This window comes from Phyllobates terribilis, unplaced genomic scaffold (genome assembly GCF_046119375.1).
Source record: "Phyllobates terribilis strain yellow unplaced genomic scaffold, ASM4611937v1 Scaffold_8__6_contigs__length_399053987, whole genome shotgun sequence".
Taxonomy (NCBI): Eukaryota; Metazoa; Chordata; class Amphibia; order Anura; family Dendrobatidae; genus Phyllobates; species Phyllobates terribilis.
Window position 1 is genome coordinate 143,307,474 of NW_027362768.1, and position 72,089 is coordinate 143,379,562.

At 47.0% G+C, this 72,089-nt stretch overlaps 1 protein-coding gene across 2 annotated transcripts; it reads right to left on the reverse strand.

The window, feature by feature from the left end:
- Positions 1–12,464: 12,464 nt before the first annotated feature.
- On the reverse strand, positions 12,465–26,489 carry SERPINC1 (serpin family C member 1). 2 transcript variants are annotated; one of them, XM_073643389.1, is made up of 7 exons: positions 26,213–26,489; positions 19,368–19,744; positions 17,528–17,743; positions 17,235–17,372; positions 15,826–16,222; positions 13,950–14,014; positions 12,465–12,806 (listed from the first exon to the last, which is right to left on the reverse strand). In XM_073643389.1, the coding sequence occupies exons 1-7, from the start codon at positions 26,487–26,489 to the stop codon at positions 12,630–12,632; spliced, it is 1,647 nt and encodes a 548-aa protein (XP_073499490.1). In that variant the 3' UTR covers positions 12,465–12,629. The 2 variants fall into 2 exon arrangements, with proteins under 2 accessions (XP_073499490.1, XP_073499491.1); XM_073643390.1 differs by lacking the exon at positions 26,213–26,489 and adding an exon at positions 23,350–23,533.
- Positions 26,490–72,089: the final 45,600 nt, after the last annotated feature.

Here is a 72,089-nt window from a genome sequence, read left to right on the forward strand (position 1 = left end):
CCCACCACCACCTTCAAAGCTGGTGGACTTGTGCATTACAACGAGCTGTTAGACTGCAAAGGGCCCATATCTTATTCTTGCAAAGGGGCCCTCTTATATTTGTGCCCACCAGTGGAATTAGACCTGGAAGACCAATTTCGCACATCCATGCGAGGCTGTCCATTTTGGGTCAGAAGACCCCCAGCCAGTCTGTGAAACACGGATGGTCGAAACCGACCTAAGGGTGAGAGACCGAGCACTTCCAACAATCATGAACACTCTCCATGCAAAAAAGAATTGTAATTTACTTTTCCTATGGAAAGCGGAAGGTTTGTGTTCACCACTCAGGAGGTCCAAGAATGGACAGATGTCAGCAGACCATATTCCTGCCAATGACCACCTTATATTGTATTTTAATAAAGGGAAAGAATGAAACAGATGTACCCTCCATCCAATGTACTTTTTTTGTTATTTTTTTCCTCCCTACTTTACTGTAGTTTCTGGTATCATTGTTATATTTCTGATCAGTATATATGGTTCTTTTTTTTTTATAATACTTCAGATTTATTTCTTACATGTAAAGGATGAGGCTCAACAGGATCCCTGGTCAGTTATTAGTGGAAAGGACTTATATGTAATGTCGCAAGTGTTTTACAAGTGGTTACTTTTAAAGGGAATCTGTCAGTAGGCCCTCTTAAGCCGTCTATATGAACATGCCCGTCATTCAAAGTTGAATAAAATTATACCTTGATATCTGCAATCTGATATCTTATTCCAGAGAAATCCACATTTTTCTTAATATGTAAGTGAGCTGTTAAGATCTATGCGCCAGACTTAGATCTCCCTCACAATTTACCTCCAAGGCTTATTTTAAATGAACATTACCAGTGTGAGACATGTAATGAGTGACTGACAGTCAGCTCTCACTGCAGAGCTGTGTGTGAATATAACTAACAGTACAGCAGAGCTGAGATTTTTACCATTACAAACACATCTGCCGTTGTCCTCTCACAGTGCTGTCAAATCAGCTGTACTCCCATACCTTCACGCAAAATGCCGGGAGATGGAAGCTACGAAGTGTCAGTTGTAATCAGGCACAGCTCTGTGGCTGAGCTGACAGTACTGGGAGAGGAGAGCTGCAGATGTGTTTGTAATGAGATAAAGCTCAGCTCTACTGGACTGTGTTAGTTATCACACACAGCTCTGTGGTGAGATCAGGAGAGAAGTCTCATCAGTCATTACATGTCTCACACAGCTAACGCCTTCTTTCATTTATATGTAAATGGCTGTTAAGATCTACAAGCCTGGCATAGATCTCCCTGACAATCTGCCTCCAGAGATTATTTTAAATGAAAGGGCGTGTTACCAGTGTGAGACATATAATGACTGACAGTCTGCTGTCACTGCAGAGCTCTTTGTGAATATAACTAACATAGTACAGCAGAGCTAAACTTTTTCTCATTACAAACACATCTGTAGTTGTCCTCTCCCAGTGCTGTCAAATCAGCTCTACTCCCCTACCTTCACGCAAAATGCCAGGAGATGGAAGCTAAAGAAATGTCATTTGTAATCAGGCACAGCTCTGTGGCTGAGTTTGACAGTACTGGGAGAGGAGAGCTGCAGATGTGTTAGTAATGATATAAAGCTCAGCTCTGCTGTACTTTGTTAGTTGTTATTACACACAGCTCTGTAGTGAGATCAGGAGAGCAGACTGTCAGTCATTACATGTCTCACACTGCTAATGCCCACTTTCATTTATAATAAGCTCTGGAGGCAGATTCTCAAAGAGATTTATGTCCGGCCCATAGATCTTAACAGCTCATTTACATATTAATAAAAACGTGGATTTTTCTGGAAGAAGAGAGAGATCGGATCGCAGATATCAATGTATCATTTTATTCAGCTTCCTATGACTGACCCTACTGACAGATTTCCTTTAGTATCAGAAGTTTTGATTGCCGGAGGTCCTGATGCTGATTTACACACATGATCACTAAAACGAATGGGCGGAAAAGCTTAGCTGAACTGTGCCCCCTTCATTTCAGGGATCATTTAGGTCTAAGCGCTTTGCCCCTCTTCCACCTTACCTACAATTAAAACTTCTGACATGACTTTAAGGATGGGTGATAAACCTGAAATGCAGAATGCTTCATGTAAAACAGGTACTTTTATTGTTCTGTATGCATACTTGTCTTCCTGCGTCCGATATGACGGCTGTGCACATACTGGTGCTTCAAATGTGAATTTTGATACTGTAACAAGCTCCTGTGTATTAATGCTACTGTCATAACACTGAGGAAGCTATCGCACCCACCTAAATAGCTTTCCCGAAAATCTCTTCCTTATAGCACATCCGTCAGGAGTTAAATCTGGCCTTAGGTTCTTTTTTTTTAGCCCTCAGGAGAGGTTTTGAGGATGGGAATACCCCTATAAAGTAATATATTTTGATATATCTCTGGGATCTCCATTGATTCTTAGGCTTTGTTCCCACAGAGGTTTTTTTAAGTGTTTTTAGAGCAGATCTGCCCCCAAAATCCTCTTTTAAAACCGCTTCAAAATCATGTAGAAAACTCTTCCAATTCAATTCCATAAGAAATCCACTTTAATGTTCATATGAGGAGTTTTTTTTTTCCTGAAGATGTTTTCAAAAACACCTGGGGGAGAAAAAAAAGTGCATGTGATGGAATTTGCTCCAAACTAAGCACTGTCCAATCAAAAGGCTGCAAAAATGCTATAAGGAAAAAAAACTGTCTTGAAAACCGCTGCAAAAAAAGAAAAACTACTCCACAAACTCCCCATGAAAAAAAAAGTGGTTTCTGCTGGAAAAAAAGCCTAAAAAAAAAAGATCACAGCACTGTGGCTCCTTTACTATTTACGGTTTATCTGGCTCTGCGTCCTGTTCATTCTCATGACTTTATGAATGGTGAGGGTCCATCCTCTGAGACCCATTACCGATCATGAAGTGATAGTGATGGCGTGTCCTGTGCTATAAACTATACCAAAAAGTTGCATCTATTTACATATTTGTACAATCAGAAATCCCCTTTTTATAGTATAAATACTGCAGTCTTAAAGGGAATCTGTCAGCAATTTTTTCTATGTAATCTGCGAGCAGCATGATGTAGGGGCAAATACCCTGATTCCAGAAATATGTCACTTACTGGGCTGTGTGTTTTTTCTTTCAATAAAATCAGTGTTTTATCAGCAGGAGATTATTACTAGGGGACCAGTGGTCTTGTGCCTCTTAGTCCAACCACTCTTCCACCACTGATTAGCAGCGTACAGTGTACAATCAGCCAATCAGTGGTGTGAGCGAGGTTATACACAGCTCAGCATTCCGAGCTCTGCTAGTTCTGAAGCAGAGAAAACTGATTCCAAGTGATACATCCCTGTAATCAGGGTTTCTGTCCCTACATCATGCTGCTGTCAGCTAACATAGCAAAAACCTGATGACATAGTCCCTTTAAAGTTAATCTGTCAGTAAAATAAACCCCAACAAACTGCATATATGGGCTAAATACGATGGCACTTTTATATCTTCTATCTGTCGCTGCATTCCCGAGTAATTAGCCTTTTAATTCATATGCAAATGAGGAAATATGTGCTGATTTCATTGCCTGGCACTGGATGTCACACAGGCAGTGAGATATCAATCAAGCTAAAGAGGCTAGTGCGGGGCAGGGAAAAGACCTTGGAAAGCAGTGGCTCCTTAAGTCTCATTTACATATGAATTAAAACACTAATAGGGAATGCAGCAACAGATAAAAGATATAAAGGTGTCGACTGATTTACTATATGCGGTTTGGGGGGTTGATCTTACTGATCCCTTTAATATTGAATTTCTGTAACAAGATCCCTTTAATGAAGACGCTAAACCTCATTTTTGCCTAATATTTGTGCATAACAGGATAAACATGGTCATCGTTCCGATGTGTTTGTAGCTTAAGCTTGAACATACTGAAAGGGATAAAAAATCAAGCTATTAATATTCGGTATGGGGAAGATCACTTTACTAGTTCTTTATACAGCTCAGCTGTTTGTGCTGTAGAGCTTTACTTCACTAAACAGATAGTTATTGGCTGCCATGTTATGGATATTGCAGAATTGCAGCCGAGTCACCGATCACTTTTTTTTTTTTACAAAACTGCTTCGCTCACATTGCGTTTGCCACTTACACTCCTGTGGTCACATCACTCCCACGGAGCGAATAGAGAGACTGCTTGCCGAAATAGTATCAATACTGTCGGGATAACAGGACTTTGTAAGCTAGAAAATTCCTTGCACAGACACAGAACCAGCCTAAATAAGAGAAAAAAGTTCTACCAGTTATCAGCAGGGAGAAAGTAAAGGGCTGCAGTAATTCACGTCTCCTCCTGCTGTGCCCCCCATATGAAAATGAATGTAGTTTGCAGCTTGCAAATAAATTAAGATTTTTGACAGCCTTGAACACTCTCTTTTTCATATTCAGAAATTGATCACTGTTGTTAGTAGCATTAGAATTTAATTTCTGCTCTTTATAACCAAAAAATAAGAATGGACTCTAGGAAGGGAAACCCATTTTAAACATTTTCACTTTTTCTTCTGGGGTCTGTGCCCTTTATTGGGTTTCAGGAAAAAAAAAACTGTACTAATGAGAACTGAACGTAAATAGTAAGCGAGTTGATTCTTGCCTAGAGTTGGGGGGGAGACCTGGCGCACACTGCGACTGAGGCAGTAGTATGAGAAAAGATGTCCTTTTTGGGAAATCCTTCAAGATTTGAGTGGAGACTAATGTAAGCGACCTTAGCCTTTCGGCTGCTTTAAGTGTATGCTTAGGTGGGCAAAAATCTACTGTGTATTCCAATAGAAGAAAAGTGGATATTCTTTAAATCTGCAGTGTATCAGTCTCACCAATGTATAGGATCAAATACTTTTCAAATCTGCATGCAGATTTTTTTTTTCTGCTAAATTTAAATTATGTAAAGATATTCCCTGGAAGTCTGTGGTCACTTTTGACATAGAATGATTTTTACTACCATATATGAGTGGTTACCTTTTAGTAAAAGTGCACTAAGATTCAGTCTGCAATCTTAATTCCTTCACTCATTTTCAGACTATCTAATATGCAGTTTGTAGCCTGATTCAGGCTTCAGATTTTTGTCATTTGGGAGTTTCTCTCACAGTAATACATGTGGGAGTTTCTCTCACAGTAATACAGGCTGGATGTGAGGTCTGTGTGTATCCAGGGTGCTTCTGTCTTCACTTTTAGTATCGGCACAGCTCCTATCTTCTGCTTCTATCTTCTGCTGTTATTTCATCCGTCTGTTGTGTTCTTTTTCTTTAGCTTTCTCTAAAACTTTAGCTACTTTTGCTTCTCTTCACTGCAGATGTGTGTACAACACCCTCCCTACTTGTAGCCCTAACACCGAGAGAGAGTGGTCAGAACCAGGAGTGCTTTGTATCTTTTTGGCAGATCACTCCACTAGACAATGGACTTCCAGACACTGCAGCAGCAAATTGGTAGAAAATAGTTAATGAAGGCTATTTAGAAAGTTGCATAACTTTACATTTAGGAAGCAAATGTAAAGGAAGCAAATGAACAATAATTCTGTGCGAAGATGTGCATAGGCTTTAAGCTATCCACTGCTTTTGTGCACCATGTAAAGCAAGTTTACAGCCCTTACTTTTGAACAGTTTTATTGGAATGCATGTGACAGTCAATCGAAGGTGATGCATCTCCCCGTTAAAGTCAGATTGCATCATACCCGGTCCTCGGGGGCCGGCTCTCGCTCATAGGTTATTTCTGATTGAGGACTATAGGAGTGTGTATTTTAAGTTGAGGCAAGGGTGAATTTTTTTTTTATGTATCCTAGTTCATTTGCAAAACTTGTAGCACTTCTCATCTGTGAATTTAGCCACTGTGACATTTAGTAATCCAGATAGATTTCAACACTGGAGTGGAAAGGAACTCCGCTCCTTCTGCCAGAATACACTGGATCCTGTTTTACCTCCCACTTTCTGATCACTGAGTTTTACGGTCTTGGCTGGAGGAAAGAGGTACAAGGTCAGAAAGCGCTGTGCTCAGATTTTCTGTATTTAGTGACCTTTCCCGGTTGGGGTTTGTTCACACTTGACGTTTTTGTAGCAGGTTTTTTTTTTTTCTTGCAGCAAAAAGGATGCGTTTTACAATACCTGCAAAGTGATTGAGATTTCCAAAATCTTAATGCACATACTTGTTCTTTTTTTTCCTTTCGTTTTTTTTGGGTTTTTAAATATGCAGTATGTCACTTCTTTTAGCTTTTTTTGTAACACTTTTCAACCAGTCTAACGAATTGGGGGGAAAAAAAAACGCAAGCTTATTTTTTAAGCAGCATTTTTCCTGCCTTTGTGGGGCAGAAAAAAATGCTGCAAAAAAAGCAACATGTGAACACACCCTAAAGGCCCCGTCACACTAAGCGATATCGCTAGCGAGATCGCTGCTGTGTCACGGTTTTGGTGACTCACCAGCGACCTCACCAGCGATGTCGCTATGTGTGACACTTTGCAACGATCAGGCCCCTGCTGTGAGGTCGCTGATCGTTGCAAAGTGTCCTGGACCATTTTTTGGTCGTTGGCCTCCCGCTGGCCAGCACACATCGCTGTGTGTGACCAGCGGGACCAACGATCTGGCTGGTAACCATGGTAAATATCGGGTTACTAGGGGCACGCGCGCACTTAGTAACCCGATATTTACCATAGTTACCAGCCTGCTCCTGCTTAAGCAGCAGGCTGGTAACGGGAGCAGGACATCGTGGAACGATTCTTTCCACGATATCGCTGCTCCCCTGATCGCTGGTGAGCCTGCCTGTTTGACAGCTCACCAGCGATGTATTAGCGATGCAGCAACGATCGCTGACAGGTCGTATCGTTGTCGGGATCGCTGCTGCATCGCTTAGTGTGACGGGGCCTTAAGACCTAGTTCAGACACTCGTCTGAATGAGCGATAAGACTCAGCTGCAGAACCAAATATAGCCCATGGCCGTAGATGGCGACGTTTCTGGGAAAAAACAAAAAAGGAGCCTTTTTTCCCCCTAATCTCAAATAACCACCATCACCTAAATACTCGAGTGAGCTGCAATACCAGACAAAGCCTATGGTCATGTGCTGCACTGTAGTTGGAATATAAACTGCCCCTTTTTTCCCAGTCCAAGACCATCTCTCGTTAGCTGGGCATACACAGGGAATGAGAATTGTTGCCTATTTCTTTGGCTGCATAGACCACGGCAGAGAGTAAGCACGCTGTGCATATAGAATTATGTGTAATAACTCATAAGAGTCGATGGACGTTTTGCTGGACTGGCCTTTCCTTAGAGCTTCACGGATGCAGCAGAGTCAGTGTCACAAATTGGTAGAAAATATTTAATGAAGACTATTTAGAAAGTTGCATAACTTTACACTTAGGAAGCTGTGCTCTGCTTTCGTGCACCATGTACAGCAAGTTTACAGCTTTCACTGTTGAACAGTTTTATTGGATTGGAATGCATGTGACAGTCGATAGCAGGCGATGCGTCTGCCTGTTACATTATACCTGGTCCTCGGGGGCCGGCTCTCTCTCATAGGTTATTTTTGATTGAGAACTATTGAAGTGTGTATTTTAAGTTAGCATGAAGGCAAGGGATGTATCCTGGTTTCTTTTCAAAAACTTCTCAGCTGTGAATTTAGCCACTCAGCGCTCATCATCCTCAACATTAGGACCTAGATTTAAGCAAATTCCGCTAAAGTGACAGATGGGCTGATCCTGCATTATAGACTCTCACTGCCTATATACTGATACATCAGCTTTTTTTGTTCAGCAAATCTGGTTTTCATAGTGTACCATTTCTGGTGCATTTATTTTAAAAAAAAAAAAAAGGAATATAATATTCACATGACGAGCATCCTCGATTGAGTCGATATCACCGAGGATGAGAATATAATTTTTCTGGCCACATAGTACATATCCTTGTATTACTGTACTTCATGCCGTTTTAACCCTTTATGCCATATTTCTGTAGCTTTCCATACACCGCAGTCTGTTAACTGTCTAGATCATACATGTCAACCTCTGGCCCGCGACACCTGAACCACCACCCATATGTGGGACCATTATTTTGTATGGAGGACCTTGTAGGGCCCATTATTTTGTATGGAGGACCTTGTGGGGCCCATTATTTTGTATGGAGGACCTTGTGGGGCCCATTATTTTGTATGGAGGACCTTGTGGGGCCCATTATTCTGTATGGAGGACCTTGAGGGGCCCATTATACTGCATGGAGGACCTTGAGGGGCCCATTATACTGCATGGAGGACCTTGTGGGGCCCATTATACTGTATACTGGTTGGCCTGCGACTTTGTCCAAGTTTTTGATTTTGGCCCTCTGTGTGTTTGAGTTTGACATCCCTGGTCTAGATTGAGGTTTTTACTTAGCTTTGTCCAACTGTTGTTGGCTATTTTTTTTGCCATATGTGAAGAGGGATCTCTGGTCAATGATGAAAGTCAGTACTTTTCAGGGAGAGTGTATGTGGCCATCATTTGATATAAGTGGCCGATAATATTCTAGCATTTGTGACCATCTATGGGCAGTTTACCTCAATCCTCCATAATGTCGCTCATTGATCGATTTGGGATGTCAAAAGTGAAGCTTTTGTAAGGCCACGTTCACGCGTTCAGTATTTTACATCAGTATTTGTAAGTGGCTGAGAAATGCAGAAGAGGTGATGTGTTTCTATTATACTTTTCCTCTGATTTTTCCACTCCTGGTTTTGTCTTACAAATACTGATGTAAAATGCTGACCAAATACTGATAGTGTGAACGTGGCCTAAGACAGGGTTCTGCTCAAAATAAGGGATGATAATTGAATAGTTTGAAATTTGAGAAGTCAAGAAGTTTCACAACTTACAGCTAATATTATAATGGTGAAATAAATAAACCAGTAAGTAAAATAACACGCCAGCACCGTATGGCAGAGCACCCAAATAATGTGCCATCATTCAACTGGTGCACGGTCACCAATGATACAAAAAGGCAATGGTCGACATAGAATATAATGCAGATGCTAATCACACAGAAGGTTCTCTGGTCATTACAAAAAGCTGATGGTATGTCCATTGTAGTAAATATCTGCATTTCCCATAAATCAGCTTTATTAAGAATTCTTCCTCTGTTATTTCTCCTGGAAATGTGTGAATAAATTGACAACTGGGTGTCACCATTCCTCTTGCAGATATTGAGGTTCTCTATAAACTGACACTGTCACACCTTGTCAGACTTTGTAGCCCTTTTGGTGAGGAAAATGGTAACATCTATTTTATTCACACATTTTGAGGAGGAATGACAAAGAAATAGCTCAAGAAAAAGTGTTAAGGAATTTTTATCTTATGGAGAAAGCAATAATTTTCTAAAACAGAAGGGTCCAGAGAGGTGACTGCTAGCGTTAAAGAGGTATTCCAATCTCAAAGATCCTATCCCAATGTGTAGTAGGTGTGATAATAATATTAGCAAATAGGTCCAATTAGAAATGCAGTATAGTTCTTCTGGTAAGCTATGTCGCTTACCCCATGTGCAGGGCATTGCAGTAGTGTAGGAATCCATGTTTATGACCACTCATATAGTGACAGTTGGTAGTGGTTGTAACCATGGATATCTAAGCTTCATAAGGGGTAAGCGACATAGCTTATCAGAAGAACTACTACATTTCTAATTGGAGGTATTTGCTAATATTACTATTACACGTACTACATATTGGGATAGGAGTTTGGTGATAGGAATATCCCTTTAAACAAAAAACCCGGACCCTGGCCAAGCGGTCGTGTCCGCTGAACTAGAGACATATCTCCTACCTGTTGGTATCCTCAGGCCCTTTTCTGATTAGCAGGCCCAGCATGACATAGTCATAGCCAGGCCTACTAATTCAGAAGAGATGCCGGCAGGTAAGAGGAGGTTCTCAGAGCCTGGGTTCGCCGGAAATTTTGCCTAGAATCCTGCAACATTTTTCACTCAACTTTAGTGACAGATCTTCTTTAAGCCGACCATAGACATGAAGACAGGTTTTTTTAGTTATTTATTACCTGTTCCTTGTAGCCAACTTATTACAGAGATTCAGTTGTCACCATTCACTTCAGTCCCTGTTCCCAATGGGGCTTACAATCTACTGTATTTTGGACATACCTTATTTTTTAGGAAGCAGGCTAAACTTTCAGTATAGTGTGTGGGTTGTGGATACCCAACCAAACTTCATACAGATATTGTCCTTGGTCGGATTCGATCCCAGTACCCTAGCGCTAATCATTAAGACACAGTGATTCCCCCCCTGTCCATATTTAGGTATCCATAATGTTGGACCACCCCAGTTCTACTGAACCAAGTTTGGATCTTGATACGATGATCCAGACTTGGATCATTAGAACATTGGTGGATCCATGATTTTTACCCGTTAAAGTGGACTCCAGTACCAGCACTTGGCAGTCAGGATTGTTCATGCTTTATATGAAATAAAGCAGGAGAACCTCATGGGCGGGATTTTTATTTATTTGCATATTTACTACAGTAATCCTGAATTCTCTCCTGCATCGAGTACATTCTTTTATCTCATTTGCAGGTCAACTGCGTTACAAATCTTCTTCCTTTCTCCACAGCAAAACCATTATAAAAAAGCTGAGGATTTTTATTTTTTTTATCTTATTTTATTTTTTTTACTTTTAGCTGTAGTACATTTTTTTTCCTGGTTTTTATATACCTGGTACTGTCTCATCATAGTGAATAACCTTTATTCTTTATATTGACATTTGCATGCTAAGTCTGAGAAATGAGAATAATTTATTCAGGACTTCCTATTATTGCCGCATACGACTACTCGAGTTAAATTCTGATTTTTATTTTATTTTATTTTTTATTATTTGCCTGACCAATGCTTTTGTGTTTGAGTACAGAGTACATTTTGTAAGAACCAGACATCCATTTATCACTTATTTATAATGAACACGGTTTTTATTGGACTCTAACTCTTCTACGACTGTGAAAATGTATGCTTTTCTTGTAAAAAAAATAAAATAACTCCACACATTAGGATTCCGGGCTTGTCAGAGGGGAAGATGTCATTTGAATTTCCATTTAGAATGGGTCGGGACTGTATTTTAATTGCCCCCAACATTTAATTTGGAGCTTTGTATCCAGACGTCTCACAAGGGGTTTAAATTGGCACAAAAAATGAATAAAAGATATATGTGAGTGCAAACTCTGCTGTCTTGTTCGATTTTTTTTAATAAACTGCAAAGGCTTCCCTCTCCCAGTACTGATGCATGGGCCTCAAACAAAGGAACACTCCAGACAAAAAGGATAATGTTATCCCTAATACAGGGCCATCACGGTTTTCTCTGCTGCAAATCTAGCAGAGCTCAGAACGCTGAGCCCTGTATAACCCCGCCCACACCACTGATTGGCTGCTTTCTGTGTACACTGTATATTGACAGCTACCAATCAGTACTGGGGGCGTGGTTGGACTAGGAGGCACGAGACACCTAGTCCTGTAGTAATAATCTCCTGCTAATAAAACACTGATTGTATTGAAACAGCAAAACACAGCCCATTAAGTGACACATCTCTGGAATTAGGATCTCTGCCCCATACATCATGTTTCTCTCAGATTACATAGCAAAAATTGCGTGGTCCGGACTGGTGGGTGAATCCAGATTGCGATCAGCGCTACTCCGGTCCCTTCAAATGCCACCTCTTCTATTTGGATAGAAGTGGGTGACGTCTCTATGGCATCCACACAGTGCTCAAAGTCTTGGGCCTGGCGCAGAGGAATCAGAGACTGGCAGCGTGAAGTCATGTAATGCACTAACGTCACCTCTTCTGGGACAATAAACGATCAGGCATATTGAGTCCAACACATCTGATCCTTTAAAAAGGATCGGACACTAGGTCAAAAGTGTCCCGTCTTTGCTCTTATTTTGTTCCTGCTGCTCCCCTGTGCATTTTTTTATGTGCTGTACGGTTTCAGAGCTATGGGCCTTTTTATTTTGTGCTAATTTTTATGGTCTTTACAAGGGGGTGTGGCTCACAGGATCCTCGGGGGCGTGTCTTTAGGCTGCACTGCATTATTATAGGTAAGCCACGCCCACTTGTTAAGTCCATAGACGTAAGCACTAAATAAAAAAGGCCTGTATCTTTGGAACACTATGGTGGATTTAAAAAAAAAAAAAAGGAATATTCAGGGGAGCACTGAGAATTAAATAAGAGCAAAAACTGGACACTTTTGAACTGGTGAGAGGTCCTCCTTAATTCTGACTGTTGCATGGGAAAATATAACATAACATGCTGGCCATTAAAAATACCTGCTTAGAGATCAAATCTCCATTATGGCTCGCAAAAGGGGTCCTGACCGTCCATATTCCAGAGAAAAAAGGGGTCCTGAGCGTCCATATTCCAGAGAAAAGAGGGGTCTATATGCCTTATTCTCCAAACACATAGAGAAAAGCAAAGACAGACTTATAATGTGATTTTTATTCAGCATCAAGTTTTATTATAGCATCAAATATTAATATATCCATTAGGTAAACAAGTGGAAAAAAAAAACGATAATGTGCCTTTAAGAAGGCGAGAAGGCAGCAGATATGTGGAAGTGGCTTGAACTATGGTCATAATATAATGTTAATTACATCCAGGATTAGAAACTCGGCCCATGAAAATAATAGCATTGATTCCAACTTCTCGAATGAAGACCAGGAAGGGTTTGTTGGCTCTAAATGTGACCCTCTTTGGGCCGAATGAGCGTCCGGCCATCGAAACAGCAGTTGCCGCTGTCGCCTCACTGCCCTCTTCATTGACCTAAAGAAAAAAGATTTTATTAGTTCCCACAATCACATAGAAAAAAAAAACATTTTTGTGATCTTTTAAACCACTTTATGCATTTGCAATATGTATTTGCTATTGGAGCTGAGCTGCAATACCGCAGACAACCTGTGAAGAGGCGTGGCACGGTTTATTTTTTTCTTCCTACATGTGTCTCTGCACATTACTATCAAAGTATGTTCAAGTATTTTTAATTTTACACTTGTCACATGAGCAAAAAAATAGGTTCACTTGCCAGCTTTACTGTATTGATTGGAACAAGATAAGCAGAGTCATTTTATGAATATTAGATGGTTACATTAGAGCCATATCTATGGTCTAGATAAACTAAGAAAGCATCAAATAAATAGAGACAAGTCTCTGAATGCATATCCTTCATCACCCCTTGATCTGGGACTGAGGGGACTCTACTTCATCACTTCCTGAAAAATAAAGGACCCCTATACACATTAAATGAAAGTCCACCGGTTTTGTGGACCATCTGATATAATGGGGGCCTCCTGAATCTACCCCAGTAGATGTCAAGGGCCCAAATATTACTTTCCGACCATACATGGACCATCACTGTGTTCGTGAGCAAATGCCTAATAAATTATAGGGTCGATTTTGGGGTCCTATTACCCCTTGTGAAAATGAAAATTTTGGAGCTAAAACATTTTAGTGGAAACATTTTTTTTCGATTTCACTGCCCAGTGCTACAAAGTTCTGTGAGGCATCTGTGGATTCAAAATGCTCACCACTAGTGATGAGCGAGTATGTTCAGTTAACCCTTTCGGCGAGTATGCTTGGGTGAGTACTAAGTATCTTCAGCGTACTCGGTGATATGTTTGAATCGCTCCCGTGTGCATGATTTGCGACTGTTTGACAGTTTTAATACATGTGAGGAATGCGAAAGAAACAAGCATTCCTCACATGTATTAAAGCAGTCAAACAGTCGCAAATCATGCACGCGGGAGTGATTCAAACATATCACCGAGTACGCTGAAGATACTTAGTACTCACCCAAGCATACTCGCCGAAAGGGTTAACTGAACATACTCGCTCATCACTACTCACCACACCTCTAGATAAATTCTAAGTTCCTCAAGCATTGTCCACCCTTCACCAGTATTATCTTACCTCTAAGAATGCTTTGTGAAATGCATCTGACACATACAAGTCTGATCTTCCACTGGAAACAATCCCTATAAAAAGATTAATTTAAATTTGACAAAGAAAAAAAGGTTAAAACACAGCAGCTAATATAATATATAGAAGGAACATTGGATGCAAAGTTTACAAGGAAATGCTTCACTTCACGACGTACCAGGCTTGGACTGGCCCACCGGTGAGAGGGTGAATCCCCCGCTAGGCCACTGAGCTGCAGTAACTCCCTACCTCACCTACATCAGCAGTGTTGTTTGCACAGAACACTGCAACATGTACAGACATGGGCAGCGTCTAATCATTTATTTAACAAACTACCTAGTTTAATATTATACAGAAGCGTAGGCAAATTTGTGAATGAGTAATATAATATTTGCATGTAGATAATGTTCTAGAATATCAGTCATGTTTTTCTATGGTCACATTCACATGTCCGTTTTTCATGAACGTGTTCAATCTGTGTCTTTCACATTTAGGACATGTAACCATTATAGTCTACAGCAGACCTGGCCAAAGTGTGGCCCACATCCGACCCGCTGGCTGTTCCAGTCCGGCCCTTGAACTGAGACAGCTGAGGGGCTTAAAACAGTTGCCCACGGGCCGCACCATGCCCTACCCTGCCCGCTGTCTGCATTGGTGGAGGAGGGGCCGCCAGCCCCTTCTTCCACCAATCATCATGTGAAACATCTGACACAATGACGTCATTTCATCGTGTCAGTTGTGCACTGCGGAGAGTCTGCATTGGAGACAGGAGCAGAGGCAGAGTGCCGAGGGAACGGGAGCGAGGGGAGTATGTGTTTTGTTTTGTTTTTATTTCATGTGTATGGGATATTTGGCTATACATAGGGAGGCTATGTGGGAGCTCATGCTGAATATAGGAGGCTATGTGGGGGCTCATGCTGAATATAGGAGGCTATGTGAGGGCTCATGCTGAATATAGGAGGCTATGTGAGGGCTCATGCTGAATATTGGAGGCTATGTGGGGGCTCATGCTGTATATAGGAGGCTGTGTGAGGGCTCATACTGAATATAGGAGGCTGTGTGAGGGCTCATACTGAATATAGGAGGCTATGTGAGGGCTCATGCTGAATATAGGAGGCTATGTGAGGGCTCATGCTGAATATTGGAGGCTATGTGAGGGCTCATGCTGAATATTGGAGGCTATGTGGGGGCTCATGCTGTATATAGGAGGCTGTGTGAGGGCTCATACTGAATATAGGAGGCTGTGTGAGGGCTCATACTGAATATAGGAGGCTATGTGGGGGCTCATGCTGTATATAGGAGGCTCTGTGGGGGGTTTTACGGTATATAGGGGGCTCATACGTATATAGGGGGCTGTGTGGGGGCTCATACGATATATAAAATGGACTGTGTGCAGGCTCAAACAATATACAGGGGGATGTCAGCATACTTAATTCTGCTCAGTATTAAGTGATACAATTAATATTTATATAAAATAATTATAATTAATAGGTTAATATTAATATTCAGCTGAATTAATTTCAGCCTGTTAGTTCGGCTTCACAACAGTCATGGTCTCTCATATGGCCCCTTGGGAAAATTAATTGCCCACCTCTGGTATACAGTGATAGTAATATGTCTGATTATCAGCAAAAAAAAAATTTCATTTTCTTAGCCAATTTGTAGATCAAATTCGGATCAAGCACACTGAGGAAAAAAAAGTTGTTGTTTTTTTTTTACTAATGCAAAAATTTACATTTATCCATTCAGTCGGAGAAACATGAACTGCTTCATGTAAACTGATTCACATTCAAGTCCAATTTCACTTTGTGTATTGATATCTTAAAGTTTACATCAAGGATCACATTAGCACCAGCACAATCATTACCTGGCAGCCGCGCAGTTTGTGGGTCAAACAGATCCACAAGACCCAACTTCTCTAATTTCTCTTTAACGCTGAAATGGTCTTCAATCTTGAAGCGGGGGAGATGCACAGATAACTGAATTTCTTGAAGATTGTTTAACCAATCTGAGAACTTCTCCAGGGTCACTTTCTGCTCCACTGTTTCAAGCGGGGTATCTTCAAATGGCAGAACCAACACCATTGACATATCATCACCCTTGTAATGTAATTCAAGAACCTGGACAGCATCATCCTTATAGGAGCCGTAGCGGAACTTGCTCTCCTGATACATGGTTGGGACTACACAGGACTCTGTTCTCCCTGGAACGTGGAATTCTGCTTTTTCCGTATTCAAAGCGTCAAACTTTGACTTCCACAAGCCCTAAAGATAATAAGGATTAAAGGACATGGGACATCTTTGAGGGACATTTTCTTTAATTAAATGCATGTATTTTGGGCTAAACATAATTTTTTCAATTATGTTTCTTTAAAACTTTCGCAGTGTTTGCCATCTGTACCCTCTGTGTTGCAACGTCTATTGTTGGCTGCAGAATAAGTTATCTAAGAATCTGTAAGTGAGCTCTTTCTGCCCGGGAATTTATAAATATTTTATGACGATAGTTAAGGCGTCCATCAACTCCCCTGCAATACAATCGCAGGGAGCCGATGAGCTGCTATGATAGCTGGGGACCAGCTGAACGCCCCCCCTGTTGTGTGGCCCAGCCTGTGGCTAGGCATCATAGAAGACTCTAACTTTGGCTATATACAGCAATACTATGGCATTGCTGTATATAGTAGTAGACAATCGCAGGTTCAAGTCCCCTGAAGGGTCTAAGAAATAAATAAAAAAAGTAGAAAAATAAATTTTCTAAAAATATATATATAACAAAATTCAAATCAGCCACCTTTTCCCCAGTTAACAATAAAGAAATAAAAAAATAAAATAAAACAAACATATGTGATATTGTAGTGTCCAGAAATGTTAGATCTATCAAAAAATAAAATTAATTAAGTTGAATGATAAAAGCAGCAGAAAACAAGATAAAAAAAATTAAATAAAAAAAAAAAAATCAGAAAGCCACAGTTGCGGTTTTTCAGTTGCCGCAACAAAAAATGCAGTAAGAAGCGATCAAATCATAGTATGTACCCCAAAATTGTGTACACAAAAAAACACCATGTGTCATGCAAAAAAAGAAACAAACCCCACACAACTCCATTGATGGTAGTTAAGGGTCTCAGAAAATGGAGACAATTTTTTTTTTTTCAAAATGAATTTTTTTAAGCCAATTAAAATAGTAGAATAAACTAACATTTGGTAACTCCTTAATTGTACTGACCTGGAGAATTATGTTTCTCCAGGTTCAGCTGTGTGAACATTTTGTGTAACTTCGCACCTTGAAGTAGATGACGTTCACCAAGACAAGGATGGTATCTTCTGTGATGGCATCTGCTGGGATCACATCAGTGATTTTCTTCTCTGTTTTATTGGACACCCAATTATTGATGGTTTCACGAGACTCTTCAGCTTTCTCCTAATACACAAAAACATAATCATTGAATATTACTATATTCATAGATTCACGTTAAACTCCAAAGCTGCAGTCATATAATGAATTCACTTATACAGCGAGACTGATGCTGGGCCTATGAGAAATTCATTCTGATTTTGCATAGTGAGTCCACACACCTTGAAGTTCAGAGGCCATAATTTAGCTCCATAAACCGCCTCACTGATTTCTTGATACGTCTGGTTAAAGGTCAAAGACTTTTCTCCAAAGAGACGATTGGTAGATACCAGTTCTGATGACTTGTTGGCTTTTCGGTAAAGTCTACAGTTTAATTTTGCAAAGAAGAAATGGATTTGATCGGAGGCCTTTTCAGAAACTTGGTCAAAGTGGAAAACCTATTATAAGAAGTAAATTCATTATTTACAGGATAGAAAGATAGCCGAGGTTTAACTGGAAGTAAATATCTGATTATACAAGATTGTGAGGATTATTGTCAGCATTTTACCACTTTGGTAGTCCATCAGAGGCAAGGGTTGGACTGGCTAACAAGAATACCCGACGATCTTCCGATAGGCTCAAGATCCCCATACACATTAGATGCTGTTGGCTGAATGATGCTTTGGCTGATCGCCTGGTTGCCAACCATCCTGACTGATTCTCCCATACATGTTCGCTTGGCAAAGCACTCATGTTTTCCATAATAGAGCCACCAGCTGACATGTTAGCTGGTGGCTTACCTCCAGGAGAACAATATGATTGGCAGTCCAATACTCTAAATGCCCAATCCACCTCTTCCCCGACAAGTAGTTGGTTGGCGCCTCCATATACATTAGACTGTTGGCCAAACCCATGGATTTCAGTCGCTTTGGCCTACATTTTGCCAATGTGTTAAGTCTTTAACAGAATAATGGGTCCAAAGGTCAAGCAAAAGACAACCTCATTTGGAGATGCCTTTGGAGTCAATCATTTGCCACTGGGTTTTAAGTCTTTGCTACAGAAATACACCACTACACTTATTGAGAATATGTCCTGTGTGCTTATAATCTTCTATAGAGATGGAGTGTGGTCCCTCAGAATTACTTCCTCTAGAAATATCAAGGAAACCTAATTCAACACAGCTTGGAAGTGGTTTAATTTGGCATGAGGTTTAGCACTGATGAAGCCTTGTGGTCCACAGGAAAAGTTTAAGAATCCCTTGATTTAATTTAATATAGATTAATTTTAATGTAGTCATATGTTTAAAGAGGCTGACCTACAATCTCAATTTATCGCCCATCAATAGAATACTTGATAACTGTCTAATCACTGGGGATCCCACCACCAGGACCCTCATCAAATCACAAGAATGTGGGTCTGATGTTAACCGTGTGAATGGGGTAGTATGAGGGGTGTCACTCCTTTTAAAGATTATTGGAGTGACGGAGTTGGCCGAGTGCTGTTCTCATTATTGGTGGGACCACCAGTTATTCTGTGGATAGGTAATAAGTTGCATCTGTGGGACAATCGCTTTAACGTAACATACATTCAACTGTTAAGGCTGAACAACTACATATTCAGAGTTGAAAAATTACGTAATTAAAAGGGTTGTCCACTACTTTAATATTGAGGATAGGTCATAAATATCAGATGGATGGGGGTATGATGCACGACACCCCACAGATCAGCGTCCTTATGTAAGCAGAACATCACAGCATCATACACTATTTAGCGGCCATTTCCAAGGCCTGCAGTTCATCTATTCAATTCCTTGCCATTTTCAGGTCTTTGCGGAGACTGTATAAGACTGCAAACACTTTTCTGACGATAAACTCCCATTAATTGCAGCCATTGTAAGGTGCTGCTGCACTGTCTATAGGTCTAAAGGAAGCATACTGCCTTCAATATGGCCACCCTATAGAATTAAAGGATAAAAAATAAATTAACAAATTAAACAGAGACATTCCATGTAAAAGAAATGTAAAATGCAAAATACGCTTAAAGCGAAAAACCTGAATTCTTATAGCACTACTTTGTACTCACCTCCATAAGCTGCTTTAAAGTGTTATCACAAGCCCCAAGCTTTGCCATGGTGAAGGCCTGAGAGATGCTTAATGGCGACATAAAGAGGTTTTCGGCATCGGTCTTGGAGTCTGCTACAATTTTGAAGAGGTCCATAGCGAACCTGGAATTTGCCTTGGAGAGTTCCCAGACCCTAGGGTTAGTATTCTCAGGGATCTTCTCTGGAAGAGAGGCCTCCTTCTCCTGGTGTTCCTCTACTTCTACCACTTCTTTTCGATAGATGCACATAGGGTTCAGAGGAATGTCTTTGGGTTTAGCAATGCAAATATCAGGATATTGGGCTTCTGAAGAAACCAAGCCCAAAAGACTTAGGAGCAGTGCTGGAAGGAGATGCATGCCTACAATGTGAGAAGACAGGCCATAAAACATCACATGCTAACTGCAGTGTTATAGGAAAAAGTTCTTTTATGGCACTTTTATACATTAGATTTCCCAGACTTTGTTACTTCCAAGCAGGAAATTTATGATAAATTGTTCTTATCTGACTGATGTCTTCAAGCTTTCTCATAAGTTGCAGTGAGAATTTGAGAACTTTTTTATACTGATATACATTATAGCACAATGCCATTGGCCATTACAGCACCACCACAGTCTCTAATTCAAGACATCAGCATTTTTTTCATCTTTTTCTTCCGTCAAGAACAGTTTTGAACTTGGATATTATGGCAACTAAACTAAAATATTCATAACCCATTCTTCGACATTAGGGCCCAAGTGGAACCAATTAAGGAGTCAGTAGTGCCCACCGCACCTCCCCTGCTCCCCCAAGCAATCATTGGTCACCTCCGACCAACTTTCAAAACTGCATTCTTGACCAACTGCAAAAAAGTAGTGACAACCAAAGGTTATAATGGTGAGATTTGCTTATATCTATCTGTGAATGAGTTTCTACACCTATAAATCACCTTATAACCAGCCTAACCCTATACAATAATCACTGTAGGGGTTCAGTCTCTGGTAGGCATTAGCGTTCACACAGAAAATGCAGTTTTGGTCCAAACAGGTGTAATTTTTATTGCTTTCCAAAGATTGCACAGCACCAAGACAACAAAATCATAGAAACCAAAAAACTATTTATATAAATATATACAGTGTATATATATATATATATATATATATATATATATATATATATACACACATACACAGTATATATATACAGTACAGACCAAAAGTTTGGACACACCTTCTCATTTAAAGATTTTTCTGTATTTTCATGACTATGAAAATTGTACATTCACACTGAAGGCATCAAAACTATGAATTAACACATGTGGAATTATATACTTAACAAAAAAGTGTGAAACAACTGAAAATATGTCTTATATTCTAGGTTCTTCAAAGTAGCCACCTTTTGCTTTGATGACTGCTTTGCACACTCTTGGCATTCTCTTGATGAGCTTCAAGAGGTAGTCACCGGAAATGGTCTTCCAACAATCTTGAAGGAGTTCCCAGAGATGCTTAGCACTTGTTGGCCCTTTTGCCTTCATTCTGCGGTCCAGCTCACCCCAAACCATCTCGATTGGGTTCAGGTCTGGTGACTGTAGAGGCCAGGTCATCTGGCGTAGCACCCCATCACTCTCCTTCTTGGTCAAATAGCCCTTACACAGCCTAGAGATGTGTTTGGGGTCATTGTCCTGTTGAAAAATAAATGATTGTCCAACTAAACGCAAACCGGATGGAATAGCATGCCGCTGCAAGATGCTGTGGTAGCCATGCTGGTTCAGTATGCCTTCAATTTTGAATAAATCCCCAACAGTGTCACCAGCAAAGCACCCCCACACCATCACACCTCCTCCTCCATGCTTCACGGTGGGAACCAGGCATGTAGAGTCCATCCATTCACCTTTTCTACGTCGCACAAAGACACGGTGGTTGGAACCAAAGATCTCAAATTTGGACTCATCAGACCAAAGCACAGATTTCCACTGGTCTAATGTCCATACCTTGTGTTCTTCAGCCCAAACAAGTCTCTTCTGCTTGTTGCCTGTTCTTAGCAGTGGTTTCCTAGCAGCTATTTTACCATGAAGGCCTGCTGCACAAAGTCTCCTCTTAACAGTTGTTGTAGAGATGTGTCTGCTGCTAGAACTCTGAGTGGCATTGACCTGGTCTCTAATCTGAGCTGCTGTTAACTGGTGATTTCTGAGGCTGGTGACTCGGAAAAACTTATCCTCAGAAGCAGAGGTGACTCTTGGTCTTCCTTTCCTGGGGCGGTCCTCATGTGAGCCAGTTTCTTTGTAGTGCTAGATGGTTTTTGCAACTGTACTTGGGGACACTTTCAAAGTTTTCCCAATTTTTCGCACTGACTGACCTTCATTTCTTAAAGTAATGATGGCCACTCATTTTTCTTTACTTAGCTGCTCTTTTCTTGCTATAATACAAATTCTAACAGTCTATTCAGTAGGACTATCAGCTGTGTATCCACCTGACTTCTGCACAACACAACTGATGGTCCCAACCCCATCTATAAGGCAAGAAATCCCACTTATCAAACCTGACAGGGCACACCTGTGAAGTGAAAAACCATTTCCGATGACTACCTCTTGAAGCTCATCAAGAGAATGCCAAGAGTGTGCAAAGCAGTCATCAAAGCAAAAGGTGGCTACTTTGAAGAACCTAGAATATAAGACATATTTTCAATTGTTTCACACTTTTTTGTTAAGTATATAATTCCACATGTGTTAATTCATAGTTTTGATGCCTTCAGTGTGAATGTACAATTTTCATAGTCATGAAAATACAGAAAAATCTTTAAATGAGAAGGTGTGTCCAAACTTTTGGTCTGTAATTATATATACACACACACACTTATATATATATATATATATATATATAAATCTACAGTGTATATAAGCACAGTGTCATGGATAAAAGTGAACAACGACAGTTCAGTAAATTGCAGCACAACCAGAACACGGTAATACAACTAAACAGGATATCTATGCAATGTTATATACACACTATCTTCTATAATTACAAGCAAATGACTATAATCGTCAGTGATGTCTGGTCCAAATACCCTAACCTAAAGGGCGTCACTCTCACTACTGGGCCCGTCACCATTGTCACTCTCTAAGTTGCACAAAATGTCACACGGGCCCTAACAAGAGTTGACGATACTGCCCGCTAGGATGCAAGCCCCAAATTTAAGTTACTCTACTGTACACTCGTCACACTGGCCGCATTCGTTCTCTGAAGCATGGCCCCCGGTCCTCACTCTGCATCGTACGTTTACGCAGAAAGTAACGTCTCACACAAACGTCCTTCCTCTGTGGCCAGGTCTCTCTCCGCCCTGGCTCGGCTCACTTGGATCATATCTCCCGGATCTGGTCTCTGGTCTCTGGCCTTGTCTCGGCCCACTTGGCTCGATCTCCGGGATCTGATTTCTCATCTCTGGACTTGGCTCAGCCCACTCAGTTCGGTCTCCCAGATCTGATTTCTCAGTTCTTCACTCGCCACTGACTACTCGGGTCAGCTCTTCACTATCTTAAGGTCTCTCACAATGATGGCTGTAAGCCAGCTCGCTGTATCACACTTCCATCCTGCTACAGGTTTGGGCACAAACTTCTCCCCTTCACTGGTCTCCTGGGCCTTTTATAATTACCAACTGTGCCACAGCTTTCACTTGACCTGTCGTCTTCTACCATCTCTTCCCTGAAGGAACATGCACTTCACTCTTGGGTTCCTACTAATGCATATCTTTCTGCTTTCACTTTCTCTATTGTCTTTGACCAGCAGATGGCTGTGTTCATTTGCAGCCACTCTGTTAGGCATTAACTATGTGAGTCTTCTCACTTATCTATCTCCTTGCGCATTCACGGCTGAGTTAGCTCCAGGTTGGTCAAACAAAACAGCTATTGTCCATATCAACCACTGATACTTGCAGTTCTCTGCACATGGCCTGTGCATTTAATCATGATCACATATGTCAGTGCGGGCTCACCTGAACAGGTTACACTCCTTTCTCCCGGAACAGACTTCATACACCGTAGAGGCACAATCCCACCAGTTGCAGCATCCCAGTCAGCCTGAACTCCAGCAGCTCCCATCGCCAAACAAACATTCAACACCAGGCACAGTTCACATTGAACAGGCTGCAGTTTCCACACGGTTCTCTGCAGCTCTCACAGACTGCCAAGCGCAGTATCCATTCAGAATGAGACCCCGACACGTCTTTCTCAGCTTCAGCTCACATTTTGGCTGATCACTCACCAGCAGCACACTTGACTCTGCTTCATCCAGCAGACTGACACTCCCTCAGGAGACTGTGACTCCATGAAGCTACTTCCTGCTTTTTAGCAAGAACATCACAGGTGCATCTAATCAAGACCTGCACAGCAGGAACTTAACCCTGTCCTTCCCAGCTATGCTACACCACTTATTCCCATTATTATATCCTGTCTTGCCAACATATAAATTTTCTTCCCTTGCTGGCGCCTACCACAGCACCTATCCCTGTATCCCAATCCTAACCTCTCCTTAGGCGGCCCTCTTATAGTTCCGTGTTGTCAGCATATCCACATTTTCTTTTACTTTTCTTCTTATTGAACACCCTGACTACTGTACTTCCTTATACAGTTATCTTCAGAGGGCGGCCCGAGTCACCATTTTTTGACTTTGCCTCATTCCACATTAAGTTTTATATCCAACCGGACAATTCTTTCTTCCAGTACGTTCTACACCATGATATCCATTATACAGGGTGTCCCTAAAGTCTGGACACATAGGCAAAAATACATCTTTTCAAAAAATTTTATTTATTAACATTTTATTCAATTTAAATTAAATAACTTCTTCAATATAATTTCCATCATTTGCAATGCAAAGGTTGATGCGCTTTGCAAAATTCTATAATAATTAAAATTATAGTTAATGAGAATTCCTGTGTGTCCAGACTTTAGGGACACCCTGTAGAAAGGACTGAAATGACCTCAGTAATTATAGACACAGGAATGTGTTCTTTTATGGAACTGATAAGAGTCTAAAGTCCAATAAACATGATGTCCTATATTTGTTCTTGCAATGAAAAACCAAGCAATTCCAACTCCACAGATACAAATAAGCTGAAGTTTCTTAGGCCAATTTCATATTTTTATTATTACGTGTGCTATCTTTTATTTTTATGAATAGAGCATGGACCAATTACAATAAATCTACCTTTTCACATTTCCTTATTTTTCTGCCGACATATTGCTAAAAAAAAATGGAGACATCTTGTTGCTGATGAAACTCGTCAATGCAGGTTAAGAAGCTAAGAATTTTTGCACCATGAATTGTAAAAACTGACCAAAAGTGGGTCAAACGCATTGAAAACATTATGGGCAATTTTTCATATATGAGAAAAAAAGGATGCTGCATTTGCCCTTAGTTTGTGATTCAGTGAGTATGTATTGCCTTTTGAGGCCATGTTCGCACGTGTGAAAATGCTATGTTTCTTCGCTGTGTTTTTTTCTGCAGGTGTCTGCTTCAAAATATGCAATTGCAGTTTACTATAACTGTTTTTGGCGCACATTTATTGTAGAAATTTTTTTTTTCTTCACTGCATTTTTTTTGTGCAAAAACACTGCAAGTCTCTGTGCAGAAAGAAATTTCAAGGAGTTTGGGGAGCCGAAACTGAACGGAAACTGAAGGAAAACTCTCGAAATCTCAAAACTCCTCAAAAACTTGGAGTTTCTGCTACATTCACACTGAGTCTTTTGGACAGAGCGGGGAGAAATGGTCGTGAAAAAGGTCACAAGTCACAACATTTTTGCTCAACTCCACATTTCAAAAATTTTTTGACTTTTCAAAACACTTTACACAAGGAATTTTGGCCAAAAAATATGTTGGCGTTAATAATGTAAAAAAAAAAAGAAACCTATGCGATGTATAGAGCTGTAACTTTGGCGGCTGACAAGGTTCCAGGTGCCAATTTCCATTTTAGGCTCAATGTATTGGTGTAAATGTAGACAGGCGGCATAGAGTGGCACAAATTACAAAGCCCTGCGAACAATTTTGATAAATTTTGCACAATTTGAGCCATGTCCGATAACTATTTTACCCCATAGTGTTGGAATTTCTACAATACGGACATATCTGTCTAGTGCTCAAGGGGCGTGAGGAGTATTTGGTGCACTTTTGATACTGCAGCATACCTGCACCAATTAGTTCAATTAGTTACTAGTATGTTTATTTATTGCGTTTCATTTCATTTTTATTTTCTTTAAGTGTTTTTATTGCATTATTTTTTTTTTTACACTTGTTTCCTTGTTTCTTTCTGTTATGTCAAGTTTTAAATAAACTACTTTGTTTAGGAAACCTCCGGTTTTCTGAGCTTTGATAAAATGTTATTGATGAAGTCATGTGCGGATTAGATGCATTTTTACTACTGTGGTAAAGCAATAAAAAAAGCATTTGAGGTTTTCTATACGTGGATTTTTTTGCATCTCATTTAAGTCTATGGAGAAAATCTGCAAATAAAAAGGATATTTGCATGCTGTGGTTTTAAAAAACAATAGGTCAATAAACGCAGCAGTGGTAAAAATAAAAAAAAAGCAGAGCAGGTATGAGATTACCCTATATATCCAATTATATATACAATTTTTCAACTATAGCTTCCTTTCTTTGCGCATGAAAATACGCAGTGGAAAAAAAAATGCACCAAATACTCATCATGAGGGTCCTGAGAACGAGGATCCCTGAACAATCACATTCCCCATAGAGGATTAACCCTTTAAACAATTCATGATCATCATGATATCTAATATGAATCCTATATCCCTCGTATAAAAAGAAAAGAAAAAACTAAAAAAAATATATATTTTTACCTTTTTTTTTGTTCTTCTGCTCTTCAGTGATCGTCTTTGTGTTGTGGAAGGTAAAATAGCCAATGTCCCCACAGTCTAGGTACTGAACGTCCCACTCCCCCGGGGTCAGGGACACGGGGTGAAAAGGTGCATGACCAACCAGTTGAAATCTTAATCTGTGTTTTACTCTTTGCTTTGGGTGGGAATTATTTTTAACTCTTTTGTTGCCACACAATCTAGGTATATAATCTTGAAAAATATCAGGAAATTGCTCCACAAACAAAAATATATTGTGCATCAAGTTCTAAAATTCATAGGAAAGTAAAGTTAATCTTTTTTAGTATTATATATCATATTAATATAGTATTATATACTTATTATAATACTATATATAGCCTACTATATACAATTATATATATATATATATATATATAATTTTTATAGTAATATGATATATATATATATATATATATATATATATATATATTATATTGCAAACTGATTGGTTGCTATGGGCAATTACCTTCCAGTGTTTCTTAAACACTCAGTACAGGATATAGATATATATATTTATATATTGTATTTATATAGATATCTAACTCTATATCTATAGCTCTCTCTCTATAGATTATATATACACTGCTCAAATAAATAAAGGGAACACTTAAACAACACAAAGTAACTCCAAGTCAATAACACTTCTGTGAAATCTACCTGTCCAGTTATGAAGCAACACTGATTGTGAATCAATTTCTCCTGCTGTTGTGCAAATGGAGCAGACAACTGGTAGAAATGATCGGCAATTAGCAAGATACCCCCTATAAAGGAGCAGTTCTGCAGGTGGTGACCACAGACCATTTCTCTGTTCTCATCCTTTTTGGCTGTTTTTTGGTCACTTTTTCATTTTGCCATTGCTCTCACCCCTAGAGGTACAGTAGCATGAGGCGGTGTCTACAGTACAACCCACAGAAGTTGCTCAGGTAGTGCAGTTCATCCAGGATGGCACATCAGCACGAGCTGTGGCAAGAAGGGTAGCTGTGTCTGTCAGCACAGTGTCCAGAGCATGGAGCAGATACCAGGAGACGTGGAGGGGGCCATAGGAGGGCAACAACCCAGCAGCAGGACCATTACCTCCTCCTTTGTGCAAGGAGGAAGAGGAGGAGCAGTGCCAGAGCCCTGCAAAATGACCTCCAGCAGGCCACAAATGTGCATGTGTCTGCACAAACGGTTAGAAACCGACTCCATGAGGGTGGTATGAGGGCCCGACGTCCACAGATGGGGTTGTGTTCACAGCCCAACACTGTGCAGGACACTTGCCACTTGCCAGAGAACACCAGGATTGGCAATGTCGCCACTGGCGCCCTGTGCTCTTCACAGATGAAAGCAGGTTCACACTGAGCACATGTGACAGACGTGACAGAGTCTGGAGACGCTGTGGAGAGCGATCTGCTGCCTGCAACATCCTTCAGCATGACCGGTTTGGCAGTGGGTCAGTAATGGTGTGGGGTGGCATTTCTTTGGAGGCGCCGCACAGCCCTCCATGTGCTCGCCAGAGGTAGCCTGACTGCCATTAGGTACCGAGATGAGATCCTCAGACCCCTTGTGAGACCATATGCTGGTGCAGTTGGCCCTGGGTTCCTCCTAATGCAGGACAATGCCAGACCTCATGTGGCTGGAGTGTGTCAGCAGTTCCTGCAAGATGAAGGCATTGAAGCTATGGACTGGCCCGCCCGTCCCCAGACCTGAATCCGATTGAGCATATCTGGGACATCATGTCTCGCTCCATCTACCAACGTCACGTTGCACCACAGACTGTCCAGGAGTTGGCGGATGCTTTAGTCCAGGTCTGGGAGGAGATCCCACAGGAGACCATCTGCAACCTCATCAGGAGCATGCCCAGGCGTTGTAGGGAGGTCATACAGGCACGTGGAGGCCACACACAATACTGAGCCTCATTTTGACTTGTTTTAAGGACATTACATCAAAGTTGCATCAGCCTGTAGTGTGTTTTTCCACTTTAATTTTGGGGGTGACTCCAAATCCAGGCCTCCATTGGTTAATAAATTTGATTTCCATTGATGATTTTTTGTGTGATTTTGTTGTCAGCACATTCAACTTTGTACAGAACAAAGTATTCAATGAGAATATTTCATTCATTCAGATCTAGGATGTGTTATTTGAGTGTTCCCTTTATTTTTTTGAGCAGTATATATATACAGTACAGACCAAAAGTTCGGACACACCTTCTCATTTAAAGATTTTTCTGTATGTTCATGACTATGAAAATTGTACATTCACACTGAAGGCATCAAAACTATGAATTAACACATGTGGAATTATATATTTAACAAAAAAGTGTGAAACAACTGAAAATATGTCTTATATTCTAGGTTCTTCAAAGTAGCCACCTTTTGCTTTGATGACTGCTTTGTACACTCTTGGCATTCTCTTGATGAGCTTCAAGAGGTAGTCACCGGAAATGGTTTTCACTTCACAGGTGTGCCCTGTCAGGTGTAATAAGTGGGATTTTTTGCCTTATAAATGGGGTTGGGACCATCAGTTGTGTTGTGCAGAAGTCAGGTGGATACACAGCTGATAGTCCTACTGAATAGACTGTTAGAATTTGTATTATGGCAAGAAAAAAGCAGCTAAGTAAAGAAAAACGAGTGGCCATCATTACATTAAGAAATGATGGTCAGTCAGTGCGAAAAATTGGGAAAACTTTGAAAGTGTCCCCAAGTGCAGTTGCAAAAACCATCAAGCGCTACAAAGAAACTGGCTCACATGAGGACCGCCCCAGGAATGGAAGACCAAGAGTCACCTCTGCTTCTGAGGATAAGTTTATCCGAGTCACCAGCCTTAGAAATCACAGGTTAACAGCAGCTCAGATTAGAGACCAGGTCAATCCCACACAGAGTTCTAGCAGCAGACACATCTCTACAACAACTGTTAAGAGGAGACTTTGTGCAACAGGCCTTCATGGTAAAATAGCTGCTAGGAAACCACTGCTAAGGACAGGCAACAAGCAGAAGAGACTTGTTTGGGCTAAAGAACACAAGGAATGGACATTAGACCAGTGGAAATCTGTGCTTTGGTCTGATAAGTCCAAATTTGAGATCTTTGGTTCCAACCACCGTGTCTTTGTGCGACGCAGAAAAGGTGAATGGATGGACTCTACATGCCTGGTTCCCACTGTGAAGCATGGAGGAGGAGGTGTGATGGTGTGGGGGAACTTTGCTGGTGACACTGTTGGGGATTTATTCAAAATTGAAGGCATACTGAACCAGCATGGCTACCACAGCCTCTTGCAGTGGCAGGCTATTCCATCCGGTTTGCGTTTAGTTGGACCATCATTTATTTTTCAACAGGACAATGACCCCAAACACATCTCCAGGCTGTGTAAGGGCTATTTGACCAAGAAGGAGAGTGATGGGGTGCTACGCCAAATGACCTGGCCTCCACAGTCACCAGACCTGAACCCAATCGAGATGGTTTGGGGTGAGCTGGACCGCAGAGTGAAGGCAAAGGGGCCAACAAGTGCTAAGCATCTCTGGGAACTCCTTCAAGATTGTTGGAAGACCATTTCTGATGACTACCTCTTGAAGCTCATCAAGAGAATGCCAAGAGTGTGCAAAGCAGTCATCAAAGCAAAAGGTGGCTACTTTGAAGAACCTAGAATATAAGACATATTTTCAGTTGTTTCACACTTTTTTGTTAAGTATATAATTCCACATGTGTTAATTCATAGTTTTGATGCCTTCAGTGTGAATGTACAATTTTCATAGTCATGAAAATACAGAAAAATCTTTAAATGAGAAGGTGTGTCCAAACTTTTTGTCTGTACTGTATATGCATTGAGTGTTTAAGAGAAAGTGGAAGTCAGTTGCCCATAGCAACCAATCAGTTTACAGCTTTCATTTTAAAAAGGGCTTCTGAAAAATGAAACGTTTAATCTGATTGGTTGCTATGGCCACTCGGTCCTCTTAGCCCTTTGCACCTATTTTGATAGCTCTCCCCAACGTTCTCAGCTTCAGCACCATAAATGTTAACTCCATATGCCTATTATTTAGTTCAGAGGTTTATAGAACTTTTTTTATATGTAATAAAATAGGGGGAAAAAATTTGGTATTCCTTCTACTGTCTACAAGTCTGCCACCAACTGCATTTTGATAGAAGAGGATTCCTCCATGTTTCCACATCCCAGCCCTAATAATATTTAACGGAAAAAAAACCCACACAACTGCAGTTAATCCAGAACACAAAATGCATTTAGGACACAGGATTCTTGCGGTGCAGTACAAAGCTGCATGTGAATGCGCCTTTATATTGACGTGACAAGTAACATGACAAGTTTACTTAACCGTGATTTCCACATCCCATCGGCCAGTGACAGTGTAAATAACGCCATAGCTAGGCCTGGTTACTCAATAACAGAGGCAACCTGAGGGGGAGTGCACAAGGGGTCTCCTCTGCCCAACTATCCTAATGGCTGTTCTGCGATCCTATCTAACTACACATCTTTTCGAAAGGAGGTGCTGGCTCGTTTGTACCCATAACGTCAAAAAACTTTAGTAGAAAAAGCTTAAAAGATAAGCACCCCATCAATTGGGGGTTAGGTGAGATGTAGAGGTGCTATGTGCCCTGCCTATCAACCTTAAAAAGAAGTACTACACCTATCCAAGAACTGGGGCTCAGACAAGCCCCATGTAAATGGAGCAGTAGTAGTTGGTCAGGCGCACCTCCTCTCCATTTCCTATGGAACCGCCGGTGATAACGGAGCACAGCATTCAGCACTCTCATTAACACCTTCTTGCAAATGGATATGTTATTAATGGCTGTTAAGCATTTAAAAGTCGGTCAGCCTATTAAATGGAACGCGCAGCGGCTCCCGTCAGCCCCCTGCGATGCGATCACGGAGAACCGATCAGTTACTATGAATGCTGAAGATTCCTATTGCTGTCTCTGTGGTTCTCCTGTGAAGCTCAGCCATAGGAGACCGAGATTTTCATTACATGAGTATATAGTATGAGCGATCAAACAATTGCAGGTTCAAGTCTTCTAAGGGGACTAAAAAATAAAGAAAAAAGTTTTAAAAATATAAGATTTCTATATATATATATATATATATATATATATATACAGGGTCGGTCTGGGCTGGCGGGATACCGGGAAATTTCCCGGTGGGCCCCGCCCCTGCTGCAGAGTAGAGGGGGGAGAAGAGAACAAAAAAAAATCCTGCGGTTTTAAGGGGCACGGGCCCTTTAAAAGCGCAGGCACAGTGTATGCAGGGACGCGCGCACGCAGCGTTCATTACCTGAACCACCGCGGCGCACGTCCCAGTGAAGCAGCTGAAGCTGCGTGTCTCCCTTCGCCGGCCGGCGTATGACGTCATCGTCATGCGCCTGCTGTGAAGGAGGCGCGCAACTCAGGAGAAGGAGGACACCGCACGGGATCGCAGGAAGGTAAGAGGTGTGTGTGTGTGTGTGTAATGGTCTGGACACACAAGGCGGGGGCCAGCAGGACACACAAGGGGGGGCCCAGCTGGACAGACCCACAAGGGGGGGGCCCAGCTGGACAGACACACAAGGGGGGGCCCAGCTGGACAGACACACAAGGGGGGGCCCAGCTGGACAGACACACAAGGGGGGGCCCAGCTGGACAGACACACAAGGGGGGCCCAGCTGGATGGACACACAAGGGGGGCCCAGCTGGATGGACACACAAGGGGGGCCCAGCTGGATGGACACACGAGGGGGGGCCCAGCTGGACGGACACACGAGGGGGGGCCCAGCTGGACGGACACACGAGGGGGGGCCCAGCTGGACGGACACACGAGGGGGGGCCCAGCTGGACGGACACACGAGGGGGGGCCCAGCTGGACGGACACACGAGGGGGGGCCCAGCTGGACACACGAGGGGGGGCCCAGCTGGACACACGAGGGGGGGCCAAGCTGGACACACGAGGGGGGGCCAAGCTGGACACACGAGGGGGGAACCCTGGCTGGACACGCAAGGGGGGGGCCCTGGCTGGACACGTAAGGGGGGGAGCCTTGGCTGGACACGCAAGGGGGGAGCCCTGGCTGGACACGCAAGGGAGGGGAGCCCTGGCTGGACACACAAGGGGGAGCCCTGGCAGGACACACAAGGGGGAACCAAGGTGGACCCAGGCAAAGGGGGGTGGGCAGGATGGGTATATGGGGGGCAGGATGGATATATGGGGGGGGGCAGGATGGATATATGGGGGGGCAAGATGGATATATGGAGGCCAGGATGGATATATGGGGGGGGCAAGCTGGACTTATGGAGGCCAGGATGGATATATGGGGGGGGGCAGGCTGAACACATGGAGGCCAGGATGGATATATGGGGGGGGCTAGGATGAATATGTGGGGGGGGCGGGCTCGATACACATGGGCTAGCATAAATATATGGAGGGGCACGCTGGATATATGGGGGGTGTCAGGATGGATATATGCAGGGGGTAAGGGCAGTATGGATATATGAGGGGAGAGGCTGGACAGATGGAGGCCAGGATGAATATGTAGAGGGCAGGCTGGACACATGGAGGATATATGGGGGGGACATATGGGGGCGCAGGCTGGAAACATGGAGGCAAGGATGGATATGTGGGGGGGCAGACTGGCACATGGGGGGGCTAGGATGGGTATATGGGAGGGGGCAGGCTCGATACACATGTGCTAGGATAAATATATGGAGGGGTCACACTAGACAAATGGTGGCCAGAAGGGACATATGGGGGTGCCTGGCTAGACAAGGGACTTAATTACTGTTTGGGAGCCAGATTGAGGAACATACTTTATTAGTTTATGGTGACCAGTGGGGAACATTATTACTTTAGATTCCAATTATTATTACATTATTACTTCTGTAATATAATTTACTTTTTAGGAAATTGTTTTCCATGGGATGGGACAAAAGAGAGGTCCTGTTACTGTGCAGGACGGCACTATGTTACTTTTTTTCTTCAACTGGTGTAGTGTAGAGGTCGGGGGGGGAAAGTGGGAATATTCTCTAGAAGAGATCAGTTATTAATAACTGTGTGTTATTTTCTGCAGAGATGATTCCTGGCTGGAAGAAGTGATGGCTGTCTGTGCCAGATGAAGAAGAAAAGCGAAGATGAAGGACTTCACCTAGAGACATCACTGGTGAGTCAGTGTATTACATGTACACTTACACTACACACGTGGTCAAAATTGTTGGTACCCCTCGTTTAATGAAAGAAAAACCCACAATGGTCACAGAAATAACTTCAATCTGATAAATTACAAATTTTTGAAAATGAAGAGATGAAGGTCAGACATTGATTTTCTGCTTCCACAGAATTTAAAAAAAAATTAACCTCATGAAATCGGCCTGGACAGAAATGATGGTTCTTCTTCTTAACTTAATATTTTGTTGAACCTTTTGAGGCAATCACTGCAATCAAACGATTCCTGTAACTGTCAATGAGACTTCTGCGCCTCTCGACAGGTATTTTGGCCCACTCCTCATGAGCAAACTGCTCCAGTTGTCTCGTGTTTGAAGGTTGCCTTTTCCAGAATGTTTCAGCTCTTTCCAAAGATGCTCCATAGGATTTAGGTCAGGGCTCATAGAAGGCCACTTCAGAATAGTCCAATGTTTTCCTCTTAGCCATTCTTGGGTGTTTTTAGCTGTGTGTTTTGGGTCATTATCCTGTTGCTAGACCTGCGACTGAGACCAAGCTTTCTGACACTGGGCAGCACATTTCTCTCTAGAATCCCTTGATAGTCTTGAGATTTCATTGTACCCTGCACAGATTCAAGACACCCTGTGCCAGGTGCAGCAAAGCAGCCCCAGAACATAACAGAGCCTCCACCATGTTTCACAGTAGGGACAGTGTTCTTTTCTTGATATGCTTCATTTTTCCATCTGTGAACATAGAGCTGATGTGCCTTGCCAAAAACTTCAATTTTTGTCTCATCTGTCCATAGTACATTCTCCCAGAAGCTTTGTGGCTTGTCAACATGTAGTTTGGCAAATTCCAGTCTGGCTTTTTTACTATTTTTTTTTCAACAATGGTGTTCTCCTTGGTCGTCTTACATGAAGTTCACTTTGGATCAAACAACGGTGGATAGTACGATCTGACACTGATGTTCCTTGAGCTTGAAGTTCACCTTTAATCTCTTTAGAAGTTATTCTGGGCTCTTTTGTTACCATTCATATTATCCGTCTCTTTGATTTGTCATCAATTTTCCTCCTGCACCCACGTCCAGGGAGGTTGGCTACAGTCCCATGGATCTTAAATTTCTGAATAATATGTGCACCTGTAGTCACAGAAACATCAAGCTGCTTGGAGATGGTCTTATAACCTTTACCTTTTAACATGCTTTTCTATAATTTTCTTTCTAATCTCCTGAGACAGCTCTTTCCTTTGCTTCTTCTGGTCCATGTTGAGTGTGGTACACACCATGTCACCAAACAACACAGTGAGTATCTGTAGCCCTATATACAAGCACAGTGAGTATCTGTAACCCTATATACAGGCACAGTGAATATCTGTAACCCTATATACAGGCACAGTGAGTATCTGTAACTCTATATACAGGCACAGTGAGTATCTGTAACCCTATATACAGGCACAGTGAGTATCTGTAGCCCTATATACAGGCACAGTGAGTATCTGCAGCCCTATATATAGCACAGTGAGTATCTGTAGCCCTATATACAGGCCCACTGACTGATTACAAGATTGTAGACACCTGTGATGCTAATTAGTGGACACAACTTTATTTAACATGTCCCTTTTGTCACATTATTTTCAGGGGTACCATCATTTCTGTCCAGGCCGATTTCATGAGTTTAATTTTTTTTTTTAATTCAGTGGAAGCAGAAAAGCAATGTCTGACTTTCATTTGTTCATTTTCATAGATTTTTAATTTATTATTACTTTTGTCAGATTCAAGTTATTTCTGTGACCATTGTGGGTTTTTCTTTCATTAAACGAGGGGTACCAACAATTCTGACCATGTGTGTATATAGTATATACAGAACTCCTGTGTATGTCACTGGTGATCACTATATTATGTATACACTATATACAGAGCTTCTGTGTATAATGTCACTTGTGACCACTGTATTACCTGTGCACTATATACAGAGCTCCAGTGTATAATGTCACTGGTGATCACTGTATTACCTGTACACTGACACTATATACAGAGCTCCTGTGTATAATGTCACTGGTGATCCCTGTATTACCTGTACACTATACACTATATACAGAGCTCCTGTGTATAATGTCACTGGTGACCACTGTATTACCTGTACACTATATACAGAGCTCCTGTGTATAATGTCACTGGTGACCACTGTATTATCTGTACACTATATACAGAGCTCCTGTGTATAATGTCACTGGTGACCACTGTATTACCTGTGCAATATATACAGAGCTCCTGTGTATAATGTCACTGGTGACCATTGTATTACCTGTACACTATATACAGAGCTCCTGTGTATAATGTCACTGGTGACCACTGTATTATCTGTACACTATATACAGAGCTCCTGTGTATAATGTCACTGGTGACCACTGTATTACCTGTGCACTATACACTATGTACAGAGCTCCTGTGTATAATGTCACTGGTGACCACTGTATTACCTGTACACTATATACAGAGCTCCTGTGTATAATGTCACTGGTGACCACTGTAATACCTGTACACTAAATACAGAGCTCTAGTGTATAATGTCACTGGTGATCACTGTATTACCTGTACACTGACACTCTATACAGAGCTCCTGTGTATAATGTCACTGGTGAACCCTGTATTACCTGTACACTGACACTATATACTGAGCTCCAGTGTATAATGTCACTGGTGGTCACTGTATTACCTGTACACTGTACACTATATACAGAGCTCCTGTGTATAATGTCACTGGTGATCCCTGTATTACCTGTACACTGACACTATATACAGAGCTCCTGTGTATAATGTCACTGGTGATCCCTGTATTACCTGTACACTGACACTATATACAGAGCTCCTGTGTATAATGTCACTGGTGGTAATAACAGTGTTGTTAGTATTGTGGTTTGTATTTGTGACACCCCAGGGGTCTGGTTGCCACAGTGATAGAGATATTACGTCTGAGAGCAGGTGGGAGGTCCTTTGGTCAGGGATCCTGTGCATGCCACACCTCCTGCCCAGTCTTGGGAGGGGAAGGACTTCCCCTATAAAAACCCGGGGCTGAGGCAGAGTGAGTGAGAAAGAAGACAGAACAAGAGTAGAGAAGAGAAGCAGCATAGCAAGAAACATCAGGAGCTCTGTGGGGAGCAGTGTTACAACGAGTCAGGGGCTGGCAGCTACAGAGCTCGCCCTGACTGAGAAGATTTCTTACCGGACCCGGAGTCCGAGGCTGTGGGGACTAACTCCTACCCAGCAGCAGAAACCGTCCGGCAGAGGATTTCAGGTCCTCTGGCCCAGAAGCCCGAAGGCACGGTCACACGCGTGGGACCAGCACCGCCATCGTGGAGCGGAAGCCATTAGAAGGCCCCGAGTCACCGGCCATACGGGTGAGCACCACACGGTACACTCAGGGACGTGGGCTACTTATTCCCGCCTCTAGCAAGGTAGCCAGAAGAGTACAGTTAGTTGGGAAGGCCTACAACTCCGCCTGGCCAGGGGAGATCCCATCTGCTCAAGGACTGACCAGGCCCCTATCACTAGCAAGTACTCCGGGAGGGTCTATCTTTGTCACCAGTAAAGACCCTGAACTACACTGCACCGTCTCTGAGTGGTTCCTGCTACCCCCATCATCCACGTCGGCTGCCCTGAGGCCATACCCCTCCCGTTGGGGGTTATACCATCCACGCTGCACCATCCTTCCACCGGCCTCAGCGGTCTGCCCTGCAGCGGCAGCTCCATAGCTGCATTCAACGGGTGGCGTAGTCACCAACCATCTACTGCTAGTACATCGCCGCTCAGTTTGACTCCCTGGGCGCGGACCGGGTCGCCGCCACGAGACTACAACCCTCAAGAGATCCGGCTCCGGGTAAGCTCCCGCGTGCGCAACGCAGCGCGACACAGGCCCAGGGGCGCGTCAACTTTGGCGTAGTCGGCAGGATTTCGTGCCCGCAACCACCGGGTACTGCGTGCCTGAAAAGCAAAGACTGTTCAAACTTACCAGTGGTGAAGATTCCCGCTATCCGCGAAGTTTTCCCGCCATCCGGCGCCATCTTCGACCTTCTTCCCGCCATCCGTGGAGTTTTCCCGCCATTGGACGCCATCTTGAGGACGCCGCGCGGGAAGAAGAGGGGCGTGGACTCCGAAAGCGCGCGAGAACTGAAGCCCCGCCTCACTTCCGGACGTTGCGTAAGGTCCTGGAAGGAGCCCAGCAGACGCCGACGTCACTGGAGCGCGACGGAAGGTCCTCAACCCTGACGATCCACTGCGGAGCCGCGGCCTACGGAACAGGATCATCGCAAGGTAGGCCACGGTCCACTAGGGGGGAGGAAGATGTTGGATACGGAGGAGAGCTTCACTGCCTCAACCCCCGCCAGCGCCACCGCTGCTGCAGTTATGCCCTTCACCATGCCCTATATCCCGGGAGCAGCTTGGCTACCCCAGTACTCAGGGGAGTCACATACCCTGCATGACTTTAGAGAAAAGCTGGATAGCCTCTTCCAGGTGTACCCCCTCACAGAAGAGCAAAAAGTGAGCATCCTGGTGGCCCAACTAACCGGGGCAGCCAAAAGGGAAGTAAAATCCTGGCCACCTGGGAGGAAGACTGTCGCAGGGATACTAACCCGGCTGAAGGACACCTTTGATACCCGCACCTCAGCCGAGATTAAGCTTAGATTCTACGGGTGCAAGCAGCGAGCGCATGAGAGTATAAGGGACTATGCACTAAACCTACAAGAGGCCCTGAGGGCCATAAAGCAGACCGACCCTGATGGGGTGGGAAACGAGGACAGGCTGTTGACTGAACAATTTATAGAGGGTTTATATTGCAATGCCCACCGAACCCAGTTGCGGGCAATGGCCTTACAGGATCCCCATCTGGACTTTGCACAGTTCAAGGACAGAGCCATCCGGGTGCTCCGAGAACCGGCACCGGGTGGCGTTGTGACCCACAGGCGCCCAGCTATCACTTACCACCAGGAGGCGGCGCCCTTGTCGGCAGGGCCTGTGGGAGCTGATGCGCAGGCTTTGGACAATGACCCGGCTCCAGACCTACGCCATCAGGTCCAAGAGCTAGCTAAGAGCGTTGCTGCGCTAACCCGAACTGTGCAGTCTTTACAGGTTTCCACCCCAGGGAAGATCCAGCTGGCATCCGGACCGGAGGACATCCCGTGGCGTCGACCAAGGAGGACCCCACCGGCCAGAGGAAGACCCAGTGACCGATACAGCGAGGACGGACGACCCATCTGCCGCCGCTGCAATCAACCCGGACATATGGAAAGGTACTGTTCTTTAAACGGGCACAACCTGGGGTAGAGGGCCAACCCCCAGGAAAGAGATCACCAGGCCCATCGAACTGGCGCGACAGATATGTGGGAGGACGTCCAGTCTTGCCTGTGGTACTGGATGGCATTCCCATGAGTGCCCTACTGGACACCGGGTCACAGGTCACCACTATCCCGTACGTGCTCTTTAAGCAGTACTGGAATGACTCGGATATTACCCGCTACCCTGACGACGACTTGAGTATCATCGCCAGCAATGGCCAGCCCGTGCCACAGATCGGATTTAAAGAGGTGACCATCAAAATCGGTAGAGTCGAACTGGCAGCACAGGGACTGATCATTGTAGACATTGACAAACATGAGAGCCACCCAAAAATAACTCTAGGAACTAATGTAATTGAGAATTGTCTTGCAGAGGTGATTTTCCTTCTACAGCAGGTTGCCAAGAACGCCAGCTCCGGTGAGCAGCGAGTGCTCCAGAAAGAGATCCGGGCACTGATGCGACGGCAACAGGTGGAACTCTCCGGCGGTGAGATTGGTAGCGTAAGAATGTGTGACCCTTTCCCTATTGCCATGCCCCCAAAAAGCGAAATGATGATTTGGTGCCGGGCAGCTATTGGTCTGAGAGGTAGAGATTACCAGGCAATGGTAGAACCAGTTTACTCAGACAGTAGGCCCACCATTTTGACAGCACGGGGGGTGGTCAATGTACGCCATGGGAGGGTGCCCGTTCGCATAATCAATATCGGGGAGAGGGAAGTGTACCTGCCCCGGTATGCCACGCTAGCAAAATTATATACCATCAACCAAAACTCTATACAGTCTGTGGAACCCTTGCCTCCATCTCACCCGGAGGAAGGTAACGGCTCTAAGAAAGTAATGGAGGATTGGTGTCAGCAACTACACTTGGGAACTGACTCCACTCCCTCCCACCAGAAACAGGGAGTCTACCGGGTGGTTCAAGAGTATGAGAGAGTGTTTAGTAAACACCCGTTAGACTTCGGGCGAGTCAAGGGGGTAGAACACCGCATCCCCACGGGAGATCATCCTCCCATAAAAGAGAGGTATCGACCCGTACCCCCTGCACATTACCAACACGCCAAGGGGATGCTTAGAGACATGAAGGAGGCTGGGGTAATCCGGGATAGCTGTAGCCCCTGGGCAGCCCCGCTAGTTTTAGTCAAAAAGAAAGACAACACCATGAGAATGTGTGTAGATTACCGGAAAATCAACCGTATCACACACAAGGATGCGTACCCCTTACCAAGGATAGAGGAGTCATTGGCTGCTTTAAGATCTGCTAACTTCTTCTCTACCTTGGATCTCACTAGCGGGTACTGGCAGGTTCCTGTAGCAGAGGCGGACCGGGAGAAGACCGCATTCACCACCCCGATGGGACTTAGTGAGTTCACCTGCATGCCGTTCGGACTCTGCAACGCCCCAGGAACCTTCCAACGATTAATGGAGTGCTGTCTGGGCCACAGAAACTTCGAGACGGTCCTGTTGTACCTGGACGATGTCATCGTATACTCCAAAACTTATGAGGACCACCTGAAACACCTGGCGGAGGTGTTCGAAGCTCTGGCGAGTTACGGCCTAAAGGTGAAACCCTCCAAGTGTCACCTCCTGAAACCAAAGGTGCAGTACCTGGGACACGTGGTGAGCGCTGACGGAGTGGCTCCCGACCCCGATAAGATCACCGCAATTAAGGGATGGCCAAGCCCCTCCAGCGTAAAAGAAGTGCGGCAGTTCCTCGGGTTGGTAGGCTACTACCGAAGGTTTATTCCCGGTTTCACCAAAAAGGCAGCGCCTATGCAGGACCTCCTGATAGGCCAGTCCCGGAAGGCCAAGAACCAGAAGCCGCCCTTCAAATGGGAAGAGCTAGAAGAAGAGTCCTTCCGCCAGCTGAAGATGGCCCTCACGGGGGATGAAATCTTGGCGTACCCGGATTATAGCCAGCCCTTCATCCTCTACACCGACGCCAGTAACATCGGGCTAGGAGCCGTACTGTCCCAGATCCAGCAGGGGAAAGAACGAGTAATCGCCTACGCCAGCCGAAAACTGCGACCCACCGAAAGGAACCCCGAGAATTATAGCTCATTTAAGCTAGAGTTCCTGGCCGTGGTATGGGCAGTCACTGAGCGCTTTAAGCATTACCTTGCTTCTTCCCGGTTCACCGTGTACACGGATAACAACCCGTTGACACACCTGGACACGGCAAGACTCGGTGCCCTGGAGCAGAGGTGGATGGCCCGTCTGTCCAACTACGAGTTCATAATCAAATACCGGGCAGGGCGCTCCAATACCAACGCGGACGCCCTGTCCAGGATGCCCAACCTGCCGGACGAAGGAGAAGATCCGGAGGGACTGGAAGAAATTGAACTCCCTGCGTTCCACCGTCATGGGACTATCCAGTATTCCCACCGGGTAAGGAGTAAGCAGGCTGCTACGTTGAACCCCTTACCTCACTACAACTGGGCGAAAACGCAAGACAGCGACCCTGCCGTCCGACTGGTGAAGGAGATGCTGACTCGGCCGGAGGCTCGCCTTGAACCAGACGCTCCGGAGGAAGCCAAACAACTATGGGCAGAGAAGAGTCGACTGTTCCTTTACAAAGGGAAGTTGTGCCGCAGAATGGTTAACTCCCGGACGCATGAATTACTCTGGCAAGTAGTGGTGCCACGAAGAGACGCAGCCATGGTGATGGAGGCATATCACGACGGAGCTGGACACTTCGGGTGGAAGAAGCTGGAGTTCCTGCTGCGCGAGCGATTCCACTGGGTAGGCATGAGGGGAACCATTGAGAAGTGGTGCAGAGACTGTGGCCCGTGCAACCTGAGAAGGAAGGACCGCGCCAGCCAGAAGACTCCCCTGCAGTCCATCGTCACCCGGCAACCGTTGGAACTGGTAGCCTTGGATCATGTAAAACTGACCCCAAGCAGAAATGGCTACGTCTACGCGTTAACCATCGTGGATCATTACTCCCGGTTTCTGGTTGTCGTCCCCGTCAAGGACTTAACGGCTCAAACAGCAGCTAGAGCCTTCCAGCAGCACTTTTGCCGTCCACACGGGTACCCGGACCAAGTGCTGACGGACCAGGGACCTGCCTTTGAAGCGGAGGTCTTCCAGGAATTCTGCAATCTGTATGGCTGCCGGAAGATAAGGACGACACCCTACCATCCGCAGACTAATGGACTTTGTGAAAAAATGAACCAGGTGGTAATGGATCTTCTAAAAACATTGCCCCTGGAAGAACGCAGTCTGTGGCCTGAAAAGTTGCCCGATCTGGTGGACCTATACAACCACATCCCGGTAGGTTCCACCAACTGTACCCCGGCTTACCTAATGAGGGCAAGACCTGGTAAGTTACCTGTTGACCTGGAAATGGGAGTCCTGACACCCGAGGACACTTCACCAGAAACAGACTGGGACACAGAGAGGCAGCAGCAGTACCGGAGAGTACAGGAGAGCGTGGAGCGAAGTCTCTGTCAGGCTAGGGAAAGACAAGAGAAAACTTACAACCAGTATGCTCCCGCTGTTCCCCTGGTACCCGGAGAGCAGGTCTTGAAGAGGAAGAGACGGCTCCACAAGTTGGACGACCAGTGGGAGAAGGACCCGTACACCGTACTGCCCTCAAGCCACGAAAACCCGAAGGTCTGTACCATCAGTAAAGACGGAGGGGAAACCACAGCCATTGTATCCCGGGACCACCTGAAGAAGTGTCCCGAACAACTGAGGAACCCTGAAGAGGAACAAGAAGACCATCGACCCGTAGAGGAAAGGGAAGATATGGTTAGTACCGTGCTCGGGGACTTCCCTCGGTCTTGGACTCAAGTCAATGGTGCAGTTGTGGTACCCGTACTCACCTTCCTCCAACCATCATCCCAAGAACCTACGGAGCAACCGGTAGAGCTGGAAGAACAGCCGGTCCAGGAGGCAGAAGACTCTACACAAGCAGACCCGGAAAATCAACCCTCTGCTTATAGTGAGCCTGCCATACCCCTAGTGAGCCAGAGGGCCCATGGACAGCTGCCCAGTTTACCCTTGGCAGCTCCTACACCCTGTAGTTCAGGGCCAGACAGTCAGCTCCGTAGGTCCACTAGGGCCACTAGAGGCCAGCTACCCGCACGTTGGAGGATCTAAATGTTTAAGCTATCTTATAATGTTTACTTGTTTATAGTTGCTTGTGTATAATTTTGTGTTTCTAGTTCTTTTTAGGAGTCCTTGGTGGATTTACCGGGAATCCTTGTACATAGTTGGAGCGTAACCCAGGATGGACTAAAGACTGTTAAGGACTCGGGGCAGGACAGGCCCCTACCTGGTTACGTCTCCCTGTTTTGGTGAAATGGACACCTTGCTTTTCAAAACTGCACCCGGTTGCGGACACGCCGTAACCATCTTATGTGTTTTTCTTATTGTATTGTCATTGTTATACCTTGTTATGTTTTTCTAAAAAAAAAAAATATGTTTAGTCCCGGAGTACTAAATTTCACTAGGGGGGAATGTGACACCCCAGGGGTCTGGTTGCCACAGTGATAGAGATATTACGTCTGAGAGCAGGTGGGAGGTCCTTTGGTCAGGGATCCTGTGCATGCCACACCTCCTGCCCAGTCTTGGGAGGGGAAGGACTTCCCCTATAAAAACCCGGGGCTGAGGCAGAGTGAGTGAGAAAGAAGACAGAACAAGAGTAGAGAAGAGAAGCAGCATAGCAAGAAACATCAGGAGCTCTGTGGGGAGCAGTGTTACAACGAGTCAGGGGCTGGCAGCTACAGAGCTCGCCCTGACTGAGAAGATTTCTTACCGGACCCGGAGTCCGAGGCTGTGGGGACTAACTCCTACCCAGCAGCAGAAACCGTCCGGCAGAGGATTTCAGGTCCTCTGGCCCAGAAGCCCGAAGGCACGGTCACACGCGTGGGACCAGCACCGCCATCGTGGAGCGGAAGCCATTAGAAGGCCCCGAGTCACCGGCCATACGGGTGAGCACCACACGGTACACTCAGGGACGTGGGCTACTTATTCCCGCCTCTAGCAAGGTAGCCAGAAGAGTACAGTTAGTTGGGAAGGCCTACAACTCCGCCTGGCCAGGGGAGATCCCATCTGCTCAAGGACTGACCAGGCCCCTATCACTAGCAAGTACTCCGGGAGGGTCTATCTTTGTCACCAGTAAAGACCCTGAACTACACCGCACCGTCTCTGAGTGGTTCCTGCTACCCCCATCATCCACGTCGGCTGCCCTGAGGCCATACCCCTCCCGTTGGGGGTTATACCATCCACGCTGCACCATCCTTCCACCGGCCTCAGCGGTCTGCCCTGCAGCGGCAGCTCCATAGCTGCATTCAACGGGTGGCGTAGTCACCAACCATCTACTGCTAGTACATCGCCGCTCAGTTTGACTCCCTGGGCGCGGACCGGGTCGCCGCCACGAGACTACAACCCTCAAGAGATCCGGCTCCGGGTAAGCTCCCGCGTGCGCAACGCAGCGCGACACAGGCCCAGGGGCGCGTCATATTCATGATCAGTATTGTAGTATTTGGTCACTTTGGGGTGGTAATATGTGGTCTGGTCATGGTGTGGCCGTATTTGTTCCTTGCATGTAGTATTATTCGGTCACTATGTGGTGGTAATATGTGATCTAGTCATGGTGTGGCGATATTTGTCTCTTTTGTATGTGGTATTATTGGTGTTGATATAGTGGACTGTGTTGTGTATGGCAGTCATTTTGTTCTTGCTGATATTAACTAGGAAAAGATTTTTTTCCATTAGGCCACAGCCCCACCATCAGTATTCGGTCAGTATTTTTTCTCAGGAGTAGCTGCCAAAACCAGGAGTGGGTGATAAATACAGAATTGGTGACTTGTTTCTATTATACCTTTTCTCTGATTGTTCCTCACCTGGTTTTGGCTCCCACTCCTGAGAAAAAATACTGACCAAATACTGATAGTGGGGCCGCAGCCTTAGAGATTAAATACTTGGACCAGAGCGGCAGAGATGCACTTACAGGGGTTCTCTGGTGAAAACAAGTAATCACCTCTCCACAGGATCAGTGATGATATTGATTGGTGGGGGTCTGACTGCTGGGACACAATCGGCAGAATGTGGAGCTTTTCTCCCCATTAGACTGGAGCGGCATGTGAGATGCGACCACTCATCCAGTCATTCCCTCAGTGACTGTGAGCGCTGCTCTTTTTTGGAAGCTGCATTTTAAAATGGGGATAAGTGTCCTGTCAGGGATGAAACTTCCCCATTCTTCTGATAGGCGCGTTTTCCAATGTTCGGACCCAAACGATCAATAAGTGATCACCGATCCTGTGGATCCCATGGATCGGTGATAACTTGTTTTAACCAAAGAAGCCCTTTAATGCAAACTACCGTAATTGTACATCCCAGTTATAGTGGTGCACAGTAGATGTGCAGGAGCCGCCAGTCAATGCTCCACTATAACAGGGAGAGCGGATAACAGATATTTGCATATGGCTGTAGGTGGGCCCCTAGAGTCAGTTCTCCCTGTGGGCCCCAGACACCCCAGTCTGACCCTGTATATATATATATATATATATATATATATATATATATATATTAGTACAGACCAAAAGTTTGGACACACCTTCTCATTTAAAGATTTTTCTGTATTTTCATGACTATGAAAATTGTACATTCACACTGAAGGCATCAAAACTATGAATTAACACATGTGGAATTATATACTGTACTTAACAAAAAAGTGCGAAACAACTGAAAATATGTCTTATATTCTAGGATCTTCAAAGTAGCCACCTTTTGATTTGATGACTGCTTTGCACACTCTTGGCATTCTCTTGATGAGCTTCAAGTGGTAGTCACCGGAAATGGTCTTCCAACAATCTTGAAGGAGTTCCCAGAGAGGCTTAGCACTTGTTGGCCCCTTTGCCTTCACTCTCCGGTCCAGCTCACCCCAAACCATCTCGATTGGGTTCAGGTCTGGTGACTGTGGAGGCCAGGTCATCTGGCGTAGCACCCCGTCACTCTCCTTCTTGGTCAAATAGCCCTTACACAGCCTGGAGGTATGTTTGAGGTCATTGTCCTGTTGAAAAATAAATGATGGTCCAACTAAACGCAAACCAGATGGAATAGCATGCCGCTGCAAGATGCTGTGGTAGCCATGCTGGTTCATTATGCCTTCAATTTTGAATAAATCCCCAACAGTGTCACCAGCAAAGCACCCCCACACCATCACACCTCCTCCTCCATGCTTCACGATGGGAACCAGGCATGTAGAGTCCATCCGTTCACCTTTTCTGTGTCGCACAAAGACACGGTGGTTGGAACCAAAGATCTCAAATTTGGACTCATCAGACCAAAGCACAGATTTCCACTGGTCTAATGTCCATTCCTTGTGTTATTTAGCCCAAACAAGTCTCTTCTGCTTGTTGCCTGTCCTTAGCAGTGGTTTCCTAGCAGCTATTTTACCATGAAGGCCTGCTGCACAAAGTCTCCTCTTAACAGTTGTTGAAGAGATGTGTCTGCTGCTAGAACTCTGTGTGGCATTGACCTGGTCTCTAATCTGAGCTGCTGTTAACCTGCGATTTCTGAGGCTGGTGACTTGGATAAACTTATCCTCAGAACCAGAGGTGACTCTTGGTCTTCCTTTCCTGGGGCGGTCCTCATGTGAGCCAGTTTCTTTGTAGCGCTTGATGGTTTTTGCAACTGCACTTGTTGACACTTTCAAAGTTTTCTCAATTTTTCGCACTGACTGACCTTCATTTCTTAAAGTAAAGATGGCCACTCGTTTTTCTTTACTTAGCTGCTTTTTTCTTGCCATAATACAAATTCTAACAGTCTATTCAGTAGGACTATCAGCTGTGTATCCACCAGACTTCTGCACAACACAACTGATGGTCCCAACCCCATTTATAAGGCAAGAAATCCCACTTGTTAAACCTGACAGGGCACATCTGTGAAGTGAAAACCATTTCTGGTGACTACCTCTTGAAGCTCATCAAGAGAATGCCAAGAGTGTGCAAAGCAGTCATCCAAGCAAAAGGTGGCTACTTTGAAGAACCTAGAATATAAGACATATTTTCAGTTGTTTCACACTTTTTTGTTAAGTATATAATTCCACATTTGTTAATTCATAGTTTTGATGCCTTCAGTGTGAATGTACAATTTTCATAGTCATGAAAATACAGAAAAATCTTTAAATGAGAAGGTGTGTCCAAACTTTTGGTCTGTACTGTATGTCACACAAAAGAGTTAATAAATAACATTTCCCACATGTCTACTTTACATCAGTACAATTTTGGAACCAACATTTTTTTTTATTAGGGAGCTATAAGGGTTAAAAGTTGACCAGCGATTTCTCATTTTTCCAGCAAAATTTACAAAACCATTTTTTTAGGGACCACATCATATTTGAAGACACTTTGAGGGGTCTTTATGACAGAAAATACCCAAAAGTGACATCATTCTAAAAACTGCACCCCTCGACGTGCTCAAAACCACATTCAAGAAGTTTATTAACCCTTCAGGTGCTTCACAGGAATTTTTGGAATGTGGAAGAAAAAAATTAACATTTAACTTTTTTCACAAAAATGTTACTTTAGACCCAAGTTTTTTTTATTTTCGCAGGGGTAACAGGAAAAAATGGACCCCAAAATTTGTTGTGCAATTCCCCCTGGGCATGCAGATACCCCATATGTGGGGAAAAAACACTGTTTGGGCACACGGCAGGGTCCGGAAGGGAAGGAGCGCCATTTGAGTTTTTGAATGTAAAATTTGCTTGAATAATTAGCGGACGCCATGTTGCATTTGGGGAGCCCCTGATGTGCCTAAACAGTGGAAACCCCCCACAAGTGACACCATTTTGGAAACTAGACCCCTCAGGGAACTTATCTAGATGTGTGGTAAGCACCTTGAACCCCCAGGTGCTTCACAGAAGTTTATAACATTGAGCTGTAAAAATAAAATTTTCAGATTTTTCACACAAAATTTTTTTTCAGCCCCTACTTTTGCATTTTCATAAGGGTAACAGGGGAAATTGCACCATGCAGTTTGTTGTTCAATTTCTCCTGAGTAAGCAGATACCCCATATGTGGGGGAAAACCACTATTTGGGCGCACGGCAGGGTTCGGAAGAGAAGGAGCGCCATTTGAGTTTTTGAATGTAAAATTTGCTTGAATAATTAGCGGACGCCATGTTGTATTTGGGAAGCCCCTGATGTGCCTAAACAGTGGAAACCCCCCACAAGTGACACCATTTTTGAAACTAGACCCCGCAGGGAACTTATCTAGATGTGTGGTGAGCACCTTGAACCCCCAGGTGCTTCACAGAAGTTTATAACATTGAGCCGTAAAAATAAAATGTTCACATTTTTCCCACAAAAAATGTTTTTCAGCCCCCACTTTTGCATTTTCATAAGGGTAACAGAAGAAATTGCACCATGCAGTTTGTTGTGCAATTTCTCCTGAGTTAGCAGATACCCCATATGTGGGGGAAAACCAGGGTTCGGAAGGGAAGGAGCGCCATTTGACTTTTTGATTGTAAAATTTGCTTGAATAATTAGCGGATGTGCCCCTGATGAGCCTAAACAGTGGAAACCCCCCACAAGTGACACCATTTTGGAAACTAGACCCCTCAGGGAACTTATCTAGATGTGTGGTGAGCACCTTGAATCCCCAAGTCCTTTACAGAAGTTTATAACATGGAGCCGTGAAAATAAAAAAAATCAAACTTTTTCCACAAAAATTATGTTTTAGCCCCAATTTTTTTATTTTCACAAGGGTAAGAGGAGAAAATGGACCCCAAAAACTTTTGTGCAATTTCTCCTGAGTACGCCAATACCCCATATGTGGGGAAAATACAGTGTTTGGGCGCACGGCAGAGTTCAGAAGGGAAGGAGCACTGTGTGACTTTTTGAATGCAAAATCGTCTGGAATCGAGAGCGGACGCCATGTCGTGTTTGGAGAGCCCCTGATGTGCCTAAATAGTGGAAACCCCCCACAAGTGACACCATTTTGGAAACTACACCCCTCAAGGATTTTATCAAGGGGTATAGTTAACATTTTGAACCTAGAGGTACGACACAGAATTTGATAACATTAGGTCATCATATTGAATAAGTTGTCATTAGTCTTGAGCGCAAGTGCTCACTACTTGAGTTTGCATCGGGTACTCAGGTATGCACCATGTATTGCGTGTGCTCGAGTGACATGTCCCCGAGTCCCCGCCCGCATGTTTCACGGTTATTAGACACCCAAAAAAAAACATGCGGGGATCGCTCGTGCATGGCAGGCAATCCCTGCGAGTTTTTTTGGCTGCGAAGCATATGGGGCGGAGACTCGAGCACCCGCGATACTCAATGCATACCCGAGCACCCGATGCAAACTCAAGTAGCGAGCACTTGCGTTCAACACTAGTCGCCATATCGTCATCTTTTTTTTTTTTTTTTTTTTTTTTTTACTTTTGAAAAAAAAACAACCCCAACCCTAACCCTAACCCTACCCTAGCCCAACACTGACCCCAACCCTAACATTAGCACAACCCTAACTCCAACCCCAGCCCTAGCGTTTATTTTTTACGCCGTTCCTAGTGAGGTATAAGTGATTAGACGACTTTATTCTTTGGGTCGGTGCGACTACAGCGATACCAGAATCATATCGGGTTTTTATGACTGACAGCTGTCCCACACTAAAAGACACATATTTTGTAAAATCTAGTTTTTACATCGCCATATTTTGAGATCTATAATTTTTCCATATTTTGGCAGACAGAGTCATGTGACGGCTTTTTTTCTTGTGGGATGAGTTGACGTTTTTATTGGTGGCATTTTCAGGCATGTGACATTTTTTGATCGCTTTCTATTCCGGCTTTTGGGAGGCTGAATAAACAAAAAACAACAATTCAGGAATTGTTTTTTTTTAATTTTTTTATTCTACTCCACGTGTGGTAAAATTAATAAGGTAGCTTTATTCTTCGGGTCAGTACGTTTACAGCGGTACCACATTTATATCGTTTTTCTATGTTTCGGCGCTTTTACACAATGAAAGCTATTTTATAGAAAAAATTATTTTTTTGCATCGCTTTATTCTGAGAGCTATAACTTTTTTATTTTTCGACTGATGGAGCTGTATGGTAGCTTCTTTTTTGCGGGACAAGATGACGTTTTCAGCGGTACCATTTTTATTTATATTCGTCTTTTTGATCGCGTGTTATTCCATTTTTTGTTTGGCGGTATGATGATAAAGCATTGCTTTTTGCTTCGTTTTTTTTTTTTTTTTACCGTGTTCACTGAAGGGGTTAACTAGTGGGACAGTTTTATAGGTCAGGTCGTTCCGGACGCGGCGATACCAAATATGTGTACTTTTATTGTTTTTTTTGTTTTTTTTCCATAATAATATTTATTGATGGGTACATTATATTTTTATTTTTGGTGGATTATTTATATATATATTTTTTATATTTTTACAATTTTTTTTTTTTTGCTCACTCTGACAGTTTTTTTTATTTGTTTACTTTGTCCCACTATGGGACTTTCACTTTTTTTATTCTGATCGCCTGCATAGCATAGGGATGGAGCACCATCCCTGTGCCATGCAGGCTGTCAGAGCTGCACAGTGAGAAGATAGTTTGGTCATGTACTGCGCATGACCAAAAAATCTTCCTGCTGTCTGGTGACCTGGATGTTGTCATGACGTGGCAGACAGCGCTGGAGGCCAGAAGAGGAGGTGAGTATACCGATCACCTCCGCTTAGCCACCGCAATGCTGCGATCGACTTCGATCACAGCTTTGCGGGGGTTAATGTGCCAGGAGCGGTGCGGGACCGCTCCCTGCACATAGCACCGGGTGTCAGGCTGTGCGGGCGCGATCGCCATGACGTACTAATACGGGTCAGGCTCTTAAAGCCCAGGGCACAGACTCGTATTAATACGTCATGGGCTTTAAAGGGGTTAAAAGGTTTTTTTCGGGCTGAAAAGAAAAGTCTGCAGTCACTGTGTGACTGCTCAATCGTGGCAGTGTGTGAGGAGCGGTGTCACGATACCACTGTATTCTACAGTGGGTACGGAAAGTATTCAGACCCCTTTAAATGTTTCACTCTTTGTTTCATTGCAGCCATTTGGTAAATTCTAAAAAGTTCATTTTTTTTTCTCATTGTACACTCTGCACCCCATCTTGACTGTAAAAAAAAACAGAAATGTAGAAACTCTTGCAAATTTATTAAAAAAGAAAAACTGAAATATCACATGGTCATAAGTATTCAGACCCTTTGCGCAGTATTGAGTAGAAGCGCCCTTTTGAGCTAGTACAGCCATGAGTCTTCTTGGGAATGATGCAACAAGTTTTTCACACCTGGATTTGGGGATCCTCTGCCATTCTTCCTTGCAGATCCTCTCCAGTTCCGTCAGGTTGGATGGTGAACGTTGGTGGACAGCCATTTTCAGGTCTCTCCAGAGATGCTCAATTGGGTTTAGGTCAGGGCTCTGGCTGGGCCAGTCAAGAATGGTCACAGAGTTGTTCTGAAGCCACTCCTTTGTTATTTTAGTTGTGTGCTTAGGGTCATTGTCTTGTTGGAAGGTGAACCTTCGGCCAAGTGTGAGGTCCAGAGCACTCTGGAAGAGGTTTTCATCCAGGATATCGCTGTACTTGGCCGCATTCATGTTTCCTTCAATTGCAACCAGTCATCCTGTCCCTGCAGCTGAAAAACACCCCCATAGCATGTTGCTGCCACCACCATGTTTCACTGTTGGGATTGTATTGTGCAGGTGATGAGCAGGGCCTGGTTTTCTGCACACATACCGCTTAGAATTATCACCAAAAGTTCTACCTTCGTCTCATCAGACCAGAGAATCTTATTTCTCATAGTCTGAGAATCCTTCATGTGTTTTGAGCAAACTCTATGCAGGCTTTCATATGTCTTGCACTGAGCAGAGGCCTCCGTCGGGCCACTATGGTATAAAGGCCCGACTGGTGGAGGGCTGCAGTGATAGTCGACTTTGTGGAACTTTCTCCCATCTCCCTACTGCATCTCTGGAGCTCAGCCACAGTGATCTTGGCAGGGGCGGCTCCAGGTTTTTGTGGGCCCTGGGCGAAAGAGTCTCAGTGGGCCCCTTTAACACATACCACGATTCATTATGCATAAATACCGCAGAGAAATATATATATATAGTACAATGCTGAAGATTTCACTTCTTACATTACATGAGATATATCTATTGTAAATTCTACAATAGCTCAGAAACCGGCGAATCGCTCCATACAGAATACTGGCCCCCATAAAATGCTCCATACAGGATACTGGCCCCCATATAACGCTCCATACAGAATACTGCCTGGCCCCCATATAACGCTCCATACAGAATACTGTCTGGCCCCCATATAACGCTCCATACAGGATACTGGCCCCCATATAACACTCCATACAGGATACTGGCCCCCATATAATGCTCCATACCGGATTCTGGCCCCAATATAACGCTCCATACAGGATACTGGCCGCCATATAACACTCCATACAGAATACTGGCCCCCATATAACGCTCCATACCGGATTCTGGCCCCAATATAACGCTCCATACAGGATACTGGCCGCCATATAACACTCCATACAGAATACTGGCCCCCATATAGCGCTCCATGCAGGCTGTGCTCCCACATAATGCTCCATGCAGGCTGTTCCCCCCACATAATGCCTCATGCAGGCTGTTCCCCCCACATAATGCCCCATGCAGGTTGTTCCCCCCACATAATGCCCCATGCAGGATGTCATCCCTCCTATTAATGACCCATGCAGGATGTCACCCCCCTTATAATGGCCCATGCATTATGTCACCACCCTAATAATGCCCCATGCAGGATGCCATCCCTACTTATAATGCCCCATGCAGGATGTCACACCCCCCTCTCTTATAATGCCCCATGCAGGATGTCACTCCCCCCCATATAATGCCCCATGCAGGATGTCACTCCCCCCCATTTAATGCCCCATGCGGGATGTCACCCCCCCTTATAATGCCCCATGCAGGATGTCACCCCCCTCCCTTATAATGCCCCATGCAGGATGTCACTTCCCCCCATATAATGCCCCATGCAGGATGTCACCCCCCCTCCCTTATAATGCCCCATGAAGGATGTCACCCCCCCTCCCTTATAATGCCCCATGCAGGATGTCACCCCCCCTTATAATGCCCCATGCAGGATGTCACCCCCCCCTTATAATGCCCCATGCAGGATGTAACACACACACACCCTCCCTTATAATGCCCCATGCAGGATGTCATTCACACCCCTCCTTATAATGCCCCATGCAGGATGTCACTCCCCCCTTATAATGCCCTATGCAGGATGTCACCCTCTCCCCCTCCCTTATAATGCTCCATGCAGGATGTCACAACCCCCCTCCCATATAATGCCCCATGCAGGATGTCACCCCCCCCCCCTTATAATGCCCCATTCAGGATGTCACCCCCCACACACACTTTTAATGCCCCATGCAGGATGTCACCCCCTCCCCCTCCCTTATAATGCTCCATGCAGGATGTCACAACCCCCCTCCCATATAATGCCCCATGCAGGATGTCACCCCCCCCCTTATAATGCCCCATTCAGGATGTCACCCCCCACACACACTTTTAATGCCCCATGCAGGATATCACACACTCCCACCCCTCCATATAATGCCCCATGCCTCCATACAATAAAAAAAAAAAAAAAAAAATCAAATACTCACCTCACTTCTCACCTGCTGCCGCTGCTCCGGATTCCTCACGCGCGCTGGTGACGGCTCAGGAGAGAGCGCAGTGTAAAGACGTCACCGCGCCCTCTGACCTGAGACATCACAGTGCAGCAGCCGCGGAAGAGACAGGACCTGCTGCAGAGGCACGGGGAGAGGTAAGTATTGTGCCGGGGCCTGAGCAAGCGGAGGGAGTGGGCGCTGATGTAGCACCCCGAGGACTCGGCTGCTACAGGGGTATTGCACCTCAGACCAGAGGTGTGGTATTCCACTCCCGGGGAAGGATGGAGTGTGGAACTGGGCTCAGATAGCTGCATGCACTACACTCACCCCATTTCCGGGGGACAGATCAACGGTACTCCCACCAGATAGATGTGCAGGTACGACAGCGTCTGTCCCTGGCTGGAGTGGGGGGGGGGAGGAACATCCCAGTGGTGTAGGAGCAGATAGAGGAGGGACTCTGGGCATAGGTAGGAGCCCATTGGGTGCTTGTCACCTGGGCTCGGGTGTCAGAGGGAGTATATAAGGTGGGCACCATCTTAGGACAGGGTCCTGTTCAGAGGAGAGTCTGTGCAGAGAGGAGCTCAGCCAGAGAGGGCTGACAGGGAGCTGTGGCTCCGTCTGGGCCCAGCTCCAGAGCCAGGCCTGAAGCAGAGAGAGAGAGAGAGAAAGGAGAAGAAGGAGGAAGAGAAACACCAGGAAAGGCCCAGAGACGAAAGCATAGAGGGAACCCTGAGATCCCATGAGAGAACGGAAACGGGTGAAGGGTTGGCAGAACAGGGTACCGGATCCCAAACTGGTGGAGGCCAATTATCCTCAGCCAGGAACCGGAGGTCGTGGACAAGTTTTGGCGCGACCCCTCGCCATATCCACCAGGAAGGCATACCACGTATAGGGTCAGGGAAGCCGGGAAAGGTTTCACCACCAGAAGGCCTGAGGGAGCTGGACAAAGGTGGATCCCTGGTGGGGACGGCCAGTAGGAAGGAAGAGAGGGGAGCTCAGGACCACGCTCTGGAACTGCCTGGGAGTTGGCCGAGTCCCTGACCTGGTGGACGCAGCAAGACTCGGGTGGTCCTACTGTGCACGGGCGACCTGGTAAAGAACTGTGAGTAAAGCTTTTGAAACTGCACTTCAAGCCTCCGTGTTTCGTCGTCGCACCTGCACCATCAGTACTGGGACACCCGCACCATCATTCCCATCACCATCACTACCATAGCTGCCCTGAGGCCATACCCCTCCCGTTGGGGGTTATACCATCCACGCTGCACAACCGCACCACCGGCCTCAGCGGTCTGCCCTGCAGCGGCGGTCTCATAACCGCATTCAACGGGTGGCGTAGTCGAACATTCTAACATCTACTGCTAAACACCGCCACTTAGTTTGACTCCCTGGGCACGGACCGGGTCACCGCCACGAGACTACTACCCCCATCGGATCCGGCTCCGGGTAAGCCCCGTGCGCGCGATGCCACACGACTCAGGCCCAGGGGCGCGTCAACTTTGGCGTAGTCGGCAGGATTACGTGCCCGCAACCACCGGGTACTGCGTGCCTGAAGAAAAGTTCACATTTACCGCAAAAAGGAGTCTCCCGCCAATTCCAGAGGGTTCCCGCCATCGGACGCCATCTGGGGTCGTTTCCCGCCGTTTGCCCGCCATCTGCAGTCTTTGCCCGCCATCCACGGAGTTTCCCGCCATAAGGAGACGATTCCCGCCATCTTGGACAGTTTCCCGCCCTGGCAGAGCGGACGCCATTGTGGGCGTGCCAGAGGGTGGCAAGAGACCACCTCCCATCGTGGGCGCGGTCCCAGAAGAGCGCCAAAAGCGGAGACCGCCCCCACCAGCCGAGACTACCACCATGGAAATGTCCATCAAAGTGGGGGGTCTGCCCCTGAAACTGACTGTCACTAAGTTGCCCCGGGACCACTCCCAAGGGGGGCGGATAGAGAACAAAACAGAGAGGATGGGTGCGGCCTGGAGGAGTCTGGACACATCGCACCCGGAGATGGAGGAAGAGTCGAGCAGCACTGACCCTGTGGTCCGGAACCTGCTGCAGGCTGCCACCCCAGAAGGCCTGGTGGAGATCCTGGCACAGCTCCCCAGAGATCGGGAGCGTGCACAGACCGCGCTGGAAGCCTTGGCCCGGAAGATGGCCCGAGTACAACAAGAAGCACTGGCCGAATGGAGGAGGGAGATGGCCCAGCAGGCTGGAACCCGCCAGCAGAGGACGCCACCCGCAACATGGAGCATTTCTGCCCCTAGAGGATGGTGCAGGAGGGACGAAGGCCGGAGACGCCGCCGCAGAGGGAGCCGCAGGGATGTGACGCGCCCCCTGGGCCAGTGTTGTTGGGGATACCCGGAGCCGGATCAGATGGGGGTTGTAGTCTCCGAGTGGCTGTGACCCGGTCCGTGCCCAGGGTGTCAAGCTCAGTGTGTGGCAGTCCTACAGATGTTATTAGTTCTTTTTGTCGACTACGCCACCCGTTGATTTGCGGTCAAAAGGCCGCCGCTGCAGCAGGGTCCGCTGAGGCTGTTGGTATGTGTGCAGCTTTGGTAGTATAACCCCCAACGGGAGGGGTATAGCCTCAGGGGGTCAGCCGTGGAGGATGGTGGTTGTGAAGGTGCAGCAAAGAGACTCAGAGGCATAAAATGCAGTTCCAGGGTTTTACTTACTGGTGTTGCTCGGGTCACTGTGTACAGCAGTGACCACCCGAGCCGTGCTGCGTCCACCAGGTCCTGGACTCGGTCAACTCCCAGGCAACTCCGGAGTGTGGTCCTGAGCTCCTTTCTGACTCTCCCTTCTTCTGGCCGTTCCCACCAGGGATCCACCTAAGTCCGGCTCCCTCGGGCCTCTTGTTGGTCAAGCCTCCTCTGGGCTCCCTGACCCTATTCTTGGTCTGCCTTCCGGGTGGATTTAGTGGGTGGTCGTGGCAGATCCTGCCCACGACCTCCGGTCTCTGGCTGAGGATTAGTGCTGTAGCCTCCACCAGCTTGGGATCCGGTACCCTGTTGCCGACCCTTCACCCTATTAGCTCTCTTATGGGCTCTTGGGGTCCCCTCTTCCTGCGCCTCTGGGTCCCTCTTCCTTCTCCTCTGCTCTGCTTCTCAGGCTCTCAGACAGACTGACTGACCGACGTCTCACAGACTGACCGACGTCTCACAGACTGACCCTGATCTAAGATGGTGCCCACCTTATATACTCCCTCTATGTGTGAGCTCAGGTGACCAGCACCCAATGAGCTCCTAGCTTTACCCAGGCTGCTCCCCCTATCTGCCCCTACACTACTGGGATGTTCCACCCCCCTCCCACTCCAGCCAGGAACAGACACTGTCGTACCTGCACATTTCTCTAGTGGGAGTACCATCGGTCTGTTCCCCGGAAATGGGATGTGTGTAGTGCATGCAGCTAACTGAGCTCAGTTCCACACTCCATCCTTACCCGGGAGTGGAATACCACACCTCTGGCTTGAGGTGTAATACCCCTGTAGCAGCCTAGTCCTCAGGGTGCTACATTCCCCCCTGGTAAATCACAGCACGTCCTCGGGCTGTAAGATATAAACATCCAAAACATACAATTATTTTTCATAAACATAAACATAGAAAACATCATATATATATATCAGCAATAAACTTTTCATATAAATAACATTCTTGTTTCTGGTTCCTCCGGTCACGGTGCAACTTGTGACCGGGTAAGGTGCGACAGTCTCTCTTGGAATAAAACAGTTCCCTATAAAACCGGTAGGGGGCGCTTTAGGAAGCGCAACTATATACAAGGGAAATATGGCCGCTCTCAGTCCTCGGCCAGGTATTAGGGAGGATTGACCGCTCTCAGTCCTCGGTCAGTGGGAATAGGGACACACGGGTTTCAGTTCAATCTGCTGGTCCCAACGGGGACTATATTTTAACTAGAACAGTTCTTATACCCTGACGGGTAACTATGTACAGTCTCTCTCTACCGTACTTCAACGACGGCGTCCTCCTGCTCCTTCTTTAGATTCTTCAGACCCGTCCGGGTCCTCTTGCTCCTCCTCACACCGCAGCTCCTCCTCCGTCAGGCGATGCACATGGAGGGCGTAGGGTCCTTTGGCACACTTGTGCCGGGTGAAGGTGACCTCGTCCCCTACGTACAGGTCACGACCTCTGTGTCCCTCCGGCAGATGGCTTTCTACGTCTCTGCGGGTTACAAAGACGTCGCCGGGGGTCTGATGGTCTCTAATAAAGCCCCATCCGTGCTGCATATTGAATTTTATCACAGTCCCGGTGGCACGGGGACCATGAGCTGCACGGGGTTTCCTCCTGGTCCGGCTCTTCTGCTCCGCGCTCCTTATCTGCATTTGCTGTTCCCGGACCCGCCTCTCTCTCCGCTCCCTCTCGAAGACCTCGAGCTGCTGGCGGCAGCACTCTGCACGCTCCGCTGCGGCCGCCCGAGTCTCCTGAGTGAACCCCATGAGGTCTTCTCCAGTGGGGTCCCACTCAAACTGTGCCTCCTCCAGCGGGGGCGAGGTCCTTTTTACAGGCTTCGGAGCCGGAATCAGGGGCTCGCACATGGGCCTTGCTCTCTGGAGTTCCAGCTGAATATACTCCTGGGGCCATATGAAGGGCTGCCCATCCGGGCACGTATGCTGGGCGAACAGGTCTTCACCCAGGTGCGGCGCTCTAGATGTTGAGGGCGCGTTGATGGTAGCGGCGCCCGGGTCGACCAGGCCTTGCGACCAGGCTTGGGGCACCCTAAAGGCAAAGGGCACCGTAAGAACGGCGGCGCCCTGGGTTACTCGGCCCTGCGACCAGGCCGGTGGCTCCGCGGAGGTAGGGGGCGCTGTTGGAATAGCGGCGCCCGGAGGTACTAGGCCTTGCGACCAGGCCGGTGGTATTTCCTGCTTTGCCACGCTCGAGGTCGAGGCGTGTGACGTCACAGGGGTCGCGGCCGCAGTTTCCGGTTGAGGCCTAGTCGGCGGCGGTGACGATGCAGCGACGGGCACGGCAGGGGGAACTTCGGGCTCTGCGACGGGGAGCTGGGACAGGTACACGGTTTCTCGGCTCGGGGTAGAGACGTCCCCTTTACCTGCCTCCATCCGTTCAGCTCCCTTCTCGGCGCCGTCTCCGGCCTTCAGTCCTCCTGCACCATCCTCAGAGGCGGTCTGTCTCCTCGTCTCGGGTGGCGTGCTCCGCTGTCGGGTTCCGGTCTGCTGGGCCATCTCTCGGCTCCACTCCGCCAACGTCTCTCGCTGCACCCGGGCCATCCTCCGTGCGAGGCCCTCCAGCGCAGTCTGTGCACACTCCCGGTCTCGGGGGAGCTGTGCCAGGACCTCCACTAAGCCTAGTGGGGTTGTTGTTTGCAGCAGGCTCCTGACCACTGGGTCGGTGCTGCCTGTCTCTCCCTCCATCTCCGGGTACGCTCTCTCTGGACTCTCCTCCAGACGTCTTGTCTCCGAGTGCGCTCTCTCCAGACTCCTCCAGGCTGCACCCATCTTCGTTCTCTTGTTCTGTCTCCGCCCACATTGAGGGTGGTCCCGGGGCAACTTCAGTTCCAGGGGCAGTTCTCTCACGCTGATGGACACTTCCAGCATCACAGTCTCTGTTGGTGGGCGCGGTTTCCGCTTTTGGCGCCATTCTTCGACCTGGCCCACGATGGGAGGTGGCCTTTTGCCACCCTCTGGCACGCCCATAATGGCGTCCGCTCTTCCAAGGCGGGAAATCTTCGGAAATGGCGGGAATCGTCTCCCAGTGGCGGGAAACTCCATGGATGGCGGGAAAAAGCTGCAAATGGCGGACAACCGGCGGGAAACGACCTGTGATGGGGTCCGTTGGCGGGGACCCTCCGGAACCGGCGGGAGACTTCTTTTTGAGGTAACGGTGAACTTTTCTTCAGGCACGCAGTACCCGGTTGTTGCGGGCACGTTATCCTGCCGACTACGCCAAAGTTGACGCGCCCCCTGGGCCAGTGTTGTTGGGGATACCCAGAGCCGGATCAGATGGGGGTTGTAGTCTCCGAGTGGCTGTGACCCGGTCCGTGCCCAGGGTGTCAAGCTCAGTGTGTGGCAGTCCTACAGATGTTATTAGTTCTTTTTGTCGACTACGCCACCCGTTGATTTGCGGTCAAAAGGCCGCCGCTGCAGCAGGGTCCGCTGAGGCTGTTGGTATGTGTGCAGCTTTGGTAGTATAACCCCCAACGGGAGGGGTATAGCCTCAGGGGGTCAGCCGTGGAGGATGGTGGTTGTGAAGGTGCAGCAAAGAGACTCAGAGGCATAAAATGCAGTTCCAGGGTTTTACTTACTGGTGTTGCTCGGGTCACTGTGTACAGCAGTGACCACCCGAGCCGTGCTGCGTCCACCAGGTCCTGGACTCGGTCAACTCCCAGGCAACTCCGGAGTGTGGTCCTGAGCTCCTTTCTGACTCTCCCTTCTTCTGGCCGTTCCCACCAGGGATCCACCTAAGTCCGGCTCCCTCGGGCCTCTTGTTGGTCAAGCCTCCTCTGGGCTCCCTGACCCTATTCTTGGTCTGCCTTCCGGGTGGATTTAGTGGGTGGTCGTGGCAGATCCTGCCCACGACCTCCGGTCTCTGGCTGAGGATTAGTGCTGTAGCCTCCACCAGCTTGGGATCCGGTACCCTGTTGCCGACCCTTCACCCTATTAGCTCTCTTATGGGCTCTTGGGGTCCCCTCTTCCTGCGCCTCTGGGTCCCTCTTCCTTCTCCTCTGCTCTGCTTCTCAGGCTCTCAGACAGACTGACTGACCGACGTCTCACAGACTGACCGACGTCTCACAGACTGACCCTGATCTAAGATGGTGCCCACCTTATATACTCCCTCTATGTGTGAGCTCAGGTGACCAGCACCCAATGAGCTCCTAGCTTTACCCAGGCTGCTCCCCCTATCTGCCCCTACACTACTGGGATGTTCCACCCCCCTCCCACTCCAGCCAGGAACAGACACTGTCGTACCTGCACATTTCTCTAGTGGGAGTACCATCGGTCTGTTCCCCGGAAATGGGATGTGTGTAGTGCATGCAGCTAACTGAGCTCAGTTCCACACTCCATCCTTACCCGGGAGTGGAATACCACACCTCTGGCTTGAGGTGTAATACCCCTGTAGCAGCCTAGTCCTCAGGGTGCTACAGATGGAAGCAGGTAATGGGGACGTCATCACCCCGAGCCCAGTAGCCGTAAGCCTGCCCCAGCTCCCCGTCGCAGAGCCCGAAGTCACCCTCATCGCGCCCGTTGCTGCACCGTCACTGCTCCCAACTAGGCCTCAAGCGGCCGGAGCCGCGGTCACGCCCCCTTCCGCGCCACGCTCCTTGACCCTGAGCGCGGCAAAAGAGGAAGTGCCACCGGCCTGGTCGCAAGGCCGAGTGCCTCCGGGCGCCGCGGTCTCCACAGCGCCCTTTACCTCCACTGTGCCACCGGCCTGGTCGCAAGGCCTGGTGCATCTGGGCGCCGTGACCCCTCCAGCGCCTTTTTCCCCAAAGGTGCCATACTTGGACCCAAAGAGGATGCCTCCGGCCTGGACGCAAGGCCGAGTACCTCCGGGCGCCGCTGCCCCCACAGAACCATCAACCTCCACAGTGCTGCCCCTGGGCGAAGATCTCTTCGCGCAGCATACTAGCCCGGACGGGCTGCCCTTCGTGTGGCCACCGGAGTACATCAACCCCCGACTCCGGAGGGAACGGCCCCTGTGTGAGCCTCTAATCCCGGCTCCGGCGCCCGCCAAAATTGTCCCGCTCCCGTTGGAGGAGGCCCAATTTGCATGGGACCCCACCGGTGAAAACCTCATGGGGTTCACCCAAGAGACCCGGGCGGCCGCAGCCCAGCGGGAGGAGTGCTGCCGTCAACAACTAGAGGTCTTTGGGAGAGAACGGCGGGAGAGGCGGATCCGCGAGGAACGGCTGCAGGTCCAAAGCGCGGAGCAGAAACGCCGGGCCCGACGAAACCCCCGTATGGCCCATGGTCCCCGCGCCACCGGGACCGCAATAAAGTTCCAGCTGGAGCATGGCTGGGGCTTTATCCGGGATCACCGAACCCCCGGCGACGTCTTTGTCACCCGCAGGGATGTCGAGAGCCACCTGCCGGAGGGACACCGCGGACGTGACCTCTACCCGTGTGATGAGGTCACCTTCACCCGGCATCAGTGTGCTAAAGGACCGTACGCCCTTCATGTACACCGGCTGACTGAGGAGGAGATACAGTATGAGGAAAGCCAAGAGGACCTGGACGGGTCTGAAGACTACCCTCAGGAGGAGACAAGGAGAGGATACCGCTACTGAAGGGAAGTAGCATGAACAAGGAACTGTATATAGTTACCCATCGGGGTACCTAAGTTGCTGCTAATCAAAGTGTGGTCCCCGTTGGGACTAGTGTGGAACTGTTTAAAGGAACTGTTTCCTGTGTGCCCCTATCCATTACCAGGCTGAGGACTGTGAGCAGCCATTTCCTTATTTCCCACTGGCCGAGGACTGAGAGCGGCCATACCCTGTAAATAGTTGCGCTTCCTAAGGCGCCCCCTATTGGTTTTATAAGGAACTGTTTTTTCTACTAGTGACTGTTGCACTTTACCTGGTCACAAGTTGCACCGTGGCCAGAGGATCAAGAATGTGTTTTATATGAGAATGTTTTATATGAAAAAGTTTTATGTTATGCTAAAAGAGTTAAAGGTATTTTATAAGTGTGTGTCTGATAATGTTTCCGTAATGTTTTATACCTGTAACATTCTAAGAAAAGAGTACCTCCCATAAAGGGATGAGTTGTCAGTTGATATATCTTATATGTGAGTGTACACTTTAAATTTTTTTTTGTATGTTTATAATGTTTTGCTCTTTTCCAGCCCGAGGACGTGCTGTGATTTACCAGGGGGGAATGTAGCACCCCGAGGACTCGGCTGCTACAGGGGTATTGCACCTCAGACCAGAGGTGTGGTATTCCACTCCCGGGGAAGGATGGAGTGTGGAACTGGGCTCAGATAGCTGCATGCACTACACTCACCCCATTTCCGGGGGACAGATCAACGGTACTCCCACCAGATAGATGTGCAGGTACGACAGCGTCTGTCCCTGGCTGGAGTGGGGGGGGGGGGAGGAACATCCCAGTGGTGTAGGAGCAGATAGAGGAGGGACTCTGGGCATAGGTAGGAGCCCATTGGGTGCTTGTCACCTGGGCTCGGGTGTCAGAGGGAGTATATAAGGTGGGCACCATCTTAGGACAGGGTCCTGTTCAGAGGAGAGTCTGTGCAGAGAGGAGCTCAGCCAGAGAGGGCTGACAGGGAGCTGTGGCTCCGTCTGGGCCCAGCTCCAGAGCCAGGCCTGAAGCAGAGAGAGAGAGAGAGAAAGGAGAAGAAGGAGGAAGAGAAACACCAGGAAAGGCCCAGAGACGAAAGCATAGAGGCAACCCTGAGATCCCATGAGAGAACGGAAACGGGTGAAGGTTTGGCAGAACAGGGTACCGGATCCCAAACTGGTGGAGGCCAATTATCCTCAGCCAGGAACCGGAGGTCGTGGACAAGTTTTGGCGCGACCCCTCGCCATATCCACCAGGAAGGCATACCATGTATAGGGTCAGGGAAGCCGGGAAAGGTTTCACCACCAGAAGGCCCGAGGGAGCTGGACAAAGGTGGATCCCTGGTGGGGACGGCCAGTAGGAAGGAAGAGAGGGGAGCTCAGGACCACGCTCTGGAACTGCCTGGGAGTTGGCCGAGTCCCTGACCTGGTGGACGCAGCAAGACTCGGGTGGTCCTACTGTGCACGGGCGACCTGGTAAAGAACTGTGAGTAAAGCTTTTGAAACTGCACTTCAAGCCTCCGTGTTTCGTCGTCGCACCTGCACCATCAGTACTGGGACACCCGCACCATCATTCCCATCACCATCACTACCATAGCTGCCCTGAGGCCATACCCCTCCCGTTGGGGGTTATACCATCCACGCTGCACAACCGCACCACCGGCCTCAGCGGTCTGCCCTGCAGTTGCGGTCTCATAACCGCATTCAACGGGTGGCGTAGTCGAACATTCTAACATCTACTGCTAAACACCGCCACTTAGTTTGACTCCCTGGGCACGGACCGGGTCACCGCCACGAGACTACTACCCCCATCGGATCCGGCTCCGGGTAAGCCCCGTGCGCCCGATGCCGCACGACTCAGGCCCAGGGGCGCGTCACTGACACCGCTCTCCTCCACTCACGGGTCCCATAGCGCGGCGGGGTGCCCGACAGCGAGTGGACCCCCATCTGCTCAGGGCCCGGGTGCGCCGGGTGCTGACGCCGGCCCTGGATCTTGGGGTTTTTCTTTACCTCTCTCACCAAGGCTCTTCTCCCACGATTGCTCAGTTTGGCTGGACGGCCAGGTCTAGGAAGACTTCTGGTGGTCCCAAACTTCTTCCATTTAAGGATTATGGAGGCCACTGTGCTCTTGGGAACCTTGAGAAATGCAGAAATTCTTTTGTAACCTTGGCCAGATCTGTGCTTTGCCACAATTCTGTCTCTGAGCAACTTGGGCAGTTCCTTTGAGCTCATGATTCTCATTTGGTCTGACATGCACTGGGAGCTGTGAGGTCTTATATAGACAGGTGTGTGCCTTTCCAAATCAAGTCCTATCAGTTTAATTAAACACAGCTGGACTCCAATGAAGGAGTAAACCATCTCTAGGAGGATCACAAGGAAATGGACAGCATGTGACTTAGATATGAGTGTCTGAGCAAAGGGTCTGAATACTTATTACCATGTGATATTTCAGTTTTTCTTTTTTAATAAATTTGCAAAAATTTCTACATTTCTGTTTCTTTTCAGTCAAGATGGGGCGCAGAGTGTACTTTAATGGGAAAAAAATAAACTTTTTAGAATTTACCAAATGGCTGCAATGAAACAAAGAGTGAAAAATTTAAAGGAGTCTGAATATTTTCCGTACCCACTGTATGTACGAGTGAGCGGTCGCGTGCCGTGCCTGCAACTATTCGATTTGTATAGTTGCAGACAAGTGCCGACTAGATTCTGATGTGCTTCTTTCAATGGAACATTGAGAAGAGCAGGGCATAGTCTAGTTGCCACATAAACACAGCTGTGCAAATGTAACATACCTGGCGGCGTCCTTGCATAGTGGTCCATCTCCCACTGTGCAAGAGCACGCACTTGATTTCCAGTCCAGACTTTCACTCTGGCTTTCCTCCATGCTGTCTGCTTGCCTCTGTTTCTTCTGCTTAAGGGCGGTGCCCGATCACTTACTGCTTCTTGTAGCTGCTGCAGGCTCACCCCTTGTGCGTCCTCAGCCTATTGCTGTCTGTCACCTGGTATTTAACCCAGCTCTTTCCTGGAATCCTTGCCTTAGCATCTTGTTCTGTCAGTTGGCCTTTGGTCGCTGATGTGCTAGGTCCTTCCCTGTTCCCTGCCTTACGGTATCAGTTCCCGTGTCTGGACTGTGTCCTGTCTGAACACGCTCTTAGCCTGTTCATCCTGCCTTCTAGGGGTTAAATACCTAGATCTGTTTCTGTGTTTGTTTGCCTGTCTGTCCGCCTTCCTGAGGCTGTATTTCTAGGCCAGTCTGAACACGCTCCTTGCCTGTTCGTCCCGCCTCTCTGGGGACCGCATACCCAGACTCGCTCCTGTCTCTCTCTGCAGTGTCGGTTTCTGTCCGAACACTCAGTTCCTGTCTGAACACTCTCCTACCTTTTACCTATTTTGTTTATATGTCCGTCCCTTCCCTTTTTCTGCAGTGTCTGTACCTGCTCCTAACTCCGACTCGTAGTCGCTGTACTTTCGTTTGTGAGTTTCGTGTCCACTCGCTACTTCATTGCAAGTATTTAGTGTGTATCTGGTTCTGCCTTTTCCCTTCCTGTCTGTTCTGTGTGAACAGAGCCCTGTCCGCTCTGCTCCACCTTGCTCACCGCTCCTGCGGTTTCCGCTCTGCTCCGCCTTGCTCACCACTCCTGCGGTTTCCGCTCTGCTCCGCCTTGCTCACCGCTCCTGCGGTTTCCGCTCTGCTCCGCCTTGCTCACCGCTCCTGCGGTTTCCGCTCTGCTCCGCCTTGCTCACCGCTCCTGCGGTTTCCGCTCTGCTCCGCCTTGCTCACCGCTCCTGCGCTTTCCGCTCTGCTCCGCCTTGCTCACCGCTCCTGCGCTTTCCGCTCTGCTCCGCCTTGCTCACCGCTCCTGCAGTTCTAGCCTGCTCTGCCTTGCTCACCGCTCCGGCGGTTCTAGCCTACTCTGCCTTGCTCACCGCTCCAGCGGTTCTAGCCTGCTCTGCCTTGCTCTGCTCTGACCCTTTGCTCGCTGCTCCGGCAGCCTCGCTCTGCTCTGACCCTTTGCTCGCTGCTCCGGCAGCCTCGCTCTGCTCTGACCCTTTGCTCGCTGCTCCGGCAGTCTCGCTCTGCTCTGACCCTTTGCTCGCTGCTCCGGCAGTCTCGCTCTGCTCTGACCCTTTGCTCGCTGCTCCGACAGCCTCGCTCTGCTCTGACCCTTTGCTCTCTGCTCCGGCAGCCTCGCTCTGCTCTGACCCTTTGCTCGCTGCTCCTGCAGTCTTGCTCTGCTCTTGCCCGCCGCTCCGGGCGGTCTCACCCTGCTGTGTTTGTCCACCGAATCTGCGGTTCTGTTCTGGAAGTCCCAGTCTGTACTGGGTCCTATCCACTCTGTGCTCCAGCCTGTCGTGCCTGCCAGTACCTCCCTGCCTGCATACCAGTCGTGCTTACCAGCATCCACCTGCCTGCATTCCGGCCGTACCTGCCAGCACCTCTCTGCCTGCATACCAGTCGTGCTTACCAGCGTCCACCCGTCTGCATACCAGCCGTGTCTGCCTATACCCCCAGTCTGTGTTCCAGCCTTACCTTCCAGTTCCTGTATTCCCCGGTGTGGGCCAACAGCCGTGTCCGGAGCCTGACCTGGAGTAGACCCTGGTCCCTCTGCTCGGTTCCTCCCTGGTGCACTGGCGTCGTATGCCGTCATGCGACCTTGGTCGGATCGGGCAGATACTAAAGGCCCCGTCACACTTAGCGACGCTGCAACGATCCCGACAACGATACGACCTGTCAGGGATCGTTGCTGTGTCGCTATGTGGTCGCTGGTGAGCTGTCAAACAGGCAGGCTCACCAATGATCAGGGGAGCAGCGACATCGTGGAAAGAATCTTTCCACGATGTTCTGCTCCTGGTTGCGAGCCTGCTGAAGCAGGAGCAGGCTGGTAACTATGGTAAACATCGGGTTACTAGGGGCACACGCGCTCCTAGTAACCCGTTGTTTATCATGGTTACCACTCTGCTGCAGTGAGCGGGAGGTTACCGCTCACTTTAGCAGGCTCGTAACCATGATAAACAACGGGTTACTAGGTGCGCGTGTGCCCCTAGTAACCTGATGTTTACCATAGTTACCAGCCTGATCGTTGCTCCCGCTGGTCACACACAGCGATGTGTGCTGACCAGCGGGAGAGCAACGACCAAAAAATGGTCCAGGACACTTTGCAGCGATCAGCGACCTCACAGCAGGGGCCTGATCGTTGCAAAGTGTCACACATAGCGACATCGCTGGTGAGGTTGCTGTTGCGTCACCAAAACTGTGACACAGCAGCGATCTAGCTAGCGATCTCGCTATGTGAGACGGGGGCTTTAGTTACGCCCCTCCAGGCACTCTCCGGTTCATGGCCCAGTGGAACTACTAAACACACACACGCCAGTCAGTCCGGGCGTGTGCATTACAGCAAATCACATACTTACAGTGGAAACGTGATATGTTGCACATCTCACATTGTCACCATTCATAAGTCTGCAGTTAGATTGTCTGCAGTCTTTTCTTCTCATCCCAGGGTGCATTAACACTGCACAATATTATATCATCATGAACGTTTGTTTCTAGATAATGGCCAGTGTAAACAAGCTGCCAATCGCCCGATAAACAAGCAAAGCAATTATTAATTGGGTGAAATTTTTAAGATTGCTCAAAGATCATAGTTTTTGGCAGCACATCGTAATGTGCTGTCCAGAACAATCACAGCCTATGCACACAAAACGATCTATTACTGCTCACTCAGTGCACAAGGGAAGTGCGGTTCGCCTGTCTAAACAGGCTATTAAATGACTGCCGATAAGAGTCCCCTAAGAATTAACAAGTGGCTGTAACTTTAAGCAGGTGGGTGTCGCTGTGATTTTTTGATTTTTAATGCATGCAATAGTGTTCAAAATAATAGAAGTACAATAGGACCAACCAGATTAATCACTGTTTTTGGCATAAATTATGTTACCATATGTCAAACAATTTACCAGTTCGTGCAGTAGATTCTAAGAAAAACCCCAGACTCCGCATTCATCATCTGCTGGTTTTTGAGTCTGTGTATTTGAATAATTAATTAAAAGGGGGGATGTTCAAAATAATAGCAGTGTGGAGTTCAATTAGTGAGGTCAATCATTCTGTGAAGAAACAGGTGTGAATCAGGTGGCCCTTATTTAACGGTGAAGCCAGCACATGTTGTACATGCATTTCTCCTTGAAAGCCTGAGAAATATGGGTCGTTATTCGACATTATTCAGAGGAACTATGTACTTTGATTAAAAAGTTGATTGGAGAGGGTAAAACTTATAAAGAAATGCAGACAATGATAGGCTGTTCAGCTAAAATGATCTCAATGCTTTAAAATGGAAAGCAAAACCAGAGAGACGTGGAAGAAAACGGAAGACTACCATCCGAATGGATCAAAGAATAGCAAGAATGGCAACGGCTCAGCCAATGATCAGCTCCAGGATGATCAAAGACAGTCTCAAGTTACCTGTGAGTACTGTGACAGTTAGAAGACGCCTGTGTGAAGCTTGTGTAATCTCTTAGCAAGAAGTCCCCGCAAAGTTCCACTGTTAAAAAAAACACATGTACTGAAGCGGATACAATTTGCCGAAGAACACATCAACTGGCCTAAAGAGAAATGGAGAAACATTTTGTGGACTGGTGAAAGTAAAATTGTTCTTTTTGGGTCCAAGGGCACACAGACAGTTCGTCAGATGACCCCTAAACTCTGCATTCACTCCACAGTACACTCTGAAGACAGTGAAGCATGGTGGTGCAAGCATCATGATATGGGCATGTTTCTCTTTATGGTGCCAGTCCAACAAAATTGAGGTTATGGAGTGGCCAGCCCAATCCCCGGACCTTAATTCGATAGAACACTTGTGGGGTGACATAAAAAATGCAGTTTCTGAGGCAAAGCCAAAAAATTGAGGGATGTAGTCAAAGCATCCTAGGCTGGAATAACAGCTGTCAGGTGCCAGAAGTTGGTTGACTCTGCAACATAGATGTGAAGCAATTTAAAAAAAAAACTGTGGGTATACAACTAAATATTAGGTGATTCACAGGAATGCTAAATCTTCAAAAAAAAAAATGCAGACACTGCTATTTTTCAGAACAGCCCAATGTTCATTTTTTCTTATTTTCTGTAAAGTAGTTAAAAATGATATACATTTCTCTTCATGTTTTGAATTAGAAAACATTGTGCAATGTTCCCAATGCCTGGAAATAAATACTAGTATAAACAGGGTTGGACTGGGGTGCCTAGGGCCCACCAGGAGAATTGACTCTAGTGGCCCACAATACAGCTACCGTAAACGGTTGTATTACTCGTTCATTTTTTGGCCTCTCCCACTAAAACATGTGCCTTTTAGCAGACTATACAGTGTGCAAAAGAGAACTGTATTGTGTAGTGCACTATATCAAAGTGTTTCTTGTTAACCAACTTATTTATTGTAGTTAACAGAATCTGTAATTTACAATCAGTAGCGGTTTTTCTTACACATGGCCATTCCTTGTCCTAGGTAAACCACCCAGTCCCTCAGCCAACTTAAACAATTTTCAAAGTGAAGAAAAAGTCATAATCATACAGCCTCACTGCGCATGCACTATAACGCGCTATGTTCCCGGCGCATACGCCGTGAATCTGGTAATCACACAGCCTCACTGCGCAGGCGGCCGGACATCTACAAGTGCGCCTGCGCCCCACAATATCAGCGCTTGCTGGGAGCAGGATTCAAATACATGGACGGCACCAGCAGTGAGTGAATGCTCTGCCCGCCCATGACTGAATATGACAAGCACGTCCCTATGACTGAAAAGGCAGGTAGGATATAAGTATATTAAACATTATAAATTCATTCTAGCTGCTTTGATTTTCATGAAAACAGCTTGTTAGTGATGCACATTGCATCACTACCAACGCTATGGGGGCAGTGTAGAGGGCAGGTAGGACGCGACAGGTTCCCTTTAAAGTGTGAATGACTTGATGCTGTGGGTTCAAATGCAATACCCGTCCCCGCATCATCACTGCTGTAACAAACCTACAACTCCCAGCAGGCTCTGAAGGATTAAATCTGATAGTGCATGCTGGGAGTGGTAAATATCAGAGGGTAAACCACTCAAATTATTATTATTATTATACATTTTATTTTAGCAGTGCATTGTGTATATACAGATACTGATAATTACACCCAGTATACAGGACAGGAAAATTGGTTCTATCCAGTGTATATGTGGCACCCCAGGGGTCTGGTTTCCACAGTAATAGCAGTATTACGTCTGTGAGCAGGTGGGAGGTCTCCTGGGCAGGAATCCTAAGCATGCCACACCTCCTGCCCAGTCCTGGGAGGGGAAGAACTTCCCCTACATAAACTGGGGCTGAGGCAGGGTTAGAGAGAGGAGTTCCAGACAGAGACGGAGTCTGGTCTGGACACGCAGAAACAGGGACAGATAGACATCAGGAGCTCTGTAGGAGCCAAGGAGAAGCGCCAGGGGCTGGAGCTGTGCAGAGCTCGCCCTGGGAGAAGGTACTAAAACCGGACACAGGAGTCCGAGGCTGTGGGGACTAAGAAATACCCAGCAGCAGAATCCATCCGGCAGGGGATTCCAGGTCCTCTGGCCATAAAAGCCCGGAGGCTCAGTCACAACGAAGGGACCAGCACCGCCATCCCGGAGCGGAGGCTAACAGGAGGCCCCAGGTCACCAGCCATACGGGTGAGCACCACACGGTATACCCAGGGACGTGGGCTACTTGTAACCGCCGAAAGCAGGGTAGCCAGGAAGGGTACAGACTAACGGGAAGGCCTACAACTCCACCTGGCCAGGGGAACTCCGGCTTACTCGCAGACTAACCAGGCCCCAACTACTAGCCAGTACTCCCGGGGGAATTTGCCTTGTACCATCAGTAAAGGCCCTGAACTGTACCCTCGCGTCTCCGTGCTTCCTTGTCGCACCGTTAGTGCTGGGACATCCACACCATCACACCCAACATCACCCACATCCGCTGCCCTGAGGCCATACCTCTCCCGTTGGGGGTTATATCAACATTGCTGCACACCTATACCACCGGCCTCAGCGGTCTGCCCTGCAGCGGCGGTTTCATAACCGCATTCAACGGGTGGCGTAGTCGGACACTAATACCATCATACCAATAACTGCCACTTAGTTTGACCACCCTGGGCGCGGACCGGGTCACCGCCACACGAAGACTACTACCCCCATCGGATCCGGCTCCGGGTATCCCCCGCGCGCACGCGCGCCGCACTACAGCACTGGCCCAGGGGGTGAGTCAACTTTGGCGTAGTCGGCAGGATTTCGTGCCAGCAACCACCGGGTACTGCGTGCCTGCGTCCGGAGTCGGTTCCCGCCATCTGGAGCCGATTCCCGCCATCCGACGCCATCTTCTGCCTTCTTCCCGCCATCCGTGGAGTTTTCCCGCCATTGGACGCCATCCTGAGGGCGCCGCGCGGGAAGAAGAGGGGCGTGGACTCCGAAAGCCCGCGAGAACCGAAGCCCCGCCTCACGTCCGGACGTTGCGTAAGGTCCTGGAAGGAGCCCAGCAGACGCCGACGTCACAGGAGCGCGACGGAAGGTCCTCAACCCTGACGATCGACTGCGGAGCCGCGGCCTACGGAAGAGGATCATCGCAAGGTAGGCCACGGTCCACTAGGGGGGAGGAGGATGTCGGATACGGAGGAGAGCTTCACCGCTACAGCCGCCGCCAGCGCCACCGCTGCTGCGGTCATGCCTTTCACCATGCCCTATATCCCGGGGGCAGCCTGGCTACCCCAGTACTCAGGGGAGTCACATACCCTAAATGACTTCAGAGAAAGGCTGGATAGCCTCTTCCAGGTGTATCCCCTCACGGAGGCGCAAAAAGTGAGCATCCTGGTGGCCCAATTAATCGGGGCAGCCCAAAGGGAGGTAAAGTCCTGGCCACCTGGGAGGAAGAGGACTGTCAGAGACTTACTAACCCGGCTGAAAGACACATTTGACACCCGCACCTCAGCCGAAATAAAACTAAGATTTTATGGGTGCAAACAACGGGCACATGAGAGTATAAGAGACTATGCTCTAAACCTACAAGAGGCCCTGAGAGCCATTAAGCAGGCAGACCCTGACAGCGTGGGAAATGAAGATAAGCTGTTGACTGAACAATTCATTGAGGGTCTACTGTGCAATGCCCACCGAACCCAGTTGCGGGCAATGGCCTTACAGGACCCTGACCTGGACTTTGCACAGTTCAAGGACAGAGCCATCCGGGTGCTCCGAGAACCGGCACCAGGTGGCGCTGTGACCCACAGGCGCCCTGCTATCACTTATCACCAGGAGACGGCGCCCTTGTCTGCAGGGCCTGTGGGAGCTGATGCGCAGGCTTTAAACAGTGACCCGGCTACAGACCTGCACCATCAGGTCCAAGAGCTAACTAAAAGCGTTGCCGCGCTAACCCGAACTGTGCAGTCTTTACAGGTTTCTACTCCAGGGAAGATCCAGCTGGCATCCGGACCGGAGG

What these genes read in the sequence shown, in the direction of transcription:
- SERPINC1 (XM_073643389.1), bottom strand. Translation starts at nt 26,489, where the DNA reads ATGCACAATATATTTTTGTTTGTGGAGCAATTTCCTGATATTTTTCAA. An exon ending in GCAGAAGAACAAAAAAAAAG is followed by an intron (nt 19,745 to 26,212) that starts GTAAAAATATAT and finishes CTCACATTGTAG; the next exon opens with GCATGCATCTCCTTCCAGCA. An exon ending in TGAACGTCATCTACTTCAAG is followed by an intron (nt 16,223 to 17,234) that starts GTGCGAAGTTAC and finishes TATTATCTTTAG; the next exon opens with GGCTTGTGGAAGTCAAAGTT.